Genomic DNA, 71,593 nt, shown 5'->3' with positions numbered 1-71,593 from the left:
TCCTCCCCTCTTTACTTTGAGTAATCACAGAATAATTTAGATTGGGAAAAAACCTCTAAGATTGAGTCCAACCTGTGCCAAATCCCACCTTGTCAAAGAGCCCAGAGCACTGAGTGCCACATCTAGCTGTTCCTTAAACACCTCCAGGGATAGTGACTTCACCACCTCCCTGGGCAGCCCTTTCAAATGCTTAAAAACCTTTTTCACAAAGAAATTCCTCCTGGTGAGCAGCCTCAACCTCCCCTGGTGCAGCTTGAGCCCACTTCCTCTAGTTCTAAATAACTGCATAAATGGGATTGCTCTCACTAACAAGATTTTTTCTCCTGTATGGGATAGGACATATATCCCTTGTGTGTTTCCATCCCATATCCCTCTCACCAGGGCTGTTGAATGCATCTTGACCTCAAGACACACGCACATATATCACAGAAAATGCACTATTGCTCGTGCCCTCATCCCCCCCTGCACGGTAGAGCTGCAACCTGATCTTGTGTTTTGGCAAAGACTGGGCAACCCAGGAGGAGAGGGGAAGACAGGAAAAACAAAAGGATTAAAGCAAGGATGAGCTGAAAAATTCTTTAATGCCAAGTTAGGACGTGCTGGTTGAGCTAAGAAAAGTAAGGTGGGTTGTGAGTGCTTCCCTCTCCATGGCAGGTCAGTCCTGCACGTGAGGAAACAGGGATGTGTTCAGGAGCCACCTGCTCTGACTCTCACTGCCAGCAACCTGCCTGCCTCAGACAGCAGCTGGCTCAGCTGATAACGAGATAACGAGATGGAAACCAGATAAACCCCTCCCCCTCCATTTTTTTAAAAATATATTTTGTCTAGGCACAAAGGTTTGTGGCTGGCTTTTGTGGTTGGCTTTTGCTGACAATGAGCGTGCTCATGCTGCTCTGAGACAAATTCCCTCACTTCTAGCAAAAAGTGCTGAAAAGTTAGTTAGAAAAGAGAATGGATCTGCAGTTTTATGCCATGCTTGAAAATGCCCTTTTCTTTGAGTTGTTCAGTCTCATGCCTGGAACTGGTTCCTGCTTTGCTGTAACAACTCTGTACTCGGGTTGTCCTTAATGCCTTTTGCAACATGAGGGTGCAAAAGCATGTGAGGTATCTACAGTTCCCTCACAGGAAAATATGCTCTAGGCTGCCACTGCCAAAAAAACCCTAGAAAAGGCAGCTCTTGGGTCACTGTAAAGAGGAATCTGATTTTGTTCAGCTTGTGCAACGATCAGAAGTGACTGATATCCTAAATATGAGGAAACAGTTTTCTGCTTTGTCCTGCAGCTTGTATTGCAATTGTCTCTGTCTCATTCTCTTTTATTAAATGATCAGTCCAAGGGTAGCCAGGAACAGTCGCCCTTTTCATTCTCTACATTGCACAATGCAGCCATATTTCATTATGACTTTAATTAATCTTTCTTACATTAAGTCTACAATCGCCACATATGGTGATTTACTTATTTATTTAGTTGACTACTCAGCTCTTAAAAGAGCTGAGGGAGTTGAGGGGCTTAAAAGAGAGGGAAATGACTATTCAGTTTTGGAATTACCTCTGATACAGACTCAAGAGTACAAAACTAGCTGTCATTTTTTTCCAGGCCAAAAACATTACATTGGAAAACTGCCAGATTCAAATGGCTCTATAGGATCCTGCTTGATTTCCTGTCAGCTCAGACTGGCCAGGGAGGCTGCAGGTGCCTTCAATCTGCTTCAAGTAGGATGGTGGGGAGTTCAACAGTGAAAACTTAATTTCCCTGAGGGCTCCTTCCTTCCCTAACCAGCTTTTCCTCTTCCCCTTCCTTTCCCCCAAAAAATCTCGACAAAACTGGAAGAATATCTTGAATAAAATTAGGATGGAGATGTTTTCATCAGTCTGGGGGTGTTGTCATAGTCATCTGGCCTGTCCTCTTCTACTTAAAGAAGTTATCTGAGGAGCTGCTGTGATAATTTGGGATGCCCAGGGTGTGCTCCTGCCCTTAACAACACAGCCCGCTGCCATGGAACATTTGTTACACCATGAGCACGTACATGACTGGCTGCAAGGAGCTTCTCACTACAGGTGCTACATCTGGAAGCTCCAGATGTCCACAGAGTGTGCACAGGTGAGGTGGAAAGTCAATCTAAAGGGTTCAAAACAGAAAAAGGAAACAGAGAGAAGCTTGCTGTCCATGCGCTATACAGAGTGCACCTTGGTGGAAATAAAAGGAGAAAGATTTTAGCTGTATTTTGCAGCTGTCAGTGCTGAAATAATTCTGGAATCTTTAAAAAGTATTGATTTGGTAACTTTTTAAAACATTGTGCTTAACATAAGATAGCTGTGTATTTTCTGTCTCACTGGATTAGAAGCCAGTGGCTGCAGAGGCACCACTGATGCCAGTTGTGCTCAGAGAAGAACAGAATAGAATAGGATTCTATTTATATTCTATTTTATATTTCTCTTCTATATAAATGGAATGGAATGGAATGGAATGGAATGGGATGGGATGGAATAGAATAGAATAGAATAGAATAGAATAGAATAGAATAGAATAGAATAGAATAGAATAGAATAGAATAGAATAGAATAGAATTTGGGTTGAAAGGGACCTTAAAGATCATCCAGTTTGATCCTCCTGCCATGGGCAAGGCCACCTTCCTCTATCCCAGGTTGCTCAGATACCCATCCAACCTGGCCTTGAACACTTCTAGAGATGGGGCTTGTACAACTTGACACGTGATTCAGCTGCATTCTTCTGAGGTTTGACTTCGTATCCTATCCTAATCTGCCCAACACTGTACAGTATCATAAAATAACATAAATAGTTTAGCAACAGGTAAACTAACATCCCTCAAGGCATTTATCACTGAGAAAGCTTCTATTGGGCATGTTTTGATTAAGATTGCACTGGAGGCAGTGTTAGGCCTGAAGAGATTAAATATTTGAATCAGTGATTTGGAAGTAAATATAACTCCTCTGCTGATGAAGGTGTGTGACTTATGCAGAATGGTAAACAAAGAGGCAAGAATGGCAGCGATCTTGACTTCTTGATAAGCTTGACTCACTTAAATGAAAAGTATTTAAACAGCTGACTGCCCAAATGCACTTTTAGGAATCAGGAATGAAGGCCACATCTCCAGAACAGGAGGCTGTATCTCCCAGCAGCAGTGGATTCAGCAAAGGATTTGGCAGTGCAAGGATAAGCAGGTCAGCCTGAGCTCCCACAGTTACACTGTGGCCAAAAAAGGTTAATGGGATGCTTGGATTAACAGTGCACAAGCAGGGCAGGAGCAGGGTGATGTTAACCCTGAACATGGCATTAGTGGGATCAACACTGAAATGCTACATCAGGTTTTGGCATCCACTGCTCTAAAGAAAGGCTGGGAAGGTACAAAAAAGGAGCCACAAATGAAGAGAAACTGCCACAAAGGGAGTCCTTAAGGGTTCAGTGCATTTAGTTTATACAACAACAACCAATAAAAAGAGAAATTGGACACAACTTTATTATGTCTTTGCTGTTATTATGAGGTATTTACCTTTTTGGGACCAGGAGAGTGAAAAGTACCAATCTGCAAAGGGCTTTTTATCCTGGTTAAATACACATGTAAACAAATAGTTGAAAATTTGGGCAGATATGTAAATACTCTACAAACTATTTTTCAGCAAATGAAAAACTGGTGGGAAAAACTGTCAAAGGTAACCTTGCTGTGCTTTGATTTGATACCTTCACATAAAGTCAGGATAGAGAAGAGAGCTGAACATTGCTGATTCCCACAGAGAGTAACTGCATGGCTGAAGGACTGGTGGGATTCCAGGGACCAGATTAGCAGATATGACCAGGTATGACATGTTAGTGACATGTGCCAGTCCATCAGCGGCCAAATGTGCAGGAATTAGGAACAGCTCTCCGTGAAAGGCTTTCATGTCAGGCCTGTGGACACTGACTGGATTCTGGCTGTGACGTTTGTGACGGTGCCAAATAATTTGCAGGACTCCAAGCTCACCACTCTCAAACCTCTTTTAGCTGTGCCAGGGACTCCCAGGAGCTCATGTGTCCAAATTGACAGACTGTCACTCTAATAACCATGACAAATCTGAGTGTAGGGCAGGGTCTGGCTCCCTCCTGGCTAATGACAGCTCTGCCTCCTTGGGAACCTCCCTGGTGACCAGGCACACCTTGTGCAGAGTGCATCAAACTCTAAAATCCCAAATCTGTCCTTCTGCTGCCAGTCATGTCCAAAAACACCTGAGGCAGACAGGCTGGGGAAAGGACTCTTTTTTCCTCCTGGTGTGGGTGGTTAGAGGGCCCAATCTGCCAGGCACAGTCACTGCCCCACCCAACCTGCAGCAGGTGGGGTCATTCAGGGTCTCCTGCCCTTTGCAGAAGAGCTGCATACCCTGAGCTGAAACTGTAGAATTCATGAAGCTGTTCCACTGCACACAGGGAAAAAGAGGAAGGTGGTATTCACATCCTTTCCCCAGCTGGTGTTTAGTTGCATTTTCAAAGCAGAACAACTGGGAGGGGAAAGACACACAAAACTTTCCCCACTGATTATTTAACAGCAGTGACTCACGCCTTGTCCTGTCCCATCAGGCATGTTCTTGCAACAGAGCAGTGACTGAATTTGAAATTTATCTTTTTCATCTCCAGGATGAGTGATCAGGGGCAGGGTTGTTGGGTGCTGTGGGAGAGGTGCTGCTTGCAGCTCTTGGTGAGACAAACGTGAGTTTGGATCATGGCTGAGAATTCCCTTTGGAAACAGCTTTCAGGTACTAAGTCCAAGTCAAATCCTCCAGATATTAATCTTTCACTGGCATTTCCTTCTGCCTAACTTTTCCTGCTGATGTCTGTGTTTACACTTCCCAGGTGCTTGACTCTATCCCTTGGCGCTGCACAGGGAGGCTGAGCTAAAGGATTTCAGGAGATTGGTGCCATGACTTATTTCCATGCTGCCCTGTGAATTGAGACTGCAGCCTTCTCATCAGACTGTGAGAATATTTTCTTCACCTAATCTGCTCACAACAGGTTTGCTGAAGGTTCTCCCCTTGGCTATCACTGCCTGAGTGCTATCACTTGCTCCCCTGTGCCCAGACCCCGAAGGTACAGTCTGGGAAGGTGCAGCCTCGGGAGAAATGATGCCTAAAGCCCAGCTGTGATTTCCAGGCATTAGTCTGAGCAATGTGTGTCCATTTCTGCTTACAGCCAGGGCAGTATGATTTGAGGGGGACTGCAGAAATACGTCCAAAATAGCCTCTGTGCTGGGGACCTTTTCCCTTGAGCGTTTTTCTTCTTCCAGCTTGAAGAAAAATCTGCTGTTTCTTCCTTCATGGTAACTGAGGGAAAGTAAATTTGCTGTGAGCATGCTCTGTTTACATCAACTGAAAGCAGTGAGTTCATATAAATTATGCCCAATGTCTGACAAAATAACTCTATTTGTTCAAGCGGGAAGCCTGACTGTGTATTTTCTTGCTCACTCCTAGCCCATCTTGGGATCAGCTGGCAACTGAGGGCTACTTAGATACAGACTAATGAACCACCAGCTCTTGCAGAGCTGAGCTAAGCCCCTATGATTTCTTCTTTCCTTCAGTTTGCTTGATCCCCCCTCAAAAAAATAAAAATAACCCCCTTGCATCATAGGGAAGGCTGTACACCTACTGACTGCCATGAGTACCACAGAGAGCAGCCACAGAAATGAACTGCAGCCAGACTGGTCAGACACAGGCTGGTGTTCTTGAATTTCTCGCCTGTGCATCCCTGGAGTGGGATGCTCCAGTACCCAGATGTAAAAATACAGATAAAATCTGGTGTGAAATGAATATGTGAAACCTCTTGTGTTATTCCTGGAAGTGTCAGCCGAAGACAAATGTGGTGTAAGAACAGCTCAGGTGGCATCCATCTCTGTGACACTGGCCATGGCTGTTCCAGGTGATAGGGAAGCCAGGATGGAACCAGAATCCATCCCAAATCAAGGTCAATATTCAAGAAGTAAAGCCTGAATTTTCTTTTAGGGATGCCCGTTTCTTTCCAATCTCTCCAAGATTCTCACTCTTTTGAAAGAGAATCCACATGACTAGCTCAGATAGCAATTTTCCAGGCTGCTAAAATTAGAGATGAATCCCACCCATTACATAGAGTATACCTAACCTGAAAGGAATGACTGATTATGTTCTTCAATATTAAATAGATCTGAAGGCAGATCTGTTTAAATTGACTGATCACATTCTTCTCAAATAGCATTATGTGAATATTTCCAGTATGGATAGGGAAGTATTAATGTCATGTACAGAAAGACATGACAAAATTTAGCAGGGTTATGACTATTGTTCTAATAAATAGGGAAGGGGAACAACAGGAAGGACCACAGCTGTGAAATCAGATCTTCTGGGGAGGGTAACTTTGAAGTCAGAACCAAAGCATACTCAGGGTATTCAGCATCTTTTAGCCATTACAAGACTTTATTAAAAATATGTGAAATTATACCTTCCCCTCCTTTTTTTTTTTTTTTTTTTTTTTAACCTAAGAATTTGTAATTTGGCCAAACTGCCTTAGGTTTAGCAAGAGCCACATCCCAATGTGATGACCCTGTCTGGATGCCAGGCACCCACCAGAGCCACTCTGTCACTCTCATAGAGGAGAAAAAATATAATGCCCATGAGTTAAGGGCAGAGAGAGATCACTCGTCAAAGACATTCGTAGGTAAAACAGACTCAGCTTGGGGATATTAATTGAATTTATTGCCAACAAAATCAGAGCAGGAAAACGAGAAATAAAAACAGATCTTAAAAAATCCCCTCCTGTCAGTCCTCCTTCCCAGCTCTGCCTCCTCCCCCAGTGCTGCTGGAGAAGGGAATGGGGGTTTTGGCCAGTCCATCCCACCCTGCTCCTGCCCCTGCTCCAGCCTGGGGTCCCTCCCACGGGCCATGGTTCTGCATCAACTCCTGTCTCCCACACGAGTCCATCCCACGGGAGACTTCTCCAGGAATTCCTGCAGTGTGATCCATCCCTCTGTGGGTGGCTCACTGTTCCATGGGGTGCAGCCCCTCAAGGCCAGGCTGCTCCAAGTGGGGTCCCCCACGGGGTCACAAGTGGCAGCAGGAAAGCTGCTCCAGCCTGGACTGCTCTGTCCCCTTCCCACGGCTCCTGTGGGAGCTGCCCGGGGCCCTGGCACCGGCCCTGGCACCTGGCCCTGGCAGGGACCTGCATGGCACGCTTGTCTTGTCCTGCAGCTGGAGCACAGCCAGCCTGGCAGGGCTGTGCTGCCCGGAGAGCTGGGACACTGCGGAACATCCCAGCAAAGTGGGAATCATGGCACACAAAGGACATTGGGGAACATGCCAGCAAAGTGGGAATTACAGGAGACAGGGGATACTGGGAACATCCCACCACCGTGGGAATCATGACATGGACAGGACCCTGGGGAAAATCCCACCAAAGTGGGAATCATGGCACAGACACTGGGGAAAATCCCAGCAAAGTGAGAATCACAGTACAGACAGGACCCTGGGGAACATCCCAGCAAAGTAGAAATCACAGAGACAGGACACTGGAGAAACATCCCAGCAAAGCGGGAATCCCAGCACAGACAGGACACTGGGGAACATCCCAGCAGTACAAAGCTCAAGGAGAGGCGGGACCGCAGGAATCATCAGCCAAGCGCAGAGGGGAGGAGCTGCCCCAACGTTTGGTTCAGCGAGTTGGGTGCTGCGCTTCCAACCCCGAGTCCCCGTGTTCGAGCCCAGCAGGCACCGACTGCGAGCACCACCACCATGCTGGCTGTACCGGAGCCCGAGTCCCCTCCAGCCGCGGGGCCGGGCTGCTCCCAGGACCGCCCCAAGCTCTGGCATCGCTTGGGGCGCGGCATCGTGCGCGTCGTAGAAGGGACAGCAGCAATCCTCGGTGCCTGCTCCGGGTGGACACGCCAGTCCCAGCAGAGCGGCCCGTCGGCCGCGGTTCGTTCTGTCAACATCAACCCCATCATCAGCCTGAACATCGCCTGCTGCGGAGGGAGCGCAACATCAGCTGAACGCGCCGAGCTCAGCTCCATCGTTCGTGCCGGCGCAGCGCAGACCAGCGTGCCCGTGGATGCTTGACCTGACGATTTCCGTAGAATGTCAGTAACGCAGGACTGCGAAGAAACCTGGCTGTTCTGTCTGAGCGCAAGACAAGACACTGAAGTCAGAGGCAGTTCCTGCACATTTCATTGGCAGGCAGAACCTGCGCGTTTCATTGGTACCCGTTACAAGTAATATTCGGACTTGAGAGAACAAATAATTCCTGCACATTTGATTGGCACCTCTGATCAGTAATTCGGACTCGGGGGAACAAATCTCCCTTTTTGTTAAAGTTAATCATTCCCTTCCACTGAACTGATTTTTTACCCCCTTCCCTGTGCTTTCCTTTCCTCTTGTCCCTTTTTCTCCAGTGCAGACTCACAGCTATGAGCTGCCAGAAACCCAGGAGCTCAGAAGCAATCCATATTTTTTTCCCTCAATTTCATCTTTCAGCTGTTCAGACCTGTGTTTTTATTCCCCTATAAAAATAATTTGCAAGAGCCACGAGCGCTCTTGCTTTTTTTTTCATTTCCCTATATATAAATAAAAGGTGTAAATAAACCTACAGGAATAACTGAGGCAGGGCATAAGAAGACAGGAAATATACTCCAGAAGAGATCCAAACCAGTATGTGTTTTCAAATGGCAAAATGATCCTCTGTCCACGACAAACTGTTTTGTTGGAGTTTTGTTCCAGCAAAATATTGCACGAGTGTTTCACAGTGGACAGTTCGTTTTTGCTCTCAGCTTGACTCTTTAGGAAGATTTATCCTGAAACATTTTTATTGAAAATTCCATCTCAAATATTTTGCCTTTTACGGTTCTAACTTTCTTCTCCCCATCTGCCTCCTGCACCCTTCTCGTTGGACTTTTCCCACGTGTTATATCCCAGCACTGAAGCCCACAGTGGCCTTTGCATTTCCCGAGGCTGTAGCACTTCTGTACATGAACTAGTTCTTGCAGGGACACCAGAGCCAGCAGTGCTGCACTAAAACGCCTCCCGTGGCTCTGCTGAACATCTGCCCTCTCTTGCCATCACTGCATTTCCACTTTCCCCTGCCCTTCCCAGTGCATTTCCGCTTGCAATGTTCTTTTTCTTTCTGCACCAGTCTAGTGTCTGTAATGCTTATCCTGCTGTAAAGCCTGGAAGCTACTACTATTTCCTCATCTATTTTAGGAATCAGGCTTTTGTCCCTGCCTGCCTGTCCTCACCTTCATTTGTAACTTTTTTTTGTCCTGGATTTTTTTAAACACCATTTTATATCTCTCCTTTTTTTTTTTTTTTTTTTTTTTTTTTTTTTTTTTTTTTTTTCCCTTCACACAGACTTCTGTGTTCTTGATTTTTTTTTGCCTGCAGGGACCAGGGGATCACCGGTAAAGTTAATGGAAGAGTTAATGAGGGAATGTAGGAATGCAGGAGAATGCTATTTTTAGCACGCTTCATCTTATGTAATATTTTTTTTTCGCTGTGTGGTATCAAAATAGATACCAAAATACCAAGTAGAACTTGGTTTCTGATAAACCTGTTTTATGTCTCAGTGTTTTAAAAGAAGCCCCTGTAGATACTGATACTGCAGCCACCATGATAAAAATAAATCCTGGGGAGCTGGTCATGTACACTTGCTCAAGGAAAATTCTGATGGAAGGCAGCACCTTGGTACCACAAACTTCTGGACAGAACTGAAACTTGGTTTGTGCAGCAGATTTCAGGACTGTACATTTCAGTTCTGCTACAGCTTTTATGTTGCTTTCCTTGCTTCTCTTTTAGCCTTTAGGAAGTTAATACAGGATAGCACACATCGTGCTGGGTCTGTATCACACATTCACTAGGATCGGGGTATGGTTTCCTCTCTCTCTACTTCCACCTCACAGTTAAAATAATGATGTTTTAAAGTAATTTTTTTTTACCCTGTAAATGCCTTAAACTAACACATCATTATTTCACAGCCCTTTTCAGCTCCTGTATGGAGATAATTCAGCTTTTGCAATGTTCTAAGGGAAAATACATGAGATAAGCTTGAATAAATTCTGGGTGCTACACACACACGCTCCAAGTCAAGTTAACTAAAACCCTGGAATCCTCACTGGAAGAATGCATCATAAATTCTCTTTATTCTTAATATTAGGTGATAATTATCTTTAAAATGTCTACTCAAACACAGTTTAAGCCTTCAGTGAGGACTTCTGGATGGGCCCATCCATGTTTGAGTGATATTCCACAGCAGGTAGATATTTCTTCCCCAATAAATGACTTATAAGTAAATAACTTCCTGCAATATCTAAGACTGACTCCAAGGCTGAGCTTAGAGAGTCTCCACACTTCCTTGCCAATGGGTTGCAGTGGATAGGAAATTTTGCATGTTCCCAAGGGGGAGTGTTCCTTCATGGAAGAGATTCCCACTGAGGGTTATTAACACATTCTGGAGGAAATCCTCGAGCCAAGAACAGCTGTGGGCTGGGGGAGCACCAGGGAGACATGAGATAGAAGCCAGCCCTGTGCTGAAGTGCTTGTTTATGCATCCATCTCGCAGCCACTGTCAGGAGGGAGGATCCTGCAGGGCAGGGACCCCGTCTGACCTGGCACAGATGTTCTGGGCAGCAGTTCCCTCCCTGTGCTGCCCGTGGGAAACATCCATCCCAGCTCTGCAGGGATCAAATACTTACCTGCCTGCCAGGGGCTTTGTGAGGCTTATCCCGTGTCTGGACAACGCTACACGAGTTCCAGCCACTCTGGGAAGCTCCCCAGTTAGAAGATTCCTCTCAGATGATGAACTCCTGTGTGTCATGTTTGGTTGTTGCTTTGAAACCAGTTCTCAGACCCCTGCTGTATTTTATCCCCACTTCCTGCTGCTTCCAGAGGAAGTGAGAGGGAGCCTCTGCACACACCTTAAACAGTCCCAGCAAGAATGGGAGCACTCAGATGGCTGGTGGCTTTTTCAGCATCTGGCTTCTTGGCAAACTGGTTGGGCAGAGCTTTCTGTCCCCAGGCAGCACAGACAATGAATTCAGCTCCAATCCCAGACACAGATCCAGACTCAAGCCAGCAGTGCCAACAGAGCCCTAATGCCACGGGAACACCACGCACTGCCCTTCATGTGCAGGACCTCGGGGTCTGAAGAGCGGTGTCAGAGGATGAACCACGCCCTGCTCCGTGGTGCCCAGCGTGGGATGAGAGGAATGTGCAGAAATGATGCCCAGGAAGTTCCAGCAGAACATGAGGAAGAACTTCTTTCCTCAGCAGTGACTGAGCACTGGGACAGATTGTCCAGAGAGGGTGTGGAGTGTCCCTCACTGGAGATATTCCAGAACCATCTGGACACAATCCTGTGCCGTGTGCTCTGGGATGACCCTACTGGAGCAGGGGGGTTGGACCTGGTGACCCACTGTTGTCCCTTTCAGCCTGACCATCCTGTGATTGAGTGATTGTGTGACCTCGCTGAAATGGAGGTCTTTGGTGAGAGGAGTAGATGAACAGAGAATAACTCAGTGACAACTTTCCTTCTTCTCCATTCCTAAACTACAATGGCTTGCTCATAAATCAGTGGCTAGGAATTCCAGAGCCAGAAGAGCTGTCTCGTCCTCATGAGGACGGCATGACACAAGGCGATATTGGATGGTGCTTCTGCTCCCCGTTTCCTCAGGGAATGCCTTCGGGAGCACATCAGGAACCTTGTCCCTGCCCGGAGCGTGGGGACAATGCTGGCTGCCCTCCTTATTTTGTCAGGGAATGCCTCCAGGAGCCCATCAGGAAGCCTGTCCCTGCCCAGAGTCTGGGGACAATGCTAGCTGCCCTCCTCATTTTGTCCCGGCGAGCGACCTTGGGTGCCCCAGTGCCCGGGACAAGCGTCTGCCACATGTTTGGGCAGAGCCACAGCCATGGCCAGCAGCGGGCTGGGAACGCACTGCCCACCTTCCCCAGCGCCGAGAGGTGCTCCGAATCCGGAGCTCTCCCCATCCCCATCCCCATCCCCGGCGGGGGCGGGCCGGGACGGGGGCGGCCCCAGCTCCATCCCTGCCCGCCCGCCTCCCGCAGCCGGTCGGGGCGGAGAGGCGGCACTGGAGGCTCCTCCGCCAGCAGCCGGGCGGGCAGCGGTGCCCATGGCATGTCTGATGGCGGCTTTCTCCATGGGCAGCTCTTTGGTAAGGCGTGCCCTGCCTTCCCTCCGGCGAGCGCCGGGCGGGGGGCGAGGTGCGGGGCTGGGCGATGGGGATGGATCCAGGGCTGCGCGGGGAGCTCCAGAAACGCTTCCCGAGGGAAAAGCAGGGTCGGAGGGTGCAGGATGGGGGCTGAGGGATGCGAGCTGCGGGATGCAGGATGCGGGATGAAGGATGCGAAGTGTGCGAGCGGCCGGCGGCGCACGGCGGGACTTGACCGCTGGTTACCTCTGCCTGTAGCCAAGGCGGGGGGATTATCGCCGAGCATGCTCCCTGCGCCGCTGCGCCCCGCCGGCTTCCCAGAGGATTTGCGGAGGGACCGTAACCTTTGCATAACACCCGGGGCCGGCGGGGGACGGAGCGGGCAGAGCCCCCGGGACCCTCCTGCCGCTCCGACCGGGCGAGCGCTGCCTCCCCGCCGGGCGCCGGGAGCGGCCCGGCTCCTCTCCGGCTCCAGCAAACTGCATGGGAAAGAGCCCAAACTGTCCAAAAACAGCGGAGAGGTGAGCGCGGTCCTGCGGAGCGGCGCTCGCCGTGCCCGGATCGCAGGGCTGGGTGCGGGGCTGGGGCATCGCTGGTGGGTGACAGCGGAGAGCAGAGAGCGCTGCAGGTGTTGGAGGTACAGAGGGGCTTCAGGTGTGTCTGTGCCTTACACGCGGCTCGGCTCAGTCTCGTAGCCACGGGATCGCCCAGCTTTTTCCAAGCGAAGGTGATGCCAAGACCGGGAGGCGTTTGCACCATCCCAGTGGCTCGGGGGGATGCTCACCCATCGCAGGTGGTCCCTGGAGGAGGCAGGTGTGTGAACAGGCAGTTCGCTCCACAGAGTGACTGAAACTGTTTAATGTCCAGCAACAAAAGTCTTTGGCTTCATACTCTCAGATGAGTGAGTAGTCAGAGGTCTTGTCCAAAGGATATTTCTTTTTGAATCGATCTGAACTGGAGAAGCTCTGTCACTTGAATAATCAAGGTGACCTGCTCATTGAGAGTTTGTTTTTGGATATTCCCTCTGATTGTGTGAAGGTGCTCAGTGGTTCCTCAGAACAAAACAGATCACGAGTGCCAAAGCCAGCCTTGAAAACATTCAAGGAAGGACATTGTTAACTCGCCTTCTCTTAGCTTTTAGGGAAGTTCCCCTGATTTAATTGTTGAACTCTAAGATGTTTCACATTACTCTTGTTATGTTCAAATTACATACCATGGCAGTCAACTATTTAAGAATTTGACAGTAAGTGTTACTGGATACCTGACCTCTAAGTAAGTTGAGAGCACGATTAAAATCTCTTTCTTGAGAAAATGTGGTGAGCAGAGCTGATTTTTTTCATCTAGAACTTGGGGCTTGTGCATGAAGAATGTGAAAATGCCAGCTATGGAGTGGTTATGCAGGAGTACCTTTTTTTTCCTCAGTGTTTATGTAGGACTGGAGGTTCTTTTAATGTTTTTTTCAACATTTGTGACAAATAACTGATCTGAGCTGGGCTGCTTTTACAGCAAAGATGGGAAGACCAGCAACCATGAGAAGGAAATGGAATTGGCACAGGGGCGAGGAGGCAATGCCACTTCTTAGTTGAATTAGACAAATAGAGGGAAACAGTGGCAGGACCTGCATCTCTGTGTTCATGCATTGAAAAGTAGTGCAGAACATCTGCTTTCCAAGAGATAACTTTGTAGATTGTTGGGCAGATGTGTCAGCATGGAAAGCCTGGCACATAAGCCATCTGCAGAAGTCCTTTCCAATTCAAATCTGCATTAAAAACACTAAATTTCCTAATAAACAACTGTGCAGATGTTTGGCTCTGCTTATGACATCCACCAAACAACAGATGACAGCTAGCAGCCTCTGAAGTGTTCAAAATTCTGTTTAGCTGAAGAAAATTCATGACTGTTTTTCTTTTGAGCTTACACACATCCTGCTCATATTGGTGCGTGATGCCTGTGCTGGTAAAAGGAATGGAAAAAATTCAGATTTTGCATACATAATTTAAAAAATGAAAAAGAAGAGAAAGGTGGGTGGAAGGCCATTGTCATGGTCAGGAGAGGAGGGGAAGGAGATTTAGTCCAAAAAGTGCCAAGTGGAATTACACTGAGTGCTGTGATAGGCAAAGTAGCAAGAGGGATGGCTGTGAGCACAGGACATTGACCTCACAGTGTCAGTGGTGCAAGAACTGGAGCAGGGTTTGTGTGTTTATGTAGCTGATAAAATTTCCATTAGTTATCACTATCAAGCATGGAAAGCACTCAAGGATTTTGGGTGCAAAGCATTGTGCTTTCCTAAAAGACTTCTAGAAAAGAACTTGTACTGTCATCTCAGGTTGCAAAGTCTCCAGAACTATCAGTGCATGAGAAAATAAGGCATGAAATAGCACATTTGAAAATGCTCAGAAATATAATTTCAACTTTACAGAAGCATAGGCTGATCCAGAGGAACAAGAGCTCTTAGACAATTGGAGTGGTTGCTTTTGAAATGTCTGCACAGATAATTGTTCAGCCAGCTCCCTTCCCCCTGCAGCTCTGTCCCAAGCCCTGGAATCAGTAACTAGAACCAAATTCCTTGAGTGCATGAGAAACCAAATACAATGGGGACTGAACTTATAAATGTATTAATCTGGTGGAAGATCTGAAAGAAAAACTAGTGCTGAAGGAACTGTGTGTGCTGCAAGGGCTCTTTTACCTCTTCTGTCAAGGCTCAGGCAAGAGAACAAACAAAAGATTGCTTTATTTTACTCCTCTTTCACCTTGCAGCGCATTACAGTGCCGGATATTTTGTGCTATTTAAAGAATAATTCCTCTGATGCACAGAAGGTTTTGAAACGTGCTCCTAAACAAAAGTCTGTGAACTTCCTCCACTTTCCCTGCAGGGTGGCAGCAGCTCTGGTTGCACCATGGCCGAGCCAAAGTCTGTGTGTGTCTCGGTGGATGAGGTGGTCTCCAATGGCACAGACATCCAGGACATCCGACTCATGAATGGACACTTAAAAAAAGTGGACAATGCTCTGACAGAAGCTCACAGGTTCTCCTACCTGCCCCGCAGGCCAGCTGTGAACATTGAGTTTAAAGAACTGTCCTACTCTATCCAGGAGGGGCCATGGTGGAGAAAGAAAGGTGAGGAAAACAAGGTTTCACCCACAAGAGGCTGTAGATGCAGCAGTTCATACAACTGCTTATTTCTGCCTCCCAATTCTTAAGTATCTGAAGTAAATATAGTATTGTTGTGCTGCCAAATATCTGTCCTGTGATCTTGCCTGTCTACAATTTATTGTTGAGGGTGGGTAGAGCACGCAGGAGTTTAAAGATGGGGGTGGGGGAAGTGAGGAGGCTTTGTTTTTTACTCCTGCAATTGGCTGTTTTATGAAATGGTTGTTTTTTCTCTACTCTTTCAGAACAGCGAGTAGCTCAGAATTTCAGAAGGAATTAGACACCAGGATAAAAACTGTTTTCTTTAAAGGCTGTGTTTGGAAATAAATGCTGTTAGCTCTAGGTCTCTACAGCTTAGATGGGTCTCTCTAGGCTTATAATTTCATTGATGAAATCAGTGGCTCTTGCTGGGACTGAATCCTGAGGTTCAGCCAAGGACCAGGATGGTCTCTGGGGAGCTCCTTTGCTGATACACACTGCAGAGAGTTCACAACCTGCAACACAGGGTGTACCAAAATGATAGATATTGGGCACTTCTCAAGGAAGACAAGTGTTGGGAGGAAGAAGGGATTATCCAGTTCTCTTCTTTATAGGTTCTTGGTTGATTCCAGTTCTAAAAGGTGATTCTGTCCTTTCTCCTCTGCTTGGCATCAATTCCTTTCATGCCTGCATTTGCTTTGTGTAATTGTGTGTTTCCTAGAGAGTTTTCTGTTTTTTTTTCTTTTTGGTTGTGTGTGACTAGTCCTCTCTGAAAGGAAAACTAGGTCGTGCAGTAAATTCGTGCCAGCAAAAAGAAGTATGCCCAAGAGAAAATATTGAAATCTTCAGGAGAATTTTGTGTGCTAAATGACATAATTGCCCTTCCTTGAGGAATTCTCTCCCAATAATGCAAATTGCTGTGGTTGTGTGCTTTAGTTGTTTTAAGAGATAAGGCCCTGCCAGTGCAGCCCTCACCTGAGCCATACTTGATACCTACACTGGCCCTGAAACTATAAATCCACTGGCTTAAAAGTTCCACTTGAAATTGTTTCACAAAGTACTTGGCTGCTGTCTGTAAATTGTGTCATTATCACAACACCAAGGCTTCAATAGTCTAAAAATGTGTGGTATGAAAAGCACTGGAGCTGTTGCCATGAAAGTGCTACTGTATGTGGACAGGCTGTGCATACAATTATTCATTTGTTGAAAGATCTGCAGATTTCATGCTTTAATGGGTTTTTCAACATCAAAACTGTATATAGACCCACTGGCCTTCTTTAATTATTTGCTAAAATTGCATGGAGCTACATTGTCCATAGGAGAACAACTTGGTTTGGCAGCAACTTTGGTACATTCAAAATTATTCTTTATCTTATCAGAAAGAGCACAAAACATTGAAGGTTTTTTGTCCTCCAAAAAATGGAGCTATGCCAAAATGTCTCATTTAAGATTTAAAAGCTTAAGATTTCTAACTGAATCTCTTTCTCACTGGCCAGAAGTGATTGAAGGGTCCTGTACCCAAAACCTCGGCTCAGATTTTTTGACATGCCTGGGTGACTTGGCTTGAACAAAACAATGTCCTGGCAAAACGTCCTGCAGCTGAAAATGACCTGTGGAGGTATTTATCTCTGGGGTATGGCTGTGACTGTGTCACTGCATTTGGATTTGAAAGAGGAGACTGAACTTTCCTGGCTGTCTGTGGGGAGGGGTTCAGATCCTCCTCACCTGGTCTCACACCTTGTGTTGTTCCTGGGACCACCAAGGACAGGCTCAGAGTGGCTGAGCTGCTGTCTGCCAGCTGGGCTTGGCTCTCTCTGCTTGCCAAGGACCTGAAACAGGCTGGGGAGGGCTGCACTCGGTGCCAAGTGCCTGTGAGCCAAAGAGTGCTCTCACAGCCAGGAAGGTGAATCACATCGTGTGACTGAGGCCATTCCCAGCTGCAGGCAAGTCCTAATCCTTCTCTCCCCAGTGAGAGCACAGCTGCAATATTGTTTTGGGTGCTTCATATCTCAACAGAGACACTGGGAAGCTGGGAAGGGTCTGACAAAAGGGTGAAAAATGGTCCAGGGGACCTACAAAGAGCAGCTGAGGAGTCTGGGCTGCTCCTGCCAATAGTGGCAGATGATAAATAACAAGAGCCCATAGGCACACATTGCAGTTTGGGTGGGTTAGGAAATAATAAATACCTGTTCCCCAGGTGCACTGGGACGTGTCACCCAGGCACAGTGGGGCTTTCTCCATCACAGGGGAGTGTTGCACACATGGCTGAGCTGGGCATTGTGTTGCTTTGAGCAGAAGGCTGGGCCAGGTGACCTCCAGAGGTCTCTTCATTGTTTCAGTGAACTGCTGGTCAGATTATAGAAACCTTCTGGAACCAAACTTTCCTCCCAGCCACGTTCCCTCCTCCAGGGACTGGCTCAATATATTGGTTTTAACAGAAAAGATTTTCCATTAGGGAAATAGAAACCCAAATTGCCTAAATAGGAGGTAGGAACCAAACAGTTCAGATTCTTTGATTTGTTTTAGTGGTTCTGCAAGTAGAAGTTTTATTGTGTGTAATTTGGGATATGTCTGTTGAAACCACACGGATTTGTAGCTGAGTGCATTACATATAAAACTATTCTGAATACCTTATACTGGTTTCTGTTCCAGTGGGAAACTGGGACTTTGCAGTGCCCAAGAGAAGGGGAATATTGTGCCTCCAAACACTGGTGGTTGCTGCAGTTCAGCACTCCTTGTGGATTCCCTGTGCTAAAAGTCTCTCTCATTGCTGTAATGTGAAATATTTTAATTCACTTTTCATGAGAAGAGTAGCAGAAAACATACTGGGAAAAAAAAGAAAGGAGATATCTCTCAGTTCACATTGTTCTTGGGTGCTGGTTGTGGTAAGAGGAGATAAGGGATGCTGTTTCAAAAATGTGCCTTTTAAATTAATGGTGTTTCTATTCTGAAATGGTGCTTGAAAAAGAAAATCTACTATTTCTACATCACTCTCTATAACTGTAATGAATTAGTTAAAACCTTTCAAGAGCGTTGGATCACAAAGGCAGAAGTACAGTTTCCTTACAAAGACAATTTGTGCCAGCATGTTGGACAGGAATTCAACTGAAGAGCAATTCCCTTCAGTAAAAATGCCATTGCAAAGTAATGTTAAGGTTAGGCTCTAAATTAGCAGAAGGAGGAATAATTAGTAGTGCTGCCATTGTGTTCTGTACTAAGCTTGATTGTTCAGACAATGCAACTCATGGTATGTCATGTCTTTTACTTTTCATTAAAAGCCCAAAGAAAGATGAATTTGCATTGCTTGTCAACAACAAAGAAGCTAAATAAGCCACAGTAGATTTCAAATTAGAATTTTTCATTGATTTTTGTCTCAGCTTTAAACTGCTTAATTAAACTCTTAAATATCATTTTATCTTTAAATATAAGGAGGAGCATTTTGATTTTAAGGTTTATGTAATAAATGATGCTCTCTTTATGAGGTTTTATCAAACTCATAGCAGAGATTGTTGTGACTCTGGAGCTGATTAATTCCTGGTGTAATTTCCCCTGAGGTCAGTGGGATTAACAGGGAAGGAGTATGGCAGGTCAGTCCTTGATCAAAGCAGCTCTATCTGACCCATTCCATAAAGTAGGAGCTGTTGCCAATATGGGAATTTGGAAGAGGTTAAAGAAGTTGCAGAAGGTCTCAGTTGGCTTTGGCATTTTCCCTGTAAAGCTTTTAGGGAGTTGGTTAACAGGTAGAAACAACTATTCCTTCAGTTTTGAAGGAAAGAGAATTTTGAGTGACTTGTGAGGTTAAAGATCTTCAAGAACTGAAAATGTGTCTCAGTCTTTGAGTCCAGGCTATGTTCAAGCATATCCTGGGGATTTCCTGTGGGTGAGCGAGTTTCACGATTTCAGAAAGCCCCAGGACTCCTGGAGGAAGTTGTTGTGAGGCTAAGACGGACTGGCAAAGCCAGAAAAAGGGAACTTCAGCACATTTATAGCATTAATAGGGCTGCTTAGTCTCAGGATACTTCTCTTTTTTTTTTTTTTTAAGGATGAGGGACCCAGCTGGCTTGGAGGGGAGAAGAAAGAGTCTTGTGTTAGGTCCAGTGTGGATCCTTAAATGTGAAAAGCAAGATCTGCAGAGCTTTGGAACAAAACATGGCTAAAGTTTCACTGTCTTGTCACAAAGTCATTTATCTAAGGGTTGAGAAAGAGATTAAAGTGGATCTTGGCTTTTGAGCTGCATGTTTAAACTGCAGCTTGAACACAGAGATTGGTTTTACCAGTTCATAGAAAAATCATAGATGCGTAGGTTTTTGTACCAGGACTGCCTGAAAATTGTTTGCAAGAGGATTTGGTAGAAAAGTCAGTGCCTCAGGTCTCTGTCATTTTTGTTAAGAGCACCATGAAATAATCTGAATTGTGGTTTGGGGATGAATTATGTATAGTCCTCTATACAAAGGGGGGCATGAAAAGTACTTTGGAGCTTTCTGTCTAGGTCAAAGTCATTCAGCTTTGCTTTAAAAAGATACATACATTCTGTATAGCCATGAAAGGACATTTGTTCTATTGTTTCTAGGTGGGCTTGATAATATAGGATGGAAATGGAAACATTCTGCCTATATAATTGAGTGTATCCAGGAAGAAAGTAGTAATAATTTGCTTGCAAAACACCACAACAACTCGGGGATTGCTTTTTTTTTTTTTTTTTTTTTTCCTCTCACACTTCTCAGTATTCATGGTTAATTAGGCAACGTTTTAGTTGGAAATTTCTCCGTGGTTATTTTTAGGTCTGTAATGAGTCATTTGTGCTGCGTTCGAGTGCAAGTTCTGTTAGGGTTTGGTCTCGAGTAACCTCGGAGGGAACGAGCTCCGGCCGGGCAGAATGCAGCCGGGGATTTTCGTGGAGAGCCTTTGGAGCAGCACAGAAATTCCTGCTCAGCAGAAAACGCTGCGTTTCTTGCTGGTTTGGGTTGGTTCTGATGTTCCGAACCCCGGGGAAGCAGAGGGAGAGGTGCTGCTGTCTTTGCTGTCAAGGTGGCTGCTCGGCAGCTTTGAAAGCAGGAGGGGGATGAAGGACCGGGCTCGTTTTGGATGGCTCCGAGGTGTCCGATAGGGGAACAGGGGGCTTTGGCAGCTCGTTTGGTATTCATAGAAGGCGAAAAGTGGCCGTCACAGCCCGAGGCAGTGTCATCAGAACAGCGCGATCCCTTCCAGCTCCGAGGGCTGTGTATTATGTTAATACCGTTCTCTGCATAAGATGGAAACTTCAGCCGCTGTCAAACCATCAGCGGAGATTTAAACAGGCTGGGCTTTGCTGATTTGCTCCGGTGCTGTTTTAGGAATTAGTTCTGGTACACACACTCGGACAGACCCCTTTCTTTATTTAGTTGAGCCTTTTTTTTTTTTTTTTTTTTTTTTTTGCAGCATCCTCTCTTGCGACTTCATTTAAAAGACCTCACACATCCCCCCCTTCCCATCCCATCCCCTCCGGAGATACCCAAACGGAGCGGAGGCGAGGCGGGGGGGCCGGGAGGGGAGGATTTGTCCTGAATGAGGCGCTAATCCGGGCTGGGGGAGCCGGAGGGAGCGGTGTGCTCGGGCAGGTGCAGTGCGGCGCAGGTGCCGCATCCCGCCCGGCGCGGTTACTGCCGGGCGATGCACTGCAGTAACCCCGGGATGCGCTCCCGCCTGGTTGGCTGCTCCAGGCTCTGTTGCTAAGATGGGAAGGAGGGAGGGAAAGATGCACAACGGGAACGAGCGAAAAACCCACTTTCCGAGAGAGGTTTTTCTTCCTTTTTAATTTCCCCCCCCCCCCCCCCCCCCCCCGCCTCTCTCTGGCAGATGGGTTGTATTGTTCTCGACCATTTTTTGCCTGCTTTGTCTGAAACCGTGTTTTCATCGCGGAGAGGAGGATGTGGGCAAATTAAGATCCATATGTTAGGAAGAATAAACAAGTTAGGCCGGTTGAAACCAACTGAGATACTGGTAAAAGGCTCTTTTCAGGCAAATATTGTGTAGATTCCTTTTCAGTGGCTTTAAGTGTTGGCAAAATTAATTAAAATGAGGCATGATTTTTTAGCAGAGGGTTTCTAAGCACATGTTTTAACCTTGATAAAATCCGTGCAGTTTTTCTTTTAACACTTAAGCTGTGTCAAGATGGTAAAAATATACTGAGTAGTCGCTGTTACTGGAATAGCTCACAGTTTTATTAAGTGATAAATAACTCTTCCCAGTGTCCTCTTGCATGTGTTCTGTAAAACAGAGGTTATTGGGAACAAGTCTTGGTCAGCCCCTTTGTCTGATCCTTCTACTGTTTCCCAGCTGAGTATGACCTTACTTCAGCATTACTTGTTTTTCTTCAAGCAGAATCCATTGTTATTGTGGGTTTGTTTTTTGTTTGGGTTTTGGGTTTTTTTTTGTTTGTTTGGAGTTTTTTTGGACCTTCAGCTTTTTTAGAAATGTGCCTTGAGTTTGACTCAGTGAGTTTTGGTCGCTGAGTCTTAAAGCAGAACATCTTCTCTCTCTTTGCTGTATTGTTTATTAAACCTAAACATTACAATGACCTCACTGGTTTTTATTCTAGCTAATGTTTTGATACAGTAAACTTTATGAACTGCTGCTGTGAACACTTGTGGCTGAGGAAGGAGGTTTTAGAGAGATACCAATTAAAGCATTTTGGAATTTATATACCAGGAAGTGGTCACAGTGAGTTGTTGGGAGTCTGAGCTCTGGTCTTGGCTGTTTCCATCTCAGAAAATGTTGGGGGCTGGCTGTAATTCACCCTGACACACTTCCACTACAACTTTCTATATGCTGGGTGGGATTTGATGAAATTATTTGTCCTCTGTCCATAGGAGGTCATGCCCTGCTCGAGGTGTTGAGGAGGTAGAGACAACATGCACCAAAATCTGGGTGTACTTTTGTCACATTTCAAAGCAGACTTTGGTTTCCATAGTCTGGAGATCCATCTGAAGGCTGGGAAAAGATGAAGCAAGAGGCATTTTGCAATTGGAGACTTCAGACATCACATGGTTGGTCAGGGTTTCCACAACCTCAATAAAAGGAAAGAGAAATCACAAGAACAGAAAAAAGTAGACGCTAACTCAAGTAAAAATGCTGTTAAAGTTCATTTTTTTGTTGTGCACTTCTGTGCCGTTTTGGAAAGTGCCTTCTGGAAGTCGTTGGGGTCTGAACTTACCAGCCCTCTAGAGCAGATTTTTGTTCAATGGGGATTTAATATCTCAGAGTTCAGCTCTGTGTCCTCAGAGAAATTATTTGTTCACATTTCCCTGTAGCATTGTTCTCGTAGGTAAACTGTGGAGACAGTCAGAACATGATGGCACTACTCAGAATGTGGCAGGCCCTCACTCAGCTGCTTTAGAATTCACACCTGAACACTTTAAACTTTGGATGGATAGCTTTGTCTTCTATTAGCAAACAGTGTTTCATCTTACTATTAAAACAAGTCAAGATTTACAAGAAGCAACATGCAAGGAGAACCCCAGCAAAATTTACATGGTAGCTTAGCACGTGGGAATGAACTGATTTGGATTTATAATTAAAGTGTTTCAAGCTGAAAGGTGGGTGTTCATTCTCAAAATGAAAGTACTTGAGGCAAAACCTAAATCAACTAGTGATGCTTTAACCCCAAAACCTCTGTGACTTGCATCTGGTGAGGTGCAGAAGGACACGTGTCTTACTTAAGACCGACTTTTTGTCAAAAATAAATTGGGAGTTTGAGTCATCATGCCCAGCCATGTACTTTCTTGTGGGATTATTTTATTTAATAAATTCAATAAAAGACCCTGTTGAAACATGACATCTGTGTAAGATGAAAAAATGCTCCTCTTTTTTTGTTAAAATATTCCTACCGAAGGAAATAGTATGAAATTAATATTGCCAAATCTTGTATCAGAAACTTCTGCACAAGGCCTTTTATCTCTTATCAGAAGCCTTGGGACAGTAAGAAGTTGAGGTGTTAGTGGTTCAGATAGCCTGCCCACTGTGCCAGCTTTGAACCCAGCAGCCAGCAATTTTTGGTTAAATCACTGGTACAGAGGACAACAAATCCACCAGCCTTTACATAGACTGTACCATATGGAAAATTTAGTTTTATACTGTGAAAAAAATTTACAAGCAGAGCTGTAGTCCCTAGGAGTGGCAGTGTTCATTATCAAACCCAGGACTAAGCTTTAAAATACACCTTCTTCTTGATATCAAAGTCTATTAGGAAATGGAAAAATTAAAGGTCCCCAAATTGCCCAAATGTAGTCACTTTTCCACCAACTTCACACGGAATACATAATACATTATGTATGAAAGAATTACTGCCCTTTTCAACCAATTCTTTAAGTTGTTCATCCCCCAAGTATGATGGAGAGGGTAACAGCACAGAGAAAGCCAAACAGATTTGGTTGTTTTCAGTAACTCTTTGAAACTCAGTAATTTCCTGAAAGTTACTATAAGGAGGCCTGCTGAAATGATTATTGTGAAAGTGGCTCCCATTAACGATTATTGTGGAAGTGGCTCCCTTGTGAATTCTGTGCTTTAGTGCAGATGTTTGATTTTAATTTGGCCTTTGCACACTTTGTCGCTTAGAAAAGAAGATTTTGGGGGGGAATATTTGATCTGAATGTGAGTAATGGCATAAAATATAGCAGGACTACTCCTGTGTAAGTGTCTCTGGAACGAGGACAAAACAATTCTGTCTAGGAAATGGCGTGGCTGGAGATGTGTGCTGTAATGTGGCTCCAGTCACGCTGAGGGTCCTTGTTGGACCTTCTTGTCACTGCTGGGCTTCTGTCCCCATTTACTGCTCATTTAGACTTTGATGATTTGTGGGGGAAACAGATGCACTCTGCAGACTTAATTTTCTTCAGAAGGTACAGGGATAAAGGCATCCAGATTCTTACCAGGCAGAACTATGTGGAATTACATAATAGCTGAAGAGATAACCGCTTGCTTGCTCGGGTTTTTTTTTGTTATTTATCTGTTCCAAATAAAAATAAATGGCAGCGACCTTGGCTTTACAAGCTAATTTACCATCTGCCTCCCATCTAGTATGTACAGCTTGCATCTTTTGTGTAAGAATCATATTTCTTCTGGCTTCGCATGTTTAGAATAATGACAAATGTTGTTTATAATTGCTGTGCATCGCTACAAAAGAGAGGAGAAGATAGACTATGCAGTGGTCAGGTTCCTGGGTAAATGAGAATGGACCTCTGCTCTGTCTCTTGCTGAGCTTTAGAGGATAGGCTTTTATGCCAGACAGAAAAAAGAAGTTTCAAATGAAGTGATGCACCTGGTTAATATGAAATTTAAAGAAAAAAAACCACCACAAACTGAAGCTTCTAATACTCTTGTTAAGCAATGAAGTTAAATTCTGCCCTGTTGCATCAGTTTTGTGCTTTTGAAGCAGTCAAGTGGATGGGGCTGCACCAGCAAAGCCTGGCCAGTATAATTTTTTATTTAGTCATGATGCAGTTATTACCTCAAGTGCTTTGAAAATTAAGCACTCTAATAACACCAGCATGGCAGGGCTAGAATGGGTAAATGAGTACCCAATTAAAAGAAAGGAGATTGAAGCTAAATATTTGCTATTAGAGGAAGAGCATTTTCTTTTTCTGGGTCAAAAAGCCAAAAACTGCAGCCAGCTTATTGCATATGAATATGAAGGCCTGGCTGTCTAAAATGCTATTTGAGGCTCATAAAGCTGAAGCCTGTGGGTGGCTGTCTGGGATGGAGTTCCATTTCCTTCTCCACTTGGAGAGGTGAGGGTCTTATGCTGCCACCAGAGAATTGTGATTCAGAAAGCCAAGGGCAGTGCAGAGGGGCACATCTGTGCACAGCTGCCAGTGGAAAGTTACTCCCCTGGGCTTTCATCTTGACCCTGGGTCTTGCAGAATTACTTGAAGAAGAATTTGCCCCAGAGGAACAAACTGACAGTACATAAATACAGAAATGATCGATGGGAGACCTTTTGGAAAGTGAGCTGGGTCAGTCAGAAGTGCTGAGTTCTTCACCAGGAGTGTGCAGTGATCATAACAGTAAAAATTAGACTGTTAGGAGTAGCTGGAGCTGGTGGGGCTTTGAGACGTGAGGGGATTCCTCCTGCCCTGGGGTGTGGCAGCCTTGGTTCTGTAACTCCAAGTCCAGTTGGTGGTGAGGCAGGGCACCCAGCCAGCTGCAGTGCCAGCAGGAGGACAGAGGGCTTTTCCTCCCACCTAAGCACAGGTGACATTTGGGCAAACCCGAGCAGACCCAGTGTCTCACTGACATTCCTCCTCTCTGGCTGACTGTGGGTTGCACACACAAACACACACAAAAGGTCTCTCCACCAGTGGGTTTTGGGCACGTTCCCCATCCAGTCATACTCTGGTCTCCCTCAGTTGTTGGCACCTGGACCTACAGTAACCCCTCAGATTTGCAGCCTCTTGCTCCAGCAGCTGGTGTGCAAAAATTTCTGCTACTGCCCACTGAGGCCGTGGTGGTGTCTCCTGCACATGAGCTCACAGTGCTGAGGGCATTCCCATGGGAGAAAGCTGGGACAGAGTTTGGCAGGAGTGCAGCTTGGACTGCAGTGATGAGGAGCTCTGTCACACAGGTGTAGCTGCCTCCTTTCGTACTTCTGGCCCCTTTAATCCCCATTTCCATCTATTTTCTGAGGCCTGTTCCTCCTCAGTCCTTGATCCATCCCTTTCCCTGCCTCTGGCAAGTCCCCTAGGTGTCCTGTGATGGAATTTCTCACTCTGTAATTCCCATAGCCACCCCATGGCTGGTTTTACACCATCCCTAATTTCTCCCCCCCTGCATGGCATGGTAAAATACAGCATTCCAGGGAGAGAATTTCCCTGTGGACACATCTTGGTGGGTTTTCCTCCAGGAATAGTAGTCCTGTCCTTTTCATTTTAGTATCTTCAGAGTGGCCAGTTCAGAGGGCTGTGTCCTCTGAGCCTCAGCTCAATCTCTGTGCTCACTCTGGCCTTTTATCACAGAACTGAGCAAAGACCATTTTTAGACCTCCTCTCCTGATTGGATTTTTCCAAGCTTTGAATTTAGAAATAAATAATATGGCTGGCCAGTCGTTTGTTTAAGCCCATGGAAAGTTTCCCTGTGGTGTAAATCATCACTGAAGTGGAACTCACATTGGGCACATTTTTACCCTCTCACGTGAAAGTTCCAGGAAAGTTGTGAGTGACTGCAAATAAGGAATGGAGCTGCTGCATTTGTGATTATAATAAATCAGGTTCTGCTGTCTTACAGGCTGAGTTATGACAATATGTGTGAGCTGCTGTGTCACAAACAGTCACAGGAGCTTGACAGACATCCCTGAAGGAGGTTGACTATTTGATTTCTTGCCTAGGAGAATGATGATGTAAACCTGAAGGAGAAATACATAACCTGAAGTATTCACCAGTCCCTGAACCCTGGGGTCACTTGGTGTTCATGGAGAATGATTGTGTCTTGTGCAGTGGTCTGACATCTGGGGACACCAAAAGAAAAAACTGAATATACACGATAATACTTAACAGATTTACTCTTTAGTCTCCAAGCAGAAGTATGGGCATCAGTTTCCTGAATCCCATACGTTCTATTCACATTATAAAGTCAACCAAACAAATAAAAATAAAGCAGGCCTTCCCATATAGGGCATGGCTGTGACATTTCTGCACTCATCTTCTGATTCTTATTGACAGGCAGTAAAAATAAGTTCCTCCAGCAAAGTGAATTGGGACAAAAGGTGGCACACGTTTTACAGTAAATAAAAATAACTTCAAAGCCAACCTACAATTCTTCTCGGATGTTCATAGTGTGCTGCTCTAAAAGCACAGGCCCAAAGGAATGTTGGAATCACTGCAATGACACACTGGACAGAGTTTAGCCAGAGAACAGGAATCAGCATTCTGCCAGGGCTGTTGTCTTATGATGGAACATTTTGGACCAAATTAACAGTAATTAATAAAGTTTGATGAAGGATAGATATGGCCTAATACCCAGAAGGAACTTTTTCACTTATTTGTATGTTTCACTGGTAAAACTACATTCTAAAAAATACAGAAGGCAATGAAATTAATTTTGAATGTCAGTGTTGAATGTCACCAACATGCAAGGCATGTTTATATGGTGATGGGATGTGTCAGCAGACACCATCCCATATAGACATCTGGAAGCATCAGTGGACCCCCTTTCAGAGTACTAAAAGTAATATATTGCAAGTATATTGTATGTGCATTGTCTTTCTAGATATAAATATGTTCAATATATGTTCATTTAATTTACCTATATAGATACCTGTAAATATGATTGAGCATATATCTGTACACAGGCCATATAGATATCTATATATAGGTTATATAGAGATATTTATAGGTTATCTCTGTTTTCATATTTAGATGTATATATGCACATACACTCAGGTATATTTATTTATGTACAAAAACTGGCTGCATATCACTGCAACAAATACTTTGAAGATAACATTTTAATCGAGGTGTATATTCCTCCTCCTCCTTTGTAGTGACAAGATGATATAATTATGGGAAAGCAGCAGCAACCTGATTTTTTTTTTTTAAATGAAAATCAAGAGAGTATCAGTTGCTTAAAAGTGGTTCAGGTCTGTTGCTACTGGATTAACAGCATAACAGGCTAAAAGAGCAGGAAAAATGGATGTAAAATGGAACCTGTTTTATCTGAGTGAGAGTGGTGAAAAGAATGGCGTGAAGAAATGGCAGTATTTCGCAGATGCTTTTCAATAGGGACTTATTACATTACATAAGTTGAGTAATTTTCTGCTCCCAGTCATTTCTCTCATAATCAGATTGTTTGTGCTTTATTCTTGTTTCCTTTAGAAGTTGTAAGAATTGGTTAGAGCTCTCATGTAGCAGTGGTGGGTCCAATTCAGACCTGTTTGGGCAATTTTGCCTGTTTATGGCTGCCAGCATCATTGTCTGGATTTCCTCATTAGCTGAGCATTTTTGGGGCTTGCTTTCCTGCTGGGTGTAAAGGGGAGTATGTTTATGTGCCAGATAAATGGCTGCTACTTCTGTTTGTCTGAACAGTGGTTTGCTGGTGAAAACTGGGGGGAGTTGTGTATCTCGGAGTGCAGGAGGAAAATACTGAGGTTTTAAGTAGAATAATGTCCAAGAGCCACCAAGAGAGTGATGCAGAGAACAGGGACATGGTAGAGATGTTCTTCTGACTGATTTTTCTGGGGACTGGAAACATTCCTTAACTGCACCAGGAAGGCAAATAACAGCACTGCAGATCTGCAGCTGGAGGGCACTTCCCAGGAAGAGCTCTCTGTACATGGTGGGTATCCACATTCCCTCATGGCTGCCTTTGCCTTCCCTGAGCACCTCTGATGTAGGAAAGGGAATGGGCTGGGGAGGATGTTGCCTGCTTGTGGTCAGCCTGGAGAGGATCCACTCTGTGTGCCCCTCACACAGCTCAGAGCTGCCAGCAGGAGTGGTCTGTGGTCACTGGGGTGAGGAGAGTGGGATAGGGATGACAAGAGCTGTATTGGCATTTTTGCTGGCCACACTGGCACTCCCACACCTCAGGATTTGTGTGAATTTGTGCCCAGTGGTTTTTAGAAGATGGTCCCACCTGTGCCTCCTCCAGCTCTCCCATCCACAGCAGCACCATTCTGTGCAAGTGCTGATGCCAACACCACATAGGAAGAGGTGCCTCCAGCTGCTTCCAGGGTGTTTACAACTGTACACAAGGAAAGGAGATTGGGGAGATAGTCAAGATTAACCTCTCCTTTTGTATTGCAGTATCATTATCTAATGAGATCAGAAGCAAAGCCCAGCAGCTTAGTCAGTATTAGAGCGTAGGCACCCATTTCAGGAGGAAGCCTTTGAGAAGAGCAATCCTGAGCCGTCCACCTACACCATTTTCTTTGCAGCTTTGCAAGATGGAAAAAGTGACAGCTGCAAACCTCCCCAAAGGCAGTTGCATGTTCTCCTCATGTGCATTGCCTCCAGACACTTCTGCCCCCCTGCTCCACCAACTCATGGGTGATCTCTGGGGGTGACCCCGGCCTCTGCTGTCCCTGGTCTGCTGGCACAGAAACACAACAGCTCTGTTGGAGTTCATGAGGACAAGGTCTGGTTTTGAGCCATCCATGCTATTTCCACCAGACCAGGTCCCATTCTTGGGGTTTATGTACTTTGGGGCTCATGCTCTGTTCTCTGCCCTTGCTTCCGCATCAGTTCTGAAAGTACTTTCTGGTTTAAGCTCAGCAAACACAAGAGCATGCCTTGTGCAGTTTCCCCAAGCATTATTCTAATGTAACAGATGGTGGGATTTTTGTGAACAAAGCCAAATTTAAATTTTTTTTATGTTTTGAACAAACCACTCTTTGTGACCTTCACCTTACTGACATATGAGGGTCATAAGAGCAGTGCTGTGGGAAACCCTTCAGTTGTATAAGGACAATTTATCATCAGCAAATAAATGGAGAGTGTGGGAGACAGGAATTGAGTAGGTAAGATCCTGTCCTTACTCCAAGATCTTGACTTAATATTTGATGTCAGTAGACTAAGAACGTGGGACCAGGGCATGTGGAGGCTGCTGTGCTAGCTGTAATATCAGCTGTAAACAGACAAGAACTATTACAAATATTGCAAGTACAGAAGTAGAAGCTCATCCATTGAGGGCAGATAGCAGAGCTTAAAAGCAGCGTGTTGGGTTCCACTCAGGTCTTCATTGGAAGTGGAGCAGTGACTCAGTTTTAACACATACACACAGGAATTTAAAAACATGGCAATATTTTGAAAATGTTGTGATCTGGTAGCAGAGCAATGTTCTGTACTTGTGCCATTACCCAGATTGCTGCAGCCCCTGTCAGAATAAGGTAATCTTACCTGTTGGCACAAGGACAAAAAAAGACACAGGTGGTGCATTCATCACTTGAACATAATGATCAAAAGCATTTAGCCAGCACCGAAATGAAAACCAACAATATTAGGAGTGGTTATTTTTCCATTTGCACACAGGCTACAGCTGTTATTACTGTGCCTTGTTCTGTCACATACACTTAGAGTAAAATTGCTTCAAAACTCTGAACTTGTTCATTGCCCATATGGCACTGAACATGCTGCCCTGAGAACTGTCTGTAGCCTGGCAGACCAAGATTGCTTTGTCACTGTGTGTAATTCATGTGACAATGAGATTTTAAATTATTTTAAGGTATTGTTTATTTTTAAGGTATTTTTAAAAACGTGAATTGCATGAGCTGTGGTGCCTAATAGGCAGTAGAGCAAATTTTTCCTCAGGTGTCTCCCAGCAGTGAGAAACAGGGCTGGACATGTTCCTAGAATCATAGAATCGTTTGGTTTGGAAGGGAACTGAGAGATCATCTTTGTCCAATCCCCTGCCATGAGCAGGGACACCTTCCACCGGGCCAGGTTGCTCAGAGCCCCATCCAACCTGGCCTTGAACACTTCCAGGGATGGGGCAGCCACAGCTTCTCTGGGAAACCTGTGCCAGGGCCTCACCACCCACACAGGGAATAATTTCTTCCTCATACCTAATCTAAATCGACTCTATTTTAATTTGAAGCCAATTTCCCCCTTGTCCTGCCACTCCATCCCTTTTAAATAGACCCTCTCCCTCTTTGTCAGCTCCCTTCAGACTCTGGAAGTCCACAATGAGGTGGCCAAAAATTTCTCCTTTCCAGGCTGAATAAGCCCAGTTCTCCAGACCTTTCCTCATAGCAGAGGTGCTACTCCTTTGAATCCATGTGTGTTCCTACATGCAAGAGCATGTGTACAAACTAGACAGCAACCCAGGCTCCTTTTATTGACAAAGGGTTTCATTGGTGGTCAGCAGACTGTAAGTTACTATGAATTTCATCCAAAAGATGCCAGACAAGTGAATCTCCACATTTCTTAGGACAAATAGCTGTGGTGGGGTGCCCCTGGCCAGTGGCTGAGCATCCACACAGCCACCCCCAAAACAGGGGAGAGCAAAAGCTGAAAATAAATGCATGAAGATCAGGGCAGTCAAGCTGCCTGTGTCTCCTCCCAGCTTCTGGCATGCCCTAGGCTGCTCTAAAAAAAAAAGAAAGCCTCGACTTTGTGCAAGTCCTGCCCAGCAATAGCCAGAACACAGCTTGGTATCAACAGTGCTCCAGGACTGCTCCATGGGGGCTGCTCTGCAGGAAATTCACTCTGTCCCAGCCAGACCCTGCAGAAGAGCTCACATTTAGTGCTTACATCACAGATATTTGCAGCTGGTTAAAATAAACCCCACATTGGAATTCTGAGGTCCTGATACATAGGTGTTACTACGTGGAAGGTTTCCATTTTCCACTCTTTTGAGTGATGCAGTATTGCCTTGTGTCTAGGCTGTCATGAATCCCTGCTTTGGATCCCCGAGCCTGTGGCAGCTTCTGAACCGACACAAGCCTGTGCCACTCTACTGATTTTAGTGTTTGGCAGGAGCTGAGTGTGGAGAGTGCCTGTGATTTTTAGATTTTTAGGATCAAAGAGTGTTTCAAGGTGACATGGATATTCTTGTAACTGTGTCTCTTCATGATTTCATTTAAAATGACAGTATTTGTGGGGGAAACTGTGTAAACACCCTGGACTCTTTATGTCCTCTTTATTTCCTGTATGTACTGATGTGTTAGTAAGTAGCAGAGATAAACAATTTACAGAAGAGTGAAATATAGGTAGACCAGTGACACAAAGTCATATAATAAGGGGATAAAGAAACCTCAAATGACAAGTCAAGTTGAATTTTCTGGTAATGCAGCCAACCAAAACTTTTTTGAAATGTCCTTGTCAGTTTAGTTGGTGGTCAGGAAAAAATGGAAACATGTTGCCTTGACTTTGGGAGAAAAGCTATGTATTGGAATGTGGTTTACAGAGGCATCTAATTAGAAGGATATGAGAAGACCAGCATTTTTTATGTGTGTCTCTCTTACTAATGATATACATGAGTCTTCAGGCCATTAAAACAGCTCATTTCTTTTGATGGACTTCCAGTTTGTGGAGGAAGCAGCTGCTTTTACTACCAAATTTCTCCTGCCTAATTAGACCAGTTGAATCAGCCAGCTTAAATCAGCCCATAGCTTACCCTTTGCCTCTTCACTGAAGAGCTGAATAACCTAATTGTAAAGAAGGACAGAAAATGTCAAAAGAAGTTACAGTTGTTACTGGGAAATGAACCAACACAGAGTAAAAAATACAAGGGAAAAAAGGCTGTTAACACAGAGGGCCTCCTGATGAGCCTATAATGAAATTCCCTCTGGAAATGCTCAATATCCTCTCTTTGTTGGAAAATGACAGTGCATCAGAGTAGGAACTTGTTGTTTGTTCACTGTATTTTCTTCTGGCTACATTTTCATGCATGAGATTTCTTAGGTCGAGGACTTTGTAGTTGGGAAGAGAGAAAACCCATCTGAGTGGATGACCAGGGCTCTTGAAACTCCATTAGACCCAAGTTAAAGTTCTTGATCTGACTCAAGGACTTAGGCTTGGATCATCCTCACCTCAGTGAGTTCCACTGGTCTCTGGAGTGACTTCTTGCTGGTTTGCCAAGAACATAACCAAACAAACAAACAAAAAAAAATCCACCTCCAAAACTCAAGGTTGAATTTTCTCTCTGCCTCAGAATAAGGTGGAAAACCTGTAGTGGAAGTCATGCTTTTGTGATATGAGTTACTGCTTCCCACCTTGCTTCAATAATAATTCCGTGGATAATTCCTAAAAGACAGGATTCCCAAAATGTTAAATGCTCTGATGCCTTATTTTAGTATGTCCTGAAAATGTGAATCAAAGTTCATCCTTTTTTTAAAAAAAACTTCAAATAATTTTAATGTGTACATTTGAATTTTTTTAGTCTGTAAAATCAAAATTAACCAAATAGATGGTATTTATACTACGATTAAAGTGTGTATATCAAATTATTTTTTTCTGCTTTGTGTGTGAAGAGTTTTTCTCTTAAAAACTCTTGATTTTTCCATGGCAGATATTATTGATGAAACATTTAATTGCTTAGGATATGTGGTTAGCAGCAAGACTCCTGCTTTGCTCATACTACTCTATAAGCTTCAACTAATCCATAACATAAAATGTAGGTCAGCTGGAGCTTTTAAAAACAGATGGAAATTCAGAAGTTTACAGTAGTGCAATGGATGTATGTCCCTGTGAGGCTGCCAGCTTCTCCAAATGCAAAAAAAAAGCAGAAATCAGAGTGCTGAAAGGTGCTCATTCTACCTCATTTCCATTCCACAACCATCAATGCCCTGTGCTGTGGCTTTTGTTTGTGACATATTCAGCACTGACATGCTACAGAAGATGATCATTACTTCTGAGGTGTTGAAAGGATTTTATATTTAGTTTACTGACAATGAAAAGTATTTTAATTTGGGCAACTTCATTAGTGTAAATATTCTAGAAGAGAGAGGTAAAACCACAATTGTTCTAAGTAACATGTGGGAAGTGGAGGCAATCCAGGTTTTATTTCTGCACACACTTCAGGCCTTCCTTAGTTTTTACATTTAGGATCACAGGTTGTATCTTTTACTAGATTAGTGCTGAAATAAAGTAAATACATTACCCTGTGTCCCTGTTCCATTAAAGACTTGAGTGTTTGGAGGAGAAGTGATCAGAACCAGCGTGGCTCTGTCTGAAAATAGAAGGACACGTGCTCTGGCTGCCCATATGGCAGGGAGCAGGGATGTCCTGCAGCAGCTCTCCCAAACACTTTCCTGCCCCCTCTGACACAGCTTTTCCACCTTTGAAACCATCAGGAACTTCCTATCCATGTCTGTTTTCCTAGGTGTGTACAGTAGGGTTAAAGACTCGGTGCATGAGCTTAAAATTGACTTATTAAAACACCTCTGATATTCCCCCGAGTGTGCTTTGAAGGGTCCTCCTGGCTCCAAGCATTCCTCACCTCCCTGTGGGATGGAATGGGGCAGGAGCAGTGGGAATGTGAGGGGATGGAAGTGCATCTCGCAGTCTGCAGTGCAGGATTGGTTTGAGAGCGTGGGGCAGGGTGTGCAGGAGTTGTTCAGAGGGTTGGATGGCCGAGGTCGCCTGCTCTTCACAGAAAGTTCCTGTCATCACTGCTGCAGCTGAGCTAGAGTGATGTGAAAAAAAATGGAATTTGTTTGGAGTCCAACGTGGCATTTTGAGTTTCCAAAGCTGACTAATGAGCCGTGATTTTTTTCTTGATATCAGACTCTTTGGCAGCTTTTAAATTTCAGTGACTACGGCTGCAAACATTTTTCAAGATCCAAGAAATGTCTCTCCTCATGTCTGTAAGGGCTGGGAACAAAGCATTGTCTTGTGAGTATGTGAGCCATGGCAGAAGTCTGTTTTAGACAAAACTCTGTTTCTAATAGTCTGAGAAAAGGGTTTTTTTCCTCTGCAGTTTACAGGAGTGATTTCATCATGTTCCAGTTTAACCCAGTTTGTGATGAGGATCACAGGAGGCTTTCCTTTGTGCACCAAGCTCTTTGGACCATATATTGCAGTGAGGCCCAGTGTGGAGGAAAGAGATGCTAAATAACTTCTGCAGTAACTCTAGAAAGCCCCAGGGCTCCCCTCTTACCCTCACACAGGTGGATAGGAGAAAAGAGCCAAAGCTTTACTTTGGCTTTTTCCCCTTTCCCTCCTTCTTGCTCTGGGTACATGAGGGTGGGGAGGCTGGGAGGAGAAGGGAGAGATTCACAGTGAAAGGGGACTCAAGATCAGCACAGCAGAGCCAGAGCAGTGCTCTGTGAGGGAGGAAGGCTTTCTGTCTGCACTGACCCAGCTGGATCCACGCTTGGCAGGGAAGGCAGATGGGGCAGGTCAGTTCAGAACAGCTGCTGGGATATTTCAGAATATCTCCCACTTGAAGATTTTTTAATTTTTTTTTCATAAAGAAGGGGCTGTTGCGAAGGATTTTATTTGTTTGCAAGACTGTGAATAACACTATTTGTACCTTGATGTATGAAGGTACTGCAATTATGAGAAATTGCTTTCTGCCTGATTGTCACACGTAAACAGCTTTCATCTCACAGTGTATCAGGCTCGTGACTCCTGTTTGTCATTCCAGGGAATGTGTCAGCCTTTCACTTCAAACTGGGTTGGCTTTTCTTTTGTCAGGGAAGACCTTTCCTGTGTGCTGAAGTAATAGAAACAAAGGCAATTAAAAAAAAAAAAAAGGCAGCAAAAAAGCAATTATCAAACAAAGATTAAGCTATGGATATTGCTTGGAAAATACAATTCTACTAGATTCAGAAGAAAGATGAAGCTGTGCGTCATTTTTTTCCTCCTTTCATATTTCCTAAGGGTTGAAGATAAATTAGGGTAGCTATTTTCTGTGCAGGATAAGTACAAGCTATGCCCCAGATCTCCAAAATGCTTCAACATGTAAATACTGCTTCTGGAGCCATCAGGTTCTGCTGCAAGTAGAGATTTATTTGCATTCATGTTTGAAGGTTACTTTCGTTCATTGACCTATTTAATTGTCATTCTCTATCCCCTGCTGCAGGCATATGGCTCCATGTGCCTGTGGAGGGAAGAGGAGCAGCTTTAACTCTCTCAGGCAGAAAACATTCCACTGAAAAACACCCAAGAACTGAATCTTAACATGGATGTAGCATGGTAATATTAATGTTATTATTAATAATAACAATAATAACTATAACAACAATAAAAGAATAAGAATTAGAATAAATAAGAATGAGAATGAGAGTAGAAGAATAAGAATAAGAATAAGAATAAGAATAAGAATAAGAATAAGAATAAGAATAAGAATAAGAATAAGAATAAGACCCCTGGACCCACGTGTAATGGTAATCATCCTGTGAACCTCAGTAGAAGGCTGCAGGACCAAATAACAGGGAGACAGAAAAGGTGAATGCAAGGAAGCACAGGTTACTTAGATGCTTCTGCCCTGGTCATAATCATAAAAAACATAGATTTAAAGGGGGCTGGCACAAACCTATGCATCTCCCAGCACAGTGGGGAGGTGTAACCAGTAGTAACAGGAGCAAGGAGGTTTGTCACAATATTGGTGACACTTACTCTGTTCCTCCCTTCTGTTGGTAGAACATTTCTCAAGAAAACTTGAATTCTGTGTCCACCTGCAAACACCTCAGTTTTTTGTGCCTTGGAGGTGTGGGTTCTCCAAACAAGGGGAGAGGGGTTGTATAGTCTATGAAACTTTCAGACTCAAAATTAGGGGACTGCAGAGCTTGCAAGCCTAACAGAGTGTCCTATCTAATTAGTTATTCTGAGGAAGAGCAGCATTCAGATACTAAAATAATGTGATGAGCAGCCAGGGTAACAGAGAAAGAGCATGGTGCACATAACTCTTATTTCAGAGTTTCAAAGGAGTGGAATCTTTACTTAGTCAGGGATTTTTTTGTTTAATTGCACAATGTGAACAGACACATCCAGTGTCTTGCATAAGTTTAATATCTAGTCCATGGATCTGAGAGAACAATGAAATTAAAGGACTTTTCAGATTCTTTAGAATCTACAGCTTGGTTTAAGATTCTCTCTGTGCTAGAACTCAGTTTCTTTCCTGATTTGCCATCTTCTCATCATTCTCTTTTAATTATACAACATGACCTACAGTTCCTGCGGATTTTGTGTCATAAATCTTGGCTTGAGGGCTCACAATCACTCTTTAGGCTCCAATTTATTTTGCGTTTTTCTGACTTGCCACAGAACGAAGTTACTGTTCAGCACAGACGAAGTGCACTGGTGTCAAATGTTAGGCATTCATACAAACAAAATTCAAAACTTGTTTTTAAGTTTGCCCACAAACATTTAGCTTTTGAGTAACATCTTCCAGAGCTCATTTGGGTTTTTCAGGCTCTGAGATGTTCTGGTTAAGTCTGAACCCAGTGCTACCAGCACAGGGCTGTGTGCTTGAGCTAGTGGATAGCTTGAAGAAAAAATGTGTGAACTGTCCCCAGTTATCAGAGTGCAAAGTAAATGCCACGTATTAAAGACAAAGTGAAAACACAGCGTTTGATACCTTTGTACATCCTGAACATGGCCAGGCTGCTCTTCTTGATGAGTTCCTGTAACAGTGGTGGCGTTTTGCACCATTTAATTAGTGACTTGTCTGGAGTTTCTTCTGTCTTCACTCAGAGCCAGGATAAAAAACACACGATGAAAATGGATTTTCTTGTGTTCAGGTTTGGTTGTTTATTAAATCTTATCTAAAGTACAGAAAGTTCAGCAACACTTCCAGCCACCTGCTAGAGGAAAATGGAGGAGGATCCAGCTGCTACAAGGTGTCTTAAAGCTAAACAGTCTAATAGAGAATTAACACCCATATTATTTATACTTTTAACCCAATAACTAAATTCCTATCATCCTCAGTGTGACACTGACTGACCAACCAGAAACTGCTGCCTGAAACCCATGAAGAAGAAGATGAACACTGAGACACCACCCAAAATCCTCCATCTTGTCCCATACCTATTACTATATTATAAAAATCTCAAATTTAAAACCCTTCACCATGTGAAATCACACACTTCTATTTAACTACACACCCGTGATTTTAACTCCATCACTCAAATTTGGAGCCTTCTCCAGGGCTTCAGGCCAAAAGCAGTGTTCTCCAGGGGTCAGTGCCAGAAAGCAGAGAAAGCTCAAAAAACCCCAGGTTTCTGGGATCCAGCAAGTTCCCAGGGAGCATCTGAAGGTGTGGAGTTCCAATCCAGCCTAAGATTGGGACTGTGCAGTTTCTGGGCTCAATTGCTGCAAGCATGTGAGGGACCATGATCAAACTGACATTTAAACCCACAGATAAGATACTAAAGTCAGCCATCATTTTCTTGGCAGTGGATGGGATTTCTCAGTGTCTCACCTAAGCTAATTGTCCTGAACTCCCACTGTAGTGAATAGTGAGACACTTCCACAGGGTTATTTATCCCTCCCCAGAGCAGGAATGCAAAATAAGTAGAATTAATCACCAGTCCGGTGTGCTGGTTCCTATCCACTGATAATTTGTGAGCCCTAGAAATGAGTTCAGGTTAAGCATTTTTGATGTGTCAAATTAGGTAGATTGAACACCCCAAGCCTGGCTGTGAGCACGGGCTAAGCCTGCATCTGAGTTGTGACTAATCCACCTCATGACCACTAAGTGGGAAATCGGCTGTGGATCAAGAGCAATATGTTTGAGAAGGCCTGGCTCTGGGCTATATTAAGAAATGCAGTTTAGTCCACTACAAAGAAAGAGCTTTGCTGCCCACAGGGGGATTTCTTTTCTTTTTTTAAAGCTTGAAAGACTTATTATTTTAGGTTGCGAGGAATAAATTCCTCGTTTCTGAGCTGGAATGAGCTGTGAGGCAGAGGAACTTGATTTGGTTACTTCAAACACTCACTTGGCTTCTCTGCCCTTTCTGTCCTGATGTTTTGGTGCCTGGCATGCTGTTTTATAGACATTTACATAACGAAGGTCGTTTCTCTGAGGCAAGGTACAAGAATACATTACAATTGCAAATTCCCTTAATTGTCCTAAAGCAGGGCTCAGAGCTTAGACAATGGAAAATCCTATTGTTCAGTGTCCCTGAGAGACTGTGTGAACAGAACAGAAATATATGGATGTGTTGATTCTGAAACTAGAGTGAGAAAATGATTGGTGAGAAAAAGGTTTATTCACTTTTGATACACAATGGATGGCAGAAATTATGAACCAATGACACGTGAGTTCACATATAGGTTTTATTTGGTAGGCTTAAACATGTTTATTATTTCTAGTGTGGCTTTGCCCCCTCAGGCTTTGTAGAGGTGCAGTTCAAACCAGTATAAAATTAGGAAGGTGCCTTTTATTAAAGCAGTATATTTTTTCACTCTGTTTGTCAGGAAACCTGTTTCTGTTCCCCAGATTTTCTGGGAATTAAAAGATGCCTTTTTTTCTTCCCAAGTTTCTGTACCTCTAATTCACTTTAACTTAAGCTTGTTTGAACTCAGTGTGGAGCTCGGGAGAGAAACCTCCATTTAAATAATCCCCATCAAGAGGGTTTTAAAACCCAAATTATTTAAATAATCATCAACTGATACAGATAATCCCTTTCAACTGAGAATTTACAAACTGAAACGTCTCCAAACCCTGCTGATAGCAGGGAGAGGAAAGTGTTCTGTACGCAAGTAGTGGGTGGGGAACACGATGCCCTGGCTAGTTAAAGCAGAATTAGAAATATATGGCAAACACCTCCCTGACTATATTCCAGTTTAAGGAAACACCCTGCCTTTGATCTATTGTTGGTTTAGGTGAAAAGCCCCAGGTTACTTCGTCTTATCACTGGGTGAAGCAGATTGGTGTGGTCCCTTCTGGTGAATACAAAGATATTTTTCTGTGAGAGTGGCTTCTCAGGAGTGAGGAAAGGGCTGAGATGGAGAAAGTTATGGAGTAAGAGATGGAGAAGGAGCAGGCAAGAGAATTTCTTTCTGGTATATTCACACCTGCACGTATGGAAAAGGATGATGTGAAAATGATAAAGGAAAAATGTTTCCTAGCTAATGTTTTATTACATCTCCAAATGTAAATCTGGCTGTTACCTCTGTGTGTGAGTTTCTCATCTTGTGCTTCTCCGTAGAGTTTCTGCCAGTATTGCCCAGCTGCTCAGTTTTCTGATATAAATCTAAAGAGTATAAAAACGAAATACCCGACAGGTCACCTGAGGATGTTTCCAACATCTGGGTGGATTTCTGCAAGGTCCTTCTCTCAGCCATAAGTCACTTCACTATGACATAGGCCCAAGTTATCCTGGTTTTCCCTTACTTGTGCAGTTGTTGTCCAGTTCATAATCCAGGGAGTGGCTTTTGGCCATCGAGGCGTGACTCTGGTGAATCTCAGGGGCAGCAGCAAAATCATAAATCTTCTAGGAGTGTTTTTCCTTAATAGGAGGATTCCTTACTCCTGCCTCAAGGGGAAAGATCTGACAGCTTCGTTCCACATCCCCTCATTTCAGTTTTGTGCTGGAGAATTCCCTGGACTTCTGCAGAAGTTTGGGGATTTTTTAATTGATATCAGAGGAGGTGAGGGCTAAGCCTATAAACTTTAGAATAGGAAAATATAATGGGGATTCTTTAATAGGTCAAAATACAGTGCCAAGAAATTGCTGTGGTTTCTTGTCATGATTTATGAAACAATTTGGCTGATAGTACAGTAAGAGAACAAATTTATGGATTGAAATTTAAACTGCTGTTTAAAAAGTATGTTTCTTGTTGAAAGCATTAAAGTAAGGGAGGTAAGTAATACAGTAGATGCCAGAAATGTCTTCTGTGTTTCCAGCTGGATATTTCCCAGCAGAAATAACATCCTAGTTAAAAAAAGCACCACAAAAAGATGCAGAAATAGAGTCATTGTATAATTATTTAATTTTTAATAAAGGAATGCTTCATTTCTGCCTGCCAGGGAGTGCAGAAAGAGCAGGTTATGATGTCTCTGGTTTTGATTTTTAAGTGCCAGAGGCTGATTTCTTCGTGGCTCAGTTTCCAGTTGTTTATAGCTTTGCCAAACTCGCGCAGCTTGAGTTGAAATTTCCTGTGTTACCTTTTACTTCAGTAAATGCTCTGAGAAACCTTTGAGCAGTTTCAGGCCAGTGGCACTTGCAGGGCAGCAGCAGTGATTTCTTGCCTCCAGAGGAGCTTGTGATGGAAGAGAAGAAATTCAAATACATTGGGAAGGGCAAATTCTGCTCTAATTGCAGCGAGCAGGGAAAGCCTGCCGTGCTCACCTGGGACCTGAGACAGGGTCTGGGTGGCTCCTGATGGAGGCAGAAATAGGTTACAACACCTAGAAACTTCCACGAGTCTGTGTGACATTTCTCTGAGTAACAAATGAGGATCACTGACGATGAAATGCAAATGAATGAAGCATTTCAGTCAAAAACCTAGAGGTGGTGTTTACCTGAGGAAATTCACTGGGAGGTTGGAGTGGGTTTTGGTTATGTTTTAATTGGTGCTGATTCAGACACATCCTGAAGCATTGCTCTCACCCCGAGGATGAGGAGGGGATGGCTTGATTCTTTCCAGATTAATCATCATTTCTGTGGGAATGGTAAAACCAGATCTCCCTATAAATCTCTGTAAAATCCACAAGGAAGCAGATAAAATCATCAACATGTTTCTCCCTTGCTGATTCCATTAGTAAAAATTTTGTTGGCTTGAGCAAGGAGAGCATCTTCATCAGAGACACGAGGACACCTCTGTCCATTCATTGAAAAACGGGATTTTGTGGGATCTGTGCCCTCCCAGGCAGGGAGGGAATTCCACCTCTGGAATGGGGGTCTGGCCAGGCCAGGCAGGGGGTTCAGCTGTGAATTTGGTCAAATATCACAGTGCCCCACATTTGATTTCGTGGGAAATCCTAAAATGGGAAAACAAAACATTCTGCTTCTCAGGAGAAGCATTAGAACTCCGGAATGTAATGTGACGTGTGAAATTCAGACCAAAGAGTTTTGTATCACTAGAATTTTCTGTTTCAGTTCTGATTTGTTTCTGCTGTGTTTTATTTTTAGGGGTTTGGGCTGAGAAATTTGCTGAGGGGTTGTTCTGGTTCGTGATGGCGTGTTAATGTCAAATCCGTATTTTAAGTAGTTCTTGAAAACTGATATTAAAATTCCCACGGGTATCATAAATATATAAGTTTTATATATATATATGTTTAAAGGTTGTGTCACAGTAACTTCAGAAGGGGACACAGGAAAACTGAAAGATCCACACTGATTTCCATTGGAAATTGAAACAGTTTTAGGAGAATTGAAAAATGAGAAAGTAACAATGCTATACTTGTTCTTGAGGTAAGTTGAGTCAAAGCTGCTGTGGTGCTGGAACTGAATGGCCCATGGTGTGCATCCACCCTGGCCTGAGCTGGCTTTGAGCCTTCCATTAAACATTGCCATACCCAAACTCCTTGTGATGCCTAAAGTTTTAGCTTTTATATTTTCCCGATTCTCTACTGCATTGGTGTGTAACTCTGAACTTCATATAAAGTGTTCCAAGTTCTCCTCCCAGCTCAGGCACACAGAACAATCCTTTTCCAGCCCCAGAACCAAGGACACCACTGCAGCTTCAGCCCCAAAAAGTGCAAACAGCAGAGAACTGAGGAGAGAATCTGGGAGGATGGGACTGCAGAACCTGGAGCTGGAATTGCACAATGAACCCCAATATGGAAATGGACCAAAACTGATAAAAGTGTGAAAACTCGTGACTCTGGGTCCATCTTGGGTGTAGCCCTGGCCAGGCTCTTGTACTGCCCAAGGTGAATCCTTTGAAGGCTTTTTAATAAATTCCTGCTTTATTATTAACACTCTCCAGCCTCTGTTCTAGGTAGCCTCTCCAGGCATCACCTTCTGCAGGGACTGAGGAAAACGAGGTGGGCTGGGGTTGAAGGTAGTGAGAAATTCCTGACATATAAACAGGCCCTGTACTGTGAGAATACAATCCCCTCCAAATGCATAATCTGTTTCTCGTGAAAGACATGTGGCCCTGTATAGAAGTTTTAGGTCAACAGATTCAGTTGAAGATTAGCCTCAATATTCTGAAAGGGAAGACTGTGGTTACTTAGGGGACTTTAATTCCTCATAAAGGATTATACTGGGGCACCACACTACTGCCACAGTGTCAAATCTTTTTGTGGGTTTGCTAAATTAACCTTTGTAATGGAAAAGCTTATTATGTGCTTCCAGTCAAAGGAAGAGACGAGTTTGAGTTTGTAGCAACTTAAAATGCCAGTGATTAGGATCCTAATCTAATATTCATAGTTTTGGGGCTTTTCTTTTATTTCTTCTGAAAGCATATTTCTCTACTGTATTGCAAATGACTTGCTGAGAATTTCAGGAAGAATTTCTGCATGGAAAGGGTGGTGAAGCATTGGAATGGGCTACTCAGGGAGGTTTGGAGCCTCCATCCCTGGAGGTGTCCAAGGAATGACTGGATGTGGCACTCAGTGCTCTGTGCTGGTTGACAGGGTGGTGATCAGTCAAAGCTGGGACTTGATGATCTTGGAGGTCTTTTTCAAGCTGATTCTGTGTCTCTGTGATGAGTCCTGCTCTGATTTAATGTTGTGTGCAGGATCCTTAAAATGGAAAACTCCATCAGAGGGACAGAAACACGTGCAGGTCATGAGGGGGAATATACTGCAGGTAAAGGCAAACCCATCATCATTTGTGAAAATCTGGAAAAGTGACTTTAATGTGTGTGATGTTAAATCTCACAGTCATACGAAGGGAGAGGGAAGGTTTCAGGTTTAGCTAATGGTATCTATGTTACCACACGTTTGCAGCTGCTGAGTCTGTGTTTTAGGTTGCATGTCCCTCTTTGATGGCATTTTTTATCCTCCCTCACTAGTTCGTGCAATATTTACTGCCTGGTGCATAATGCAAATAATTGGTGGTGCATTCTAATATTTGAGTGCCTTACAGGTTTAACAGGACTGGGAGGGAGCTGGTTCTCATTACACTGAGGAGGTAGAATGAAGGACTTTGTCCCTACAGATCCTGTTTATTAAATATTGCCATGTCTGAAAGGCCTGATTGTTCCTTGCACTTCCCCTTCAGATGCTGCTGTGGGTGGTGGCATTGGTGTGAAGGACAAGCTGGTTAACCTTGTGGACTTCTCTCTTCAAAGACTCTGCTCCTTTTGATAGATTGTCCTTGCTTTCTTTTTCAGCACTTTTGCCATAAACAGTCAGTGTGGATACTCTATTTTCATACCCAGGCTGCCTCGTGGCTTCCAAAAAAGTTGTTTCCTTTAGGTCCAGGGCAAGATTTATAGTGAAAAATCACTGGCCTGTTTAAAATGAAAAAAAAAAGGGCACTCAAGAAAATGGTTATTTTGATCCATTTAGTCAGTAACATTTTCTAGGACATCTACCATGAAAACACTGTGATCAGATATTTCTAGAGAGGTTTTGCATTGCCCCTGGGCTGGGATGTGCTCAGGGAAGAGGATTTGCTGTGGATTTGGGAGACCCCCACAGCAGCATGACAATGTTTTTGGTGCAAAGTTTGCTCTCTTGTGGCACAGGAGGAGTGTGACTCCAAAATGGTGACAAGAAGAAAATTTTAAGAGAATAAGTGGAGATGAAAACAAATAATGAAGTCAGGAAGAAAGAGAAATCAGAAGAAAATTCACAATTCTTTTTTTCTAGGAGCTTGCAAACAATATGATTTTTTTAACAGCATTTCCATGTTCCAGCTACAGCCTGTGCTGATGATCAAAGGCCTGGCATAGTTTACATGGGGAATTTACATTCTGCCTGTGTATCCACCAGTGTGGTAAAATGGATTGCCAAATCCTGACTCTGCATGTGAATGGATTTTCCACCCTTCTGTTTTGGTTTTAACATTGTCAATATATGAGATTGGGTTTTGACACCTTACTTAGCATTTTTCAATTATTAAAAGCTTTAGCTAGAAGCATTGGTAATTAAATCAAGCAAGCAGAATAAAACAAAAACAAAACCAAAAAACAACAAAAGGGAAAGAGATCCTGAAAAATTTAAATGCTGGTCCAGGCTCTCACCACCTTCCTTACACAGTTTTTATGCCTTTACACAGAAATCCTGCAGGGCAAGGTGGATGCAGCTGGTCCAAATCTGGAATTCTCATTGGAGCATGGTTTGCTTGCATTTAGAATAACATGGAGTTAAGGCTTTTAATAAAGATTTACTGGCAAAGATAATTAACTCAGAAATAAGTTGAAATGCTTGAAAGAGGTGGTGTTGTCACTCTAGAACATCCTTGCCTGAGGATGTAATTATAGTGGCATGAAGTTTTGAAATGGATTAATCTAAATGAGAAGAAAACCTTGCATGTTCTTAATCTGGAATAAGTGTTTCCCTAGAAATTGTTTTTACAGTCATTGTGGTCAGTCTCCCTGTCTAGAAAAGCCTTTAGAGTTCCTCTGGTAAGAGAGTTCTTGTGGCAAGAGAATGAAGTTTGTGTATTGTCTTTTGCTGAGTTTCTTTTCATACAAAATAAGAAATCCCACTTCTTTTATGGAAAAAAGGCAAAGGTCTTAGAGATCCCAGCTGTTGCTCTCTTTATGAAGTCGATGTTTTGGTGAGAGGGCAGAATTTTGGCACTGAAACTGCAGTGATTGGAGAGCAGCCTGCTCCAAGACTGTTAGCTGTGGAGTACTGGATATTTGAACAGCATCTGGTAAAATAACTCTGAGAGGACACTCAGAGAATGGCAGCAAGGCTTCATAACCCTGTTTAAAAATCATCCTGCAGTGAGCCAAGAGTGTGAGACCCTGTAATCCCATTTATGTCACAGCAGGAAGCTGCTGCTCCCACTCACAATTTGGATTTTAATAGTTATTCTTGATAGTTATTGCAGCATGTTGATATTGGCATCAGCCTCTCAGGATGTGGCTGTTAATGCCTGTTTGTCATCAATATTCAGTGGAAATGAACTTTCATTGCTCCCCAGATGTGATTAAGGGTTCAGTGAACTCTTCTTTCTTCTTCCAGGTTATAAGACCCTTCTGAAAGGAATTTCAGGGAAGTTCAGCAGTGGAGAACTCGTTGCAATTATGGGACCTTCAGGAGCTGGGAAGTCAACACTTATGAATATTCTGGCAGGATACAGGTCAGTACCAATGAAAATCCCAAGTTAAGCTAAGATCACTGAGCCTGAGGGCTCCTTGGAGACAACAGCAGAAGAAATTTTAGCCTAGAGTTTGTCAAAAACAAGCACTTCAAAGATTTTTGAATTAGATTCTTATTGCTTATCTTTTTTTCCTCTGTGTCCTGTTTTGGTCACTTGGGATTTATCTCTTAACAGATCTGATCCAAAGATAAGAAGCAATTTAAAAATCCAAAAAACACACATATAAAGAAAATCTCCTTTTTTGGCCGTGTAACAAATCTGACTCAGTGTCTTATGTTTGTGATGTTTTTAAAATCACATAAACACTTGAAAAATCTACTCTTTTTAGTCACCACTTCATAATGTTGATGTCTTCTACACCAAAATGCAGTGACTGGGCTTCATCTTTCTAAATCCCCTCTTGTGTGGCCTTACAAGCTGTCTCTGTCTTGTCATTTGGGGTATAAAGAACAGGATGGAGAAACCTAAAAAAACCCCAACTTTAACTTCTTGATATTTCTTCAGATATTTATATACGACAGCACACATTTTGAGTAAAATTTTCAACAACATGGCATGAAGCTTTATATGAAAGAAAGCGTAATCAAGAAATAATCTAATTTCTATCCAGTCTATCAAATTAATTCCCTAGTGGCAATAATAATAGTACCTGAGAGTTCCAGGTGCTCAGTCATGAGGCAGCACAAGTGAAGGCAGGATTTCACCTCTGGTTGCTTTGTTTGGTTTCAGGGAGACGGGAATGAAAGGAGAAATCCTCATCAACGGGCAGCCCCGCGACCTGCGCTCCTTCCGCAAAGTCTCCTGCTACATCATGCAGGATGACATGCTCCTTCCCCACCTCACTGTGCAGGAAGCTATGATGGTGAGCTCTGCTTCTTGCTCTGATTTATCTGAGCAGGAGAAAAGGGGGGAAGATGGTTTGTGTTGTGCCCTTACTCCTGGCAGTGCCGCAGGATGTTAATCCCTGTCTGATCGATGAAAGTTCTTGGAATTTGTTGGTGCCTTCAGTTTTCCATTTCAGGCTCATCCTTCTAGGGATTCTTTGGCTTTATAATTTCCAGTTTGTGCCCAGCATTACGATTAGGAAGAAGATCTAAGTGTCTGCTCCTTAGATCTCCTAGAGAATATAAGCTGAAATTCTTCACAAATGAGCCTTTGTAGGGACCATCTGTTTGCTTGGGTGGTGGATGAGTAACCTCATCTCTCTCTCTTTCTCCCCATCTTTCATGTTCTGACTGAAAATTGTTATTTACGCTTCAGTGTGATCTCTCTGCCACTTCTACTCTTTTGTGCCTTTTTAAAAATAAAGGCGTTTTATAAAATCTCTCATTTCTCCATGGGAAAAAAAACAACCAGGGACAGAATAAATCCAAGATGTACAGGCAAGGTAATTTCTTCTCACTGTTTTGCATTGCATCAGGAAGTTTATGAATTTCCACTTGACCAGTTAGTCTGCAAGTGTCTGTAGCTCAGCTTGAGAAATGAGCCAGTTTTTCTCAGAAATTACCAAAGTAAGGCTTAGGTTGCTCACACTGTGCCAGCTCAATTCACAAATTTTAAGGCCAGAAGAAATCACTCCAGTTTTTATGTGGCTAATTTTCTGCAAAGACTCTTTTCTGTGGAAAAGTTTTTCTTCTCTTTTGTTTACTTGAGTGTTTTCATCAGAATCCCACGGGACCACTTTCACAGAATTGGGCCCAGATTATAGTTGCTGTCTAAAATTAATCAATCAAGGCTCTGACAAAAAATAATTACTTAACAGATTAATTGCTTTTAATAAAGGTTAATCATGGTGTTTTGTGGAGCTGCCTTTCAGGATAGCAGATGACATCTTTCACAAGATTATTTATTTCTGTGCTCACTTGTTTGCATCCTGGAGAATAGCAGAGTTCAGTTACCCTTACAGTGTGAATGAAGCACAAATAAAATGTGTTTCTAGCATTGCCTGGGAAGTTTTTGGGTGTGCAAAGTATGTCACTCTCCCATCTTCCTCTAAAGCTCTTTGACTTGCAGAATCGCCTTTTTTTTTCTAATGCATTTTTTCTAATGAATTTTTTTCTAATGCACTTTTTCCAGGTGCTTTGCCTAAGTCAAATCAGACTCAGTTATTTACTGCACAGAAAAATAAATGCAAGTGATGCTTGTGACTGGAACATTGTAGTTCAGATTTTCTGACTGGGTTGAAAGAAGTTGTTTAAGTGGTACCTTGGAGTGTTGTGCCTGACCAGTTCAAAATCTAATTCCATTATTTGCATTCCAGGTATCTGCTCACTTGAAACTTCAAGAGAAAGATGAAGGGAGGAGAGAAATGGTATGTACACTGCCCATCAAACTAGAATTTGAGGGATGCCAAGAAGTGAGCTCTGTAAAGCAGACATTTTTTTATCTAATTTTGAACTGCCTTGGACTTGTAATGACAGAATAAATCATAATCTCTAGGCTGACATGTGTCAGTAGAGGGAATGCTCACTGCGGTCTCTGTGAAAGCTACTTTCAGTACCAGACTGGAAAATTGTAAAAGATTTACTGAAACAAATCCACAGGTTTTGCAGGATTCCTGTTATTGCACCTTAGCACCTTGGATTCTCTTATGTGCATGTCTGTGGGCTCAGGCATCTCATGTGGGGTGAGATAAATCTCCCAGCTGGACCTGCACTAGGAACTGTGCTCCTCTAACCTATCCATGGGTAAAAGTACAACTTTTGAAATATAAAAACTGAAATATGAAAACTGTGGCAACTTCCTACACAGAGCAGTTGTTTTCATGACTGTCCTTTGTCTGTGTTCATTATCCAAATTGGAGCAATTGGCATTTCTTCAGACTCTAAAGAATCCTTGAAAATCAGAAAGGGAAACTTACAGCCTATGTTTTGTAAACATTGGTTGTTTTTTTCATTGGAAAATAAATTTATATAGAAACAGCTGTTAACTTGGTTGTACTTTGGAAGCTTTAGTTCATTTACACTTTAGTGAAGTTAGGCCAAGCAAGTTAATTCATTTGTTCACACTGTCGCTGTAATTACAAGCAGCTCTTTGAGTTGAAAATTGTGCTGTGTTTATTCAATGTCTTAGAACAATTTTCTGGTTAGTGTTACTGGCCCATGCAGGAGAAGATAATTAATTTTATTGTTGTAAATTGGAGTGCAAATGTTTATCACAGATAAATGTTATGAATTTATACACTTGTGCTAGCAGGATTGCAGATTCTTGTTTAAAGCAGGGACAAGTGAAAACCCTTCAGTGAACCACAGTTTATGTTTCTAGCTGTCCTTGCTTGTGCTGAGTCCTGTTTACCCTTCCTAGAGATAAAAGGAATGAGGTAGTTGGGCTTTTTTCTCTGAGAAACGAGGCTTAGTGGGTTTTGTGATATTTTTTTACTCCCTCTTAGTGGGAGAGGGTACTCCTGGAAATCAAAATCAGGACGAGCAAAGGGTCAGGCCCTGGTTGGTCTCACCAATTTTCACCAAGTCAGGCATTCCTTCTGGAAAACTCTCTCCATCCAAGCAGTTGATACTTTGAAAAATGGTGGGTTCTGTTTCCTAAACTTCAGTCAAGCATTAAATATCTGGCCTTCTCTTTCTACCTTTGACGTGGTGAAGTTTCTTAATTACATGAGCAACATAGCTCATGGATTCACTCATTTTTGTGTCCATGCTTTTACTGAGGCCAAAGAGCTATTTCCCTTCTCTAGGGCCACCACACAAGACCTACAGTCACTGAAACAGAAAAAATCATAGTGCCTGGGATTGTTCTCCTTTTGCTCCAAAAACCCTGGGACGAGCTGTGCCCTTTCTGAGGCTGAGCCTTGAGGAAATCCCAAACATCTGAGAGTACCTGTGGCAGCTGGATTGACTCTGAGTGGAATGAAAACGCTTGAAATCAATGGCTGCACTTGAAAGAGGAGACTGTGGAGAACTGATGAGATAAAGCAGGTCACTGCTCTACAGAAACCACTGGTTTTTGTTAGACAGTCCCTTGTAGAGACAGCCCCAGAGTTCTATTGAAAGAAGCTTTTGGTTTCACTCTGTAATAGCCCCTCACATGCTGCAAAACTCTTTTGATGTCAGTGCCATATCCATAAATACACAGCTACAGAAGAACTGATTTCCACTCCTTTTTCACCTCTTTACTGAGTGAGGTCATGTAGGACAAACAAGCAGAGTTTGGATCAAAACAGTAAATGGCAGACTGTTAACTCTGAGTCTAATAAATGCTACATTAGATGGAAAAAGGCTTTAAGTGGGTGATGAAACGAAGTCGTGAGCTGGTTCACAACCTCCGTGGAAATCAGTGAAGAGGCTGGAGGTTCTTTATGTTCTGACAGCGTGGAATGTTCTGTTCCCTCCAGGTGAAGGAAATCCTGACAGCCCTCGGTTTGCTGACGTGTGCCAACACGAGGACTGGGAGTCTCTCTGGAGGCCAGAGGAAGCGTCTTGCCATTGCTTTGGAGCTGGTGAACAACCCTCCTGTCATGTTCTTTGATGAGCCAACCAGGTATACTTCAAAGCCAAAAATTAAAGATAGACAAATACGGTTTTGCATAGTAGAACAGAGCTACAGAAAAGCTATTCACCTCTAAATCCTTGGAAAAGGCTCATTTTGTGTTGCCTGCAAGCACTGAGTAAGGCCAAGAAATAATTTGGTGCCTTGGGTCACTGCTGCAACTGCTGGACTCTGGGGCTGTAGATAATATTTAAAGCAGACACAAACTGCAGGAGGAAGGGAAGGAGAGAGGAATATATTGTGGAATGGATATTATTTTTCAAGCAAAGACAGCTTGAATATAAACATTTTAAGATGCGACTTTTGGTAATGAATGTGATCAGTCTGGGAAAGCTATGAATATGTATCTATTCATTAAAGTAGGGAGCATTTAAATCTGCAGCCCTAAAATGTAGGAGTCCCTTAAGGCAGCTTTCAGAATACTCTTCTTCAATCTCAGGCATGCTTCCAACTTAATTAAAAGCCTGATGGAGAAATACAAGCATAAGGTTGGCATATGATAAAATGAAACTGCTACAGAGGAAATTTGTAAAAGGATAATAATGGGAGACCAAGTGGCAAATGCATGTGCTAGTTTTGAGTGGTGCCTGTGGATAACAAACAAACTTGTTTGTTTTTTTCCCAGTGGCTTGGATAGTGCATCATGTTTCCAGGTGGTCTCTCTGATGAAGGCTTTGGCCCAGGGTGGCAGGTCCATCATCTGCACAATTCACCAGCCCAGTGCAAAACTGTTTGAGCTCTTTGACCAGGTATTGTTCTCAAACTTTCTCTCCATGTGTAGTTCAGGGTGGTTATGTTTTCAAGCTACACTCTTTTATCAGAAAATGATTGAACCATCTAGTTGATGGCTACAAATCATATAAAGAAATGAAATAAGTAACAGCAAAACACACTTTTTGATTATGTTTTTTTCCTTCTTCTCTGCCTGTTTCCTTTATTTACGTGTAATGTTTGTGAAGAATCTTGCTGTTAGGCTTGTGAAATCATGATTATTGCACTGGTGATTACCATGCCTTCACCCAGCACTGCTCCTGTGCACAGGGCTCTCACTGAAGTGAATTAGAGCAATATAAAAGCAGGAGAGCTGCAGTGTCAATGTCTGCAATATTGCAAGCATATATTCTCATCCTAGATACACAGGTGTAGATCAAGCAGAGTTAATGCATATGAAACAACAATAATCAAATTTAGTATTGAAAATTGATTGAAATTAAGTCAGTTGGAGAACTTTTCTCCAAGCTAACAATGGCATGTGGACCATGTGTGTTTAGATTAGATAAAAGTGTATTTTAGTCTTGTTAGAGGATTTAGATTAGTCCTGTGAGAGCTGAGAGAAAACCTCCACCACCACAGGTGAACAAACCCTTGCAGATTGCCAGTCTGGCAGGGAGGTTTATTTAAAGTCCATATCGTGGCTAAAAGTGAGAGTGATTGAGCTGTTTGCTGTTGCTGTGCTGTCCCAGCTCTCCTTCCATTCCTGCATTCGCCAGCCCAAAATATCCATCATGTGTGGAAATTAGATGGCTTGGCTCTGCAGCTCCTTGCCTATTTTCAGCATGTGCCAAAGGCTGGAATTTGTGTGTTTCTGTGTTAATGTGTTTGAAGTCCTGCAGGCAATGTGTGCAGAATTCAAACTCCAGGCACTGAATTTTCCATTAGTTGTTATTCCAGGCAAAGTTAATTTCAAGTGTTGACAGATCTTCCCAAGGTGTTCTTCCCACAGGGACAAGGAGATTTTATTAGGCAATGGGTTCAAATATTTTGATACCATTTCACTTTTTTCTTATATTTTCTTTTTTTTTTTCCCTTTTCTTCTTGTTTTCCAGCTCTATGTTCTAAGTCAAGGTCAGTGCATTTACCGTGGGAAGGTAACAAACCTTGTCCCTTACTTGAGAGATCTGGGGTTGAATTGTCCAACCTACCACAACCCAGCAGATTTTGGTAAGGACAGCTTGAATAGTTTATTTCATTTATTTTGTATTTTATCATCGCCTTCAGGGTGAAGGGAACCGTGGTGTGATTTATACTTTTGTACAAATATTCTTATGTGCTTTGTCCATATATGAACCGAAATCCAAAATAAAACTAATCAGATTTTTTTTCCTGAGTAATTTGAATGCCATCTAGTGGTGCAATTTAGTGAATATTTCTCTCTGTTAGAAGTCCACGTTCAGGAAATGAAAGATAAACTTATTCTTTAATGTTTCATAGTGACTAATATTAGTGGCTTTTTAAAGTGGCTACAGTGTTCTGCTTGTTTTCTTTTTATCTTGAGCAGTGTCACTGTGTGTAGGTTAGAGCATTGAGGGTTTCTTCAGTGTTGTTTCTTAATTAAAAAAAAGTAACTGGGAAGTGCCACAAAAATAGATTTTGTCATTTTTTCTTACTTGTATTCACTGCCTTTCCTCTGAACTGGTTCACTTAACTTCTAAGATAAAGAGATCCCTGAAGATTTATGGAAAGATACATTTAAATTTAGAAAGATGAATTTGCACGTAGCATTTTAAAGCCTGCACTGAAAAAAAAAATCTGATTTTATCAGTGCTGCAGCATCAAATGGATTGAATATCGAGGCTTGGTCAGCAGGGCAGAGCAGTATAAGTCAAAGCAGTGATTTTAAACCTGGTTTTGCAGTTATGGAGGTGGCATCTGGAGAGTACGGGGACCAGAACAGCCGCCTGGTCAGGGCGGTGCGGGACAGGATTTGTGACACGGATTACAAGAGAGACGTGGCTGGGGACAACGAGCTGAACCCTTTCCTGTGGCACCGGCCCTCGGAGGAGGTACCTGAGCATCCCAGCCCTGGGGACACAGGCTGCTGAGCTTGTATTGGGGATTTTTTTTTTTTTTTTTTTTTAGTTTTTTGGGGGTTGGGGTTGTTTTGTTTTGTTTTGGGTGTTTTTTTGTTTTGTTTTGTTTTGTTTTGTTTTTGGGGGGGTTGTTTGGTTTTGTGGAGATTTTTGTTTTGGGTTTTTTGGGTTTTTTTTTGTTTTTGGGGGATTTTTGTGATTTTTTTTGGTTTTTTTTTGTTTTGGTTTTTTGTTTTTTTTTTTTGTTTAGTTTGGTTTTTTGTTTTTTTGTTTTTTGGTATTGCTTTGTTTTGTTTTTTTTTTTTTTATGGTTTCTTTTTTGGGAATTTTTTTTGGTGTGTTTATTTTTCTTTTGTTTTTTTTTTGTTAGAGTTGGGATTAAAAGTGCAAGACACTATTGTTTGTTCAGACTTTGATGTTTATTAATCCTTTTCTATATTACAACCTCACAAAACGTCAGTTCTTCAAGCACTTCAAGCTAAGAAGCTAAAAATGAATCAATTTTTTTTAAATAATGTTTTTCAAGGGTAAACTGTTTAATCAAGAGATTAGTACTTAAATTATTTTTATTTTTAATTTAATAATTAATTACTTGTGGTTCGCAGTGTGGATTTTTATATTTAATTATATGATATTACTTAAACTTACGAAGAAGAAGGTGTAGAAGGAGGACTAATTTTTGGTTTAATACTTTTATTTGGTTTTATACATTTATATATTTATAAAAAACATATATATTATATATCATATATCATATATCATATAATATATATATCATATATTAGATATTAGATATTAGATATCATACATCATATATCATATATTATGTAATGTAATATAATATAATGTAATATAGAAATAATATAAATATATAAATATGAATAATTTAATATACTGTATATATAATATATTATATATTGTATATACTATATATATTATATAGTATATATTATATTATATATATTATATAACGCACTATATATAATATGAAAATATATATAATATATATTATATGTTTTATATATTTATATATTTATAGAACATATTATATTTTAAGACTCCAGACTTTAAGTTTTTTACTATGTGATATTACACACTTTTATTTAAATTACACACTTATAATTTTAGTTTTATGAATTAATTTTGGAAGCTTTTTTCACAGCCTCAGGTCAAATGCAGTGTTCTCCCAGGGGTCAGTGTCTGTCAGCACAGAAAGTCTCAAATTCTCAGTGGCCAGGGTTCCAATAAGAGGGAATTTAAATCCTGGGTCAGTGGAGGAGTCTCTGGGCACACTCAGCTGATGTGGGTGGGTTTTTGTGAATGAAAACCGAAGCAGCCACTGCAAAGGAAGGACTTTGTGCTGTGTTTCTGCAGGACTCCTCCTCCACTGAAGGCTGCCACAGCTTCTCTGCCAGCTGCCTAACCCAGTTCTGCATCCTCTTCAAAAGAACCTTCCTCACCATCATGAGGGACTCGGTAAGAAAGGCTTTGTAAAAACTTTTATAGCCAAAAGGTCTGAGCTGGGTGTGAGGCAGTGCAATACACCTCAAAGGTCCTGGCCAGCAGCCCACCTGTAGGGACACATATTGAGAAAGTAAGAAATTTACAGCCTGAAGAATATTCCAGGCTGGAGCTTCTCAGCTCTGTTCCCAGCTGATAAGCTGGTCCAGCTCAAGGCTAGGGAGAATTTCTCCCAGGGTGATAATTTGGTCAAAATAAAAAGGAATTAATAACAAGATAGAACACCTGTTGTGGTGTGTGACCAGGCCCTGGCAATGGGTTGTCTTCTCTCTGAACCAATCACCTTTTCTCTACTCTTGGAATTGCGAGTCATGCTGTAAAACCAATTGTGTTTCTGAATAAACTTGTCTCTTTCTTCCTGTCCTGAAAGATGGCCATGTAGCTGTGCATCTTATTTCCACCACACTTAAAGGGTTAAAACCCCTTTCCATAGCTACACACACCCATGAATTATCACAGAATTTCAGAGGGAAGAGTCTGATCCTTCAGTCTTGCTGTTACCTCTACCATCTTCCTTGTGAACCACAGCTTTCTGCACAGCACAGAAGCACCTGGCCTAAAAACCCAAAGTTTAAATCCCCTCTGTGCTGGCAGGTCCCTAATACAGTTATTATTCCTAAAAGTGAGTGGGAAGTTGTACAGCTGTGTCACAAAATTAGGTTTTCCAGAAAATTCAGGATGGCAGGGATAATAATTTCAGTGTGATGTAAAGTTACTACTTAAAGTCCTCATTTCTGGAAATTGAAAATGGGTGGATAAAAAGTTTGCTTCTTTGCCATAACTTGTTCTCCCTTCCTGCTTTTTATAAGTTCATTTGCCAACAAGGATTAATTAAGTTAATTCATTATCATCAGGAGAAACTGTAACTGATTTGCTGATGCATAGATTGAAGGACAATGTTGTTTTCAATATATTTTTTTCCTGCTGGACTCTAAAGGCTTGCAGTTGTTCCCAATGTTATTATTTCTTTTGTTCTTCCAAGCCTCTTGTGGGAATACCGTGTTGCAGAGAAGGCACAGAAAGCTAATTTATTCCCCATGAAGTTGCTTTGGTCTATGCAAGTCTGAAATGCCTTTTCTGCTTCTTTTCTGCTCTGGGGAAATTTATCTTTTAGTCAGAAAATCTCTTTCCCCTGATGAATGAGAGCTAGTGGCTCCATGATATTGTCAGACAGTGAGATTTCAGACTGTAGCATTTACAGTTTACTGCCTGTATTACCTGGAAAAAATTTCTGCAGGAAGCTCATAATTTTTCTTACCTAGTAGGAAATGAACATATCTCACAGAAGGAACTAGATTATCTTTAAGGCCCCTTCCAACCCAAACCATTCAATGATTTCTATATAAGATTTTTCTGGAGAAAAGTGCTCCTTTCCTGCAATCCATCTGATTTCAGCCACACTGTCATTGCTTTTGAGCCCAGACTTTTTGATAAATGCCACTCTTTGCTTATCACAGGTCCTGACACACTTGAGGATCACCTCACACATTGGCATTGGGCTGCTCATTGGATTGCTCTACTTGGGCATTGGCAATGAAGCCAAGAAAGTCCTCAGCAACTCGGGATTCCTCTTTTTTTCCATGCTGTTCCTCATGTTTGCTGCGCTCATGCCGACTGTCCTCACCTGTGAGTGCCTGGCACTGTGTCCCAGCACAGGGCAGGGGATTGCAGGAGGGGTGGCAGGGATGTGTCTGCTTTTGTGTAAATAGCATTTGAATTGTGATTCTACTTCTAAGACAGGTGGGGGGGATGAATCTTGAACCCAGAGAAGCCCTACAGTGCAAGCAGAGACAGGCTTGGCCAGTGGCACTTCTCCCTCCCCAGTTTTTCCAGTGTTTTTCAGCACACACAGTTCAGTGTTACAGTCCTGGACTGGAATTTCTCCTCATCCCAGTGCATCTCAGCCATGCCCTGAGCTCGTGGTTGGACTTAGGGAGGATGGAATAATTTCTCTGGGGCTTCTACGTTATGACTCCTGCATAAATTTAACTTATTCATGTGGTGTCAGAAGCAAACTCCTGCAGAATAGACTGTTTTATACTTGCTTTGGGAGTGCTGTTACTTTGGATTCCCTGTTGGACCAAAAGGAATAGACAAATTCTTTAAGTTTTGACACCACTTTTACCTGAAAAATCCTCTTTAAAGGAGGTTCAGCTCATCTGAGTAGACTGGTCCATAGTCTCAACAGTGAGCAGCTCCAGGGGCTGAGATTTTATATTTCATTACAAATCACTGAAACTTTTGCTGCTCTGTGCCAGTCCCACCCTGGGACTGCAGCAGTGCAGGAATAGATGTGGGTGAGCTGTGTTGTTTTTATGTGAAGCAGTATTGCACCCTGCCAATCAAACTGAATAATCTGTGTTCTCTGCAGTCCCCCTGGAGATGGGAGTATTTCTCAGAGAGCATCTGAACTACTGGTACAGCCTGAAAGCCTATTACCTCGCCAAAACCATGGCTGATGTTCCTTTTCAGGTACCTGCTCTACTCTTCAATAAAACAGAACCATTCAAGTTCATGAATGACAAGCCCACTTGCCAAGAAGATTAGTACTGGTATTTTATCCATTGGAATAATGGGGAAAATATCAATATGGGTCTGGTGAAGCTTCGGGGGTAAATCAGAAACACCCTGAGAGGGCACAAAAAGCTGAGACCTGACCCAACATTCTTTCAATAAACACGTGGCCAGTTTTGTTTATTTGCAGAATGGGAATTGTGAAGGGATGGGAGTGGAATCTGTTTCCAAATGCCCAAGTAGAAAGACAGCACATGGTGTCAGGTGTTGGGATGGATAGGGATTTGACAGGAAAGTTTTACAGATGTGAATGCATAGCAAAAAGATCTTTGAATATAAAATCTGAAGAAGGAATAGAAATGAAAGCAAATTTTGATATAGAAAAAAAGAATTGCTGAGCCAGTTTTATTGGATAACTAAGAAGGCAAAAGCTATGTTAGCATGTGAGTTAGAAGGGATTTTTATAGCTCAGAGCAAAGGATAAATCCACCTGAAACAGAAGATGTTTTTACCAAGCAAAAAGATTTCACAGACAAACAAAAATGCCAATGTTGCAATTAAAAAAAAAAAAAAGTATCAGAATTTTCCACTGAAAAAAACCTGAAAAACAACTTCGAGCTTAAGCTGTAACATACAAACATTTTGTATTAGAAAATAGTAACATGAATATGGTAATGTTAGTAGTTATGGTAAGCTATAGGTAATAATAAAAGTATTGATTAATTGGTATGTATTTTTAAAAAGTATATAATACATGGTAACCAAAACGAAAGTTGGCTGTGGCTAAAAAGCTGTAGGCTAGGCTCTTGTCACCCCTGAACTGCTGTATCATCTGGGTACAATAAACAACATTTTAAAAAGCCAGTCTGGAGTCCCACATCCCTCATTTTCCGCTCCTACACTCAGGTACCACACACCTGCCATGTCATGGGAAGGCTGAGAGGTGTGGATTCCTTAGAACCCCCCCACGTTTGTGTCTCACTCAGAGCAGCAGAGTTGGCCAGGGACTAATCCCGTGTGTGTCCTTGCAGATCATGTTCCCCGTGGCTTACTGCAGCATCGTGTACTGGATGACTTCCCAGCCCTCCGACGCGCTGCGCTTCGTCCTCTTCGCAGCCCTGGGGACCATGACATCCCTGGTGGCTCAGTCCCTGGGCCTGCTCATAGGGGCAGCTTCCACATCCCTCCAGGTGCTCATGGATTGGTGTTCATTTTTTTTTTTATTTTTTATTTTTTTTTATTTTTTTATTTTTGCTTCTAGTTAGAGTCGGGTTTAAAGTACGAGAGACGAAGTTTCGTGTTTGGACTCAGTTTATTTAAAGTATAGTGAGTGCTACAGCACTTTTAGTTAGCAAGTTGAAAGAGAGAAAATGGAGTTCTATTTCACTCGTTACAAGGTCTTTTAAAGCTAAACAGTCCAATTAAAAGCTAACATTTACATTATTTTTATTTTTGACCTAATGATTAAACATCTGTGACTCGCAGTGTGGCACTTTTTACCTAATTAAAAGAAATACCACCTAAAACCAAAAAGAAGAAGGAATAAGAAGGAAAAAAAAAACCTCTGCCCCAAAACCTCCAATTTGTCTCATACCTATTACTATATTCTAAAACTCCAAATTCCAAACCCTTCACCATGTGAAATCACACACTTCTATTCAAACTACACACCAGTGATTCCAACTCCATCACTCAATTTTGGAAGCCTTCTCCAAGGCCTCAAGTCAAAAGCAGTGGTCCCCTGAGAATCAGTGCCTGACAGCACAGAAAACTCAAAATTCCCAGGCTTCAGGATTCCAACACTGATGGTTTTTGTGGTCTCACAGGAGCTCTGCTGTGTCCTAACCCTGCTCCCTGTCCCAGCTGCTGTGTCCCAAGGATGTTTGTTGAGAGGTGACAGGCAGAAAGTTTCTTGCTGTAGTAGAGCTCTTGATGCTCCCCACTCACACCAGAGCACAGACATGCCCTGGATGTGAAGTTCTGAAGTTCCTGTCCCACCTGAAGGGGCTGTGCCTGCCCCTGCTTGGGTGGATTGTCACTTGCTGTTCATCCCAGGCTGCAGGACTGATGTGTTTCTGCCTCCCCACAAACTGGAAATTTTCCACAGTAGCTCAGGAGAAGTTTTTTTCCCTGCAGGTCCAAAAAAGCTGTAGAAGGAAGGGTAGGAAAAGGCTTGCCCAAACCCCAAATTTCTGGAAAGACAAGGAGAGTGACAGCTGTTGGCATGACTGGAAGCTGGCCATGTAACTCCTGGCAGGAGATGTGCTGGGGTGACCATTCCACAGCACAACTGCTCTGTGCTGGTGGTGATAACAGATAATTCTGACCCCAATATGCATTGATGCTGTCAAGATTTCTGCAGCAGAACACTTTATTCTCTCTCTGTGCCACCCTGTGGAGACCAGCATAGCCTTACTGCATGATCCCTGTGCTTCTGCTCTTCCCCTCACAAGAAATCTCACCAAAAAAAAATCATCAATTTTTTAGTATTTCAAACTGTGATAATTTGGGGGAGTAGAATTATTCCTAAGAGTAATAGAAGAGCAAGTTAATTTTTACTTTTTCTCTGTCTTTCTGACAAGAGAAACTGTTCTTTCTCTTTACAGGTGGCAACTTTTGTGGGTCCAGTTACTGCCATCCCAGTCCTTCTGTTCTCTGGGTTTTTTGTCAGCTTTGATACCATCCCAACATACCTCCAGTGGATGTCCTACATTTCCTATGTCAGGTACTGCTGGGAAGCCTTCACCCTCCCACCTAGAAATGCTGTTTGTTTTCCTTTGCTTGGTTGGTTATTTTGGGTGCCAGAGACTGCTCACAGCATGTTCTTTTAGAGTATAAACATACTCATACATGTGATGTAAACCACATTATCTCACTGCATTTTAAGTTGCACATGTTGTGAAATAAATAGGAACGGGTTACTGGCCACAAGTCCGTGTCAGTCCCTTTGAATTCAGTGGGAATGCACAGCATGAAAATCTTCCTGGATTTTGCACTAGTGGATTTATGAAATAATAGGGACATCACCATCTGAGAAATTGATGCCAGCACCTCATTTTGGAAGAAAATGTTTTATAATTCACTGCTGTATCCTAGATAGGTTTCTTGGATAAAGGCCTGTTTTAAGTTTTGCAGTAGCACTTCCACAAGAGGCACAGGATTCGTCTCACCTCTAATTTAAACTGCTGCTTTGAGATCCATAGGCACCTTATATGCTGTTTGTGTCTGACACAGCTGTCTTAGGATGGGACAATTCCCACCAGGAAACCTCTGGAGGGATGGTTTAGACTAGACACTGAAATGTTTATAGCTGAAATTAGGAGAGGGGAAATTTCCCATTCCCCATTTCCCCACCCTGCCCAAACTGCACTGTTACTGAGAAATCCTAGGCAAAAAAAAAATCCTCTTTGTTGCCAAGTGAGGTCATACACAGATTCCTATCAAAGATAATAAGACTGCATCCACCCTAATTAATACTTAGAATTCAAGGTGAGGCCTTAAACCATTGCCTGGCTTGTGTGGGGTCTCTTGAAGCCAGAGGGAGCTTTCATATGGATGTGATCCATGATGATTTGTCTCCTTGCAAAAGCAAATACTGGGAGCATTATCAGTGAACCCATTAGTGCACAGAGGGAAGGGACGTTCTAGATTGATGCTGTTTTTAAAATATTTCTGACTTCCAGCCATAATTGTATCCCTGTTGCTTGTTTAAAATTAAGAAAAAAAGAGCAAAATAATGATGTCAGTTTTAAATGGGGGATTCTGAATGTGAGCTGAAGTTATGCTGCTTTCTGATTTAACATTTTTCTTTTGGAGAAATTGCACTGTGCACTAACTGGAAGCAGTTAAAGGCAAAACTCCTGCCCTGGTTCCCTCTTATGTAAAATGCCTGTGACATGTGATGTGCCTGATTGCAACAGGGATGGAACTATGCCCCAAGACAGATGTGTCAGAGCAATATTGACCCCCTCAGCGTTTCAGCTGAGCTCTCACAGGGATTGTGTTGCACTCCTAACCAGATCATCAGGATTTTCATTGTAATTCCTCCTTCTTCTTTCCAGATACGGGTTCGAAGGAGTCATCCTCTCCATCTATGGACTGGATCGAGAAGACCTGCATTGTGACAAAGATGACACCTGCCATTTTCAAAAATCAGAGGCCATCCTGAAAGAACTGGATGTAGAAAATGCCAAACTTTACCTGGACTTCATCGTCCTTGGGATTTTCTTCTTCTCTCTGCGCCTGATTGCCTATTTTGTCCTCAGATACAAAATCCGAGCGGAGAGGTAAAGGAAAAGCAGCTAAACCAGTGCAGTAGGAGAACTTTAGACACGCAATAGAGGGCACTTGACATTGTCTCACTGTGGCAGGCTGGTCCCCAGTGCCCAGATGCTGTCCTGAGCGAGCCCATGGAGAGCCACAATGGGATAGTGGACAAACAGTGTTAAGCCAATCAGTCCAGTTGGGTTGGGTCATGTTTCCATTACACTTTCTAGCTTTAACTAGGAAGAAGAACTAGAAGGGAATTTTTACACCACAGAATATCAATACTGAGGCAGTGTAACTGTAACAAGAAACCTGTCTGCAGGAGCTTTCCTTATGAAAACTAATTTTGGGATAAGGTCACCAGGATGCCAGTCCTGGTGGCCAGAATAGTATAATGTCATCTCTAGTTGACAAGGTAGTGAAATGCAAAATGAGGAATGCAAAGAAAATAGGATTCTGTCATCTTTTTAAATTTCATCTTTGCAGTTTTCTATGTATTATTTTGCAATTCTTTTCCACAGAATTACCCCTTCTGGATAAAAGTCTGTAAATGTATTAATAAGGTAAAGATATCTTTTTAATATGGGTACTTTTTTAAAAGAAACCTAAAGTGATTCAAGTAATTATTTTTGTTTCTGTCTGAATTTAGAATTCTGGTGCTTTACTTGTCGAGCTGGTCTCATATCTGAAAACTGTAATGATAAGAGGAAAAGGCAGATTCTGAATCTGCACTAAACCTGTGGTCCCATTTGGAAGCAGCACTGCAGTTAGACATGGTCAAGCTGTCACTGAATGGTTGAAAAAATATTCTTTTTCAGTGTCTTTAAATCCTTAGTATTTGTGATATTTTGGGATACTAGCTCTGTTCATTATCTGTTTGATCTACCTCCTGCGACTGAAAATAATCAAAGCACTCCAAGGCTCATTTTTAATTAAATTGTGAAAACAGGATCTGTCCCTAAAGTGATTGTTAAAGGAGTGCAAGAGCTGTCCATAGATTAAACCTTGGGCTCCTGTGTTAAAACACCCGTGACTGCCTCATCCAGAGGTGTTCAATGGTATCTGCAACACACTCTGTGTAGGGCTCTCCAAAAAACACACAAATGACTTTGTACACTGTAGTCTAATCATGCCAGGCAGTTTTGTTCTCATCCCTAAGTCTACATGCACAACATGGGAATCAGTTGATCTGAACATCAATGAAACTGTTATTCTGGGGGAGTTCTGGTTCCAAGCTGATGTGAATTTTGTCACTGATTTTCAGCCCAAAATGAGTCCACCATACTCACTTTGGACACCTTGGTAAGCTTTGGTGCAAATTGCCCAGCCTTCTGCCATGACTGTGAATTTATCTTGGTGTCCCAGACCCCTGGGTGAGGCCTGCACATTCTGTAAATCCATTATTCCCATCAGGATGCTGAAGTCTTGCATGTTGGAGGCAGCTCAGTGTCAGCAAACCCTTGAGGAGCCCAACAGCTCATGGCAGCAGGGTAGAAAAGAGGGACCTGGTCCATCTTCTGGCCCCCAGCAGTCAAAAATTCACAAACTTTTCCAAGACTCCATGGCTGTTTCTCTCCTAGTGAAATAAATAGTGCCAGGGCCAGCTCTGTTAGTCCTCATACAGCTGGGGCTAATAGGAATGGCCCCTGGACTGACTTTTACACAACCCAAACCCTGTCTGGAAAAGCTCTGGCTGTGCTGGTCTGCAGCTCTGCCATTTATTTGGGAAAAAAATGGTTTCCCAGTTTTCCTGGCCCATGCCCAGGCTCTGTTTGATTTACCAATACAGACACAGACTGTGTGTACCTGATAAACTCAGGACATCTGGAAGGCTTTGAATCAAGTCACATATTTTAGGAAGGCTAGCTGAACTTTCCCTGAAAGTAAAAAGTTTTTTCCCTGTGAAAGCAAAATCGATCTTTACCATAGAAGAAAAACCAAATTCCTTGCACAGCCTGTGTGCATAATTTTTGTTGCTGTTTTTTCTCAAAAAGCTTTTGTACAGCTCTGCAGCTTTTCCAGGCACAATCACGAGCAGGTATGAACCTATATGGCTGTCAGATTTGAGAAATTAAGAATTTGAGCTATTCTAAATAATATTCATAGCTGTGAACAGTTTTTAAACAAGGCACAAGATTAAATCCCTTTTGCACAACGTGCCTTGATTACTTCAAGACTCTCAAAGTATTTGGGAATATTACAGGCAGTTCAAACAATTTTTGCAAGCAGACAAAGGACTGCATTTGCCAAATTACTCTTAGGCCACAGACTTCTGGTCCAAGCTGAGGTCAAAGAGTGTGACATCCCTGGCATTGAATACCTTCAGGGTTCATGTTTTGTGTTTACCAGCACCATTTACCAAACATCACCCTGACAATCCCTTGCAGTGTTCCAGATGAGGTAACTTTGCTGGCATTTCCACACTGGTGTCTTGCAGGATGCTGTTCTCTCCCATCTAGACCAGTTTAGTGTATGAATTCCTTGGATATTGTCTTGTTATCTGTGCCTGTTCCTCTGGTTTTAGGCTGTCTCATTTTATGTTTTTAGCCTCCAGCATGTCCTCTTGTACTGTAACTTCATATTGTGTTATGGTAGCCAAAAATCTGCTCCTCCACGGGTGTTCCTGAGAAAATTCCTGCTCTAGGAATATTTTTGTCACTCCTTTTTTTGTTAGAGACAGTCCTTTTTCCAGCCTTCTGCTGGCAGCATTTAGCTGGAAGTTACTATTCTAAGGAATGATTTCAGACTGTAGTATCCCAGTAAAGAATTAATTCTCTGGAAACTCAGTGATACACATAGATAATAATTTTTTCCCTCCCTAGTTCACAAATTAACTAATGATCTCCCTTTTGTCACTGCTGTGGGACAGAAGCATTTAAATATCCATCATAATTATATTTTCATCTACTTCAGAGATTCTTAATGTAGTCTCAGGTTGGCTTTTTTCCTCTTTACATGGAGATAAAGTTTAACAGGCTGGTATAAACACATTCCCAGGTTAATGAGCATGCAGGTGCTCCTGTGTTCAGCAGCCCTTTGTGAAGCTCTGAAGGCCTCACTTGGAAGAATAACAAGGCCAGCAAGATTTTAAAGGTTTCAAACCCTCAATTTTCAAATCCTCAGTTTTATAGCCATATATAAAGAGCCATAAACTCTTTGAAATCAATGCCACTATTACCATTTGAACCAGTCACAGCCTGGCTAAAAGTTGTGTAAAAGGCTAAAGGTTTCTAAAGGTCTCTTGAAAACTGAATGTATGATTTTTGTTGGGATTGCAGGAGTCCTGTTGACTTCCTTGTTCTATTTTGACTTGTTTTGAGATATTGCTTTGGTTACTGTGTGTCTTAGTTAAGACTTTAGGTCCTTCATACTTTTGTTGTTTTTCATCGTGGAAACTTGCATATAATCTCAAAAACCCTGAAGGTTTATAAAAATAACTTGAAGCATTATTATTTAGAATGAAATAAAAGATTTGGAAAGCAGATTCTACTCTTAAGAAATTGAGAAGATTCCATTGTTACAGGTCAAAGGGAGTGGAAGAAGACTGGTGCGGAAATCCTCTTCAGGTCTTAGAATTTAGAGCACAAAGTACCTATTTTCATTAGAAGAGAGGAATGTGTGCACATGTAGCAGGGAGAGCTGGTTATGTAAGTGGGAGATAATGAACTTGAGTCCAAGAACTGGATGTCTCAGGTGATTGACAGCTCGATCCACACTTTTGTGTCAAACTCTGTGTTCTCTGCAGAAAGGAATGTTTTATTAAACACTTGTTCCTGCAAGGAAGTGTGGTACATGCTGACCTGTGCCACCCCACTGATCCTCACAGAGGAGATCCTACCTGACCTGTTTACACAGTGCTGGGTGGATTTTGGGATTCTGAGAATCAGGGGGAGGGCTGACAAAGCAGATATCCTGGTGGGAGTCTGTTCCAGGATTAAATGTCCCATGGGAAGTGCTGTGATCAGTGCCCCTTGTTCCTGTGGCAGACTTTAACTTGCCAGGTATCTGCTGGAAATACAACACAGCAGAGAGGAAACAGTCCAGGATGTTCCTGGAGTGTGTGGGAAGTAATTCCTAATTCCTGGCACAGCTGGTGAGGGAACCAAGCAGTGGTGATGCCCCACTGGATCTGTTTGTGAACAGAGAAGGGCTGGTGGGGGATGTGATGGCTGGAGATCCTCTTGGGCACGGTGAACATGAAATGAGAGGTTTTGGTTCTTGGGGAGATGGAGGGGTGGCAGCAGAATTCCATCCTGGACTTCTGGAGGGCAGACTGTGCTTGGCAGCTGGATTGGCAGAGTCCTGTGAGTGGCAGCCCTGAAGGGCTGAGAAGTCCAGGAAGACACAGAGATTCTTAAGAAGGAGATCCTAAAGGCACAGCAGGAGCAGGCCATCCATCCCCATGTGCCAAAGGACGAGCCAGAGTGGGAGAAGGGCTGGCCTGGCTGAGCAGGGAGATTTGGCTGGAACTCAGGGTACAAAACTGGGAGTAGGAAAAAAAACCCTTGGAAGGAGGGGCAGGCAAACCAGCAGGACTACAAGGATGTTGTGAGGTTCTGCAAAGAGAAATTAGAAGGGCCAAAGCCCAGCTAGAACTTAACCTGAGTACTGCTGTAAAAGACATTTAAAAATATTTCTGTAAATGCAGCACTAAGGAGAGTCTCCATCCTTCACTGGATGCCATCCTTTATTTCCTATCAGAACAGCCCCACGGGGTGCAATTGCTCAGGAATTTCCGTGTGGAGATCCATTTATAATGTATGATAGTATGAAAAGCTGTTGGGAACTAGAAGTAGGCAGAAAATGACACCGTGTCATGTCCTCTGTGACAGCCTGCGACAGGCTGATCACTGCAGTGCCACACAGCACTGGTGAGTGCAGAAATTAAGTGCTGAGTGCCACTGGAGTTAATCAGGGGCTCTGCCATTAGTGAGCAGGGGCAGTGACATTTTCAGGGATCAGCTCCTACTGCCCTGCTCTTAAATACCTGTTCCCATAACACACAAAGGGGTTGTTGTGGTGTGTCCCACTGAGTGATTTTTATCAAGCCCACATACCACTCTTCATATTTCATGTCTAAAAGTTTGCAGGCTGAGCCTGCAAACATAGCAAGTTTCACTTTGGTTCTGTTTAATGCTTTTTTTCTGTTTCTGTACATATTTCAAGTAGAGTTTCTGAAGCAGTAATTGCACCGTAGGGCACAAAAATTAGCTTCAGTCTCTTTGTTATTTTGAAATTTTACGACAGATGATAATTTTATGTAGTTGTCAGCTCTAGAACCTTTCTTTAAGAGATTTAGATTTCTGTTGGGACCTGTTGCCAGCACTGTAGAACAAAGGGTGACCAGTCAGGATGTGTCTCCTTTGGCACAAAACATGGCCATGGCTCAGCCTGCATTCTCTGCACTGGTTGTACCTTCAAGACACATCCACCTTTTGCTGTTTTGGTTTTTTTGTTTTTTCCTTTTTTTTTCTGGGTGCTCCCATGCATGTCAGCCCATGCCTACTGATTGCTTGTGTCCCTTTTTTCTGAATATTCATGGCTGCTGTCCATGTGTGAAAATGAGCTGTTTGGGAAGGGTGCAGGATGGTCAAAGGTGGAGGGATGACTTTGAGACTTCCTCGAGCTACAAAACCCCACTGTGCTGGATCTCTGGGTGTGCTTTACTCTTTCAAGAAGAAAAAACAAAATTGAAAAATGTCTTTTTAAGCAGATTGCAAGGCAACATGGAAGCTTCTACTTTTAAAGGTTGATGGGATTTTCTACTTCAGTGGCATCTGTGATGTCTTTTTTTTTGACTCCATTGTAGCTTATTTTAGTGGCCCATTTAGGGTAATCATTATACAAACTCCTTTCTGTGACTTCCCAGAAACCAGCTTTCTTGGCCTCAATGATAATTATGCCAACCCTTACAAATGTGAAGTAGTTGATCAATTAAAAAAAAAAAAAAGGGAAAAATTATCTTAAATGATGGCAAAAAAATTTAAATTTGAGATGATTACACTGATATATCTTAAAAGAAGAAGATAATAAGTCCTGCAGTGGAGCCGAGCCTTTACCTGTGTCAGTAAAGATTTATCAAATACCTTATCTGAGTCAGTTGACCTTATTGTGAGATTCTGCCCTTGAACCTGTTACTGAATTATTTAACATTTGGTTCTTTTGTTTTTCAAAGCAAGAGTCAATGCAAGGTATGATTTTAAATCAGCGTGCTGAAGTGTGCATATTCTGAATATCTAATATGTCATTGTTGTCTCTTGTTCCTGTAATGCATTTGCATTACTATGAATCAATTTTCTTCTGCTTCTCTAGAGACTATTGCTGCCTGCACGCTGTGATATATTTGCACTGTTGTAGATATATATATATACATATAATGTAATTATATTATACAAACCATGTCTTTTTCAGGTTGCTTGTTACCTTTGTAGTTGACGCTTCCTGGTACAGTGGACCTGAGTAAAAATGTGGGATGTGGGGCATTCTGATGATATATTACAGTAATAGAGAAATCTTTGTATATTTCTGTATACTTAATACCTGTAAGAAGAGATTTGTATGTGCATTATTTTCCAAACTTAGGGCTTTGTTTTCTGAGACTAGAGAACATTTATGATAATGTAACACACACACACACACAAACAAAAAAAATCAAATAAAGTGTTATTATTTTCAGACAGATGCCTTTGTTCTTATTCTCACTCTGGGGGAAGTGGAAGATGTGTTGGTAATGATACATTTTCACTGCCTGCTCCTTGATCCTGGCAGCCAGCAAGGACATGGAATTGCCTGTTCCCAATTGTGGTGCTTTCAGGTAACTCCCAGTACAGGTGTGTTACAGAAATATCCAGTAAAAATCCTTAAAAGCAGAACTGCAGTCACACTGGGGGTTGGAACTAGATGGGATTTAAGGTCCCTTCCAACCCAAACAGGGCAAGCATCAGGGGGTGCTTCTCTGAGAAACCCTAAACAATTGAAGGACTTCCTGAACTAGTGCAATTAATTACCTTTGTATTTTCATCCAATTTTGGTTGATTTTTCTTCCATGGACTAATCTTCCATCCATCTTGTCCTTTCTACCTGTGAGTAGCAGATGTTCCCTGTGCTGTTTCATTACAAGAAGCAGGAAAGGATCATTCCCTGTCTGCCTTCTGCTTGGCACTCTGGAATGGCTGGGTTTCTTCCTCCCTTCTCCCCAGCTGAAGAAAATCTCTGTTTTATCCTGCCAGTCCCACCTGTCCATTTCCCATTTTAACCAACACCCTTCTCGCTCATTCTGCCACAGCACCTGTGCCATGCTCTGCAGCCCTCTGGGCATTTCTGTCACCAGGAAAGTCTTCAGCTGCTTTAGGAAGTACAGTATTTTCATTTCTTGTGTTTCTCCTGAAGATCCACATTGGCCAAAGAGTGACATGCTTAGTGTTCCTGCTGCTTCCTGCTGCACTGGCAGGGAAACTCTTGGGCAGAAATCCTGAGCTGTGCAAGGACCCATGAACAACGTCAGGGCCAGGAGGAGGGTTCAGGGTTGGTGCCCTGTGCTTTGGAAAATACTCACTTTGCCTGGGTGGTTTTTCATGCATTTTTAAGGCTGTTTCCTGGTGTTGGACTTAAGGCCAAGTCTAGACAACATCACTGTTCTTTGTGCCACCCATCCAGGTCACCAGAGCAACCAAATTACCCTGCCTTGCTCACCACAGTTCAAAGAAAACTGCCCTAACTTTTACAAATTAATTACCCACCCATAAATCACATCAGCAATGATGCTTAGAGCATGGATTGCCCTAAGGATGCAATAGGATTTCATTTTCAAGATAGTTTTCTCATGATGTCAGAGATTATACTTTATGTTAAGTTTTATAGCCCTGGAAATAATACTCAATCGAAGGAATTATGTTCCCAAAAACAAAATGCCTCCCAGTGCCAATTGTTGTCCATAGATCAGGAAGGGAAGAGGAAGAATGGGAGTCCTTTGTAGCCTGAGTGGCAATATAAATTACTTTAAGCATTTTATATGGCAGTTAATGCTATTGAATAACCCAACCATAAACTTCTCATTAGCAACACTGCAAAAATTAATATACCTAACATGCAATTCCCATCCACTGTGCACTCCAAATGGATTCATAAAATAAAGGGCATTTGAAAATAAAGGAAACTTCATTTTCTAACAGCTATCCATTTAAATCCTGCTTTGGAATGCAGGCTGGAAGGCACCAGGGAGGTGGGTAGAGTGAGGGATGGGCTCGCTGAGCTTGGGAGGGTGCAGGGATCTGCCCAGGTGAGCAGTGAGCAGGTGCTGGGCTGTCAGCCACCAGCACTGACATCTTCCCATGGGACAGCCTTCATGAAGGGCTTGGTGGGAAGTGTTGCCAGCTTCATTTAGGGGCAGAAAAGCTGTCAAGGGCTGGATTAGTCAAACTGACACTAATTGCATCCATTTCTGTTGTTTGGTGCATTTGAAATTTCACAGCCTCATTTGGTTCTGTGTCTTTTTTAAATTTTTTTTTTTCTTGTGCCTTGTAGATTTTTTCAAGACCTGTGAATTTTATTATGCACTGTTAACTCTGTGTGGTGGCTTTTCTGGATTCCTGACATTCCTGTTCCAAGCCTGTGCCTGAACACACATGGGAAGGCTGAGAAAAAAGTCAATGTTGTCTATTCCACAGGCAGAAAACATTATCAAAACATGAAGCTGATCCATTGTCAGCCTCTGACAGCAAAAACAACCCTCAGAGTTGCATTGTTTCCCCCAGGTCTTTCTAGCAGAGTCATTCTCTTGCCCCACTGCCTGTTTTGCTCTGCTGGACAGACAGAATAAAGCTCCACCTGTTCCTAGGACCTTTTTATTTTATCCCCATGGCATCTGTAGAGACAAATATGAAGCAGATTTTATGGCTTCAGCAAGAGTCTTACAGGTGCTTTTTGTCTTTCTGTGTAAGAGTCAGACAGTAACCTCAAAGTACTGAAAGAAGAAACAAAAGTGACAGTAAACCTTTTGATTTTTCTCCTTCTGTTCATTGAAACTCATATTCTGTGTCTTGGTGAAGCATTCCTTGGATGGGGCACAATGCCAAGTCTCAAGAAGCAGGGAAATCTCATTTTATGGCAGGAAGAGGCTGGATTTTACTTACCAAATTTACTTCTTATGAAGCTTTCTGAAATCACCACAGAATGGAGTGTCAGTCCACACTGGTGGCAAGTCAGACCCCTGGGAATTTCCAAGAGTTTTTGCAACAAGTTCATCAATTAAGATATTTGGCTCAGCTGCAGTGAAATATTTTAATTCAAGACCTCCAGATTCTCATTTCAGTTGTGATGTTCTAGTGCTGAATCCCTCAAAATTGCTGGTTACCAAAACAACCTTCTGCTATGCTCTGAGACAGAGGCACATGTTGAAGGAAGCCTGAGAGATCTAACTCACAGACAGACCCTGAAAGGTCCTGTCTTTGTCTGGTGGCTTCTCCAAGGGAGATTTCTGGGTGTACAAATGGAGATCACAAAGCACAAGGACTTAGCTGGGTGAATAGAAACACTGGTCTCTAGCAGAAAAGTACTTTGCTTTCTTACCCTGCCCACCTCTGGGACATGGAAATTTTATGAAATGAAATTTTATGAAGTGGAAAATGGAAAATTTACCATTCACTGGCAGGGGAAGGAGCAACCAAGGAAGGCAGAAAGGAAAAAGGAGCATTCTCTTCTCAGCACCTGAGGGGGACCTCTAACAGTGGTGGGAGTTTTGCATCACTTAATCAGTGGTTTGTCTCAGTCTCTTCTGCCTTCACTCAGAGCCAGAACTAACAAATACATGAAGGAAATGGATTTTCTCATGTTTGGGCTTGGTTGTTTATTAAATCTTATCTAAAGTACAGAAAGTTCAGCAGCACTTCCAGCTACCAGCTAAAAGTGAGCAAAATGGAGGAAGGTCCAGCTGCTACAAGATCTCTTAATGCTAAGCAGTCCAACAGACAAATAACACCTATATTATTTATACTTTTAACCCAATAACTAAATTCCCATGACCCTCAGTGTGGCACTAACTGTGCAACCAGAAACTACTGCCTGAAACTATGAAGAAGAAGGAGGAAGATCACTGAAAGGAGAC

At 42.7% G+C, this 71,593-nt stretch overlaps 1 protein-coding gene across 2 annotated transcripts; it reads left to right on the top strand.

Moving 5' to 3' along the window:
* Positions 1-12,039: 12,039 nt before the first annotated feature.
* ABCG1 (ATP binding cassette subfamily G member 1) lies at positions 12,040-62,519 on the top strand. 2 transcript variants are annotated; one of them, XM_088160457.1, is made up of 15 exons: positions 12,040-12,165; positions 15,036-15,279; positions 45,739-45,856; positions 46,607-46,739; positions 48,138-48,188; positions 50,226-50,371; positions 51,006-51,129; positions 52,207-52,321; positions 53,015-53,163; positions 54,565-54,666; positions 56,169-56,337; positions 57,083-57,183; positions 58,257-58,415; positions 59,832-59,950; positions 61,287-62,519. In XM_088160457.1, the coding sequence occupies exons 1-15, from the start codon at positions 12,124-12,126 to the stop codon at positions 61,513-61,515; spliced, it is 2,001 nt and encodes a 666-aa protein (XP_088016583.1). In that variant the 5' UTR covers positions 12,040-12,123; the 3' UTR covers positions 61,516-62,519. The 2 variants fall into 2 exon arrangements, with proteins under 2 accessions (XP_088016583.1, XP_088016584.1); XM_088160458.1 differs by lacking the exon at positions 12,040-12,165 and adding an exon at positions 12,589-12,683.
* Positions 62,520-71,593: the final 9,074 nt, after the last annotated feature.

This window comes from Sturnus vulgaris, chromosome 2 (assembly GCF_052056855.1).
Source record: "Sturnus vulgaris isolate bStuVul1 chromosome 2, bStuVul1.hap1, whole genome shotgun sequence".
NCBI lineage: Eukaryota > Metazoa > Chordata > Aves > Passeriformes > Sturnidae > Sturnus > Sturnus vulgaris.
This window is presented reverse-complemented; position numbering and strand designations above follow the sequence as displayed.

Bases quoted from the DNA above. Each gene is read 5' to 3' on its own strand.
- ABCG1 (XM_088160457.1), top strand. From the start codon at position 12,124: ATGGCATGTCTGATGGCGGCTTTCTCCATGGGCAGCTCTTTG. The intron at 54,667-56,168 runs GTAAGAAAGGCT...TGCTTATCACAG, and splicing joins TCACCATCATGAGGGACTCG to GTCCTGACACACTTGAGGAT. The intron at 59,951-61,286 runs GTACTGCTGGGA...TCTTCTTTCCAG, and splicing joins TCCTACATTTCCTATGTCAG to ATACGGGTTCGAAGGAGTCA.